The following is a 72,089-nucleotide window of genomic DNA, read 5'->3' on the forward strand; positions in this document are numbered from 1 at the left end:
AACGTGCGTTCAATTGTCTTAACAGTCAATGATCTGATACATGGAATACAGTAACATCCGCATAACACCATAATAGCGGCAAACACAGCAATAGAAATCAGTACTGATGCAATCAAGCTTTTGTATTTGCCAAAGACGTTTAATCAGTCAGAGTACCAACTGGTGTCCACACCTGAGTGCTCCTTCATTTTGTTACTTAGCGTGCGCAGACCTCCAATGCCTTAGTAAGGCGACCGTCAGGAGACGTATTGTTGGGAATCAGAGTACAGCACTGATCCCCAAAAATACCACACACTCCTCCTCTTTCAGCTAACACCATATCTAAACCCATTCTATTTTGGAATGCCATAAGAGACGTGGCTGCTAATTGCTCATGCACTGCCTGGAGTGCCGAGGTGGTGAAGTTCGCCAATTGTTGGACATTGTAGTGGACATAATTAATCCGGTCCACATTTTTGTTCACTGTAATGAACAGGAAAATACTCTCCCATCCTGCCGCCACTTGATCCACCAATTTGTATTCATCAGGGACCCCTCTCGGAACTCCAATTGCATCTATGTACGTGGGGTCTCCTGCATTCAACCATTCTTGCATGTCCCTTTTCTTCCTCACAAGGAAGGGGAGTCTTCCCCACCGTCCAACACCTTCCCAATTTATTCTGGCCATGTCTAATGCTGTCACACTAATTGGCATGATCAGCGTTACTAGGGCGCACTTACCTGAGGCATTGGTGGGAAGCCTATCGTTCAACACTTTCGCTCCACACCACAGCCAAACATCAGCACGAGCGAGAGGGATTCCTGCTGGCAAAGACACATTTTCCTTACACCATGACTCCTGGATATTTCCAATCCCAGGGATTAACTTTAGGCAGGTGAAATTTTGGTGTGCAACATGGGTGTCAAAAATGGGCTTTTGCTTTTCCATATTTGTCAGTGGAAAGGCCGAGTCCAATTGGCTGCACTCTCCTTGGAGAATCTTGTTATACAGGAAACCAAAGAGACAGGTTTTGGATACAGCAGTTGCTGCCATGATTTTCAGAACTGGTCTTGCACCTAAACATACCAAACAATTCTCGTTAGTATTGTTAGCGGCTTGCTCAGCCATCAGGAGCCAATTATTAGTGACCATAGAAATACCTGTGTGACTCATAAACCAGTCATCCACTGTTGTCATTGTTTTGGCCGTGGTACCCGTTTGACGGGTATAATTATTTAACACTGGTGCTTCCCCTTTTGTCATAGTCCCATCTTCACAAATGATAATTGGAAAATATGGATCTTTTCCAGACGAATATGCTCACAACTTAAACCCCCAACACGATGTGTTTAGCACTAACACTTCTTGGTGTGGTGGCGCAATTGACTTATTACCCATTGCAATTGTCAATTTCAATATCTCCCCTTCTTTTCTTAGGAGAATCTTCTTATGAAAATACTTAGCAATATTATTCTTTGACGGTGTCCAATAATCACCCGCCTGTGTGGTAACCAGGGAATCCCATCCCCACATTGTCACGTGTCCTGTTATATACCACCAATAACCCGGGAACATGTCTCCAGTTACGAATGACATGTCTGCCACCACTGATGTATACCACGCTTCCCGAAACCCTCTCAGTGCCTTTATTGGTATATTTACTTGGGTAGTTGTATTAGGGGCCACTGTTACTCTCACCGAATTATTGTATGCCCAGCCTATTATCCAAGGCTGGTAGCCCTTTTTCTCCCACTCATTTTCTGACTTTACCTCTCTTCTCCTTCTAGGTTCCTGTGGGCGTACCAAGGGCCAGGCCTGGTACCGTGGTTGATAATTGTCCAATTTATCTAACAAATCAAGCCATTGTTGAGTCCAGTTGAAAATTGTCACCCAAGCGTTCACCTGTGTCGGTTGTTTACACTTCAGATTTAGCAGTAGTTGTTGTGTCTGTGTCAGCGTCTTACCACCATCTTGCTCTGCTTCATACCATACCGTTCCATTACAGGAATGATACACCATCACTCGTTCTCCTTTTGCTCCATCACTTCTGTCATCCCGCACCATATGTTCAAACACAAAGCACAAGCCAGTAAGCAAAATAGTCAATAAAGTTAATAAACATTTGCATCGTCGTCGTCTTTGTTCAGACACTTTCGAGTCCGACTTTGATCCAATTCTCGCCATCGTCACATTCCCTCTCTTGACCTGCCCGTCCGGGCGGTCAACCTTTAAGCTCACCATTGGCAGGCACAAAGTCTGGGGCCGGGCGCAACTGTGAGTAATGGTACCACTTTTGTCCTTTAGTTTCCAATTGGGCGGCGTGTGAAGTTCTAGCCAAAACCCTAAATGGTCCTTTCCAGCGAGGTTCAGTCCACTTCCGGGAAAGCACCCGGAGGTAGACGTACGGAGTGATGTCCGACTCCGGTGATGCTGATGACGAATCTGCAACCGCCTTGTCTGCGACCTGCGCAGACACACTGGATACAAGTGAATGAAGGTACTTCCAGTATGCAGCGTGTGATAAATCAGGTGTCGGTACGTCAGCTGGCGGGACCAAGGTGGAGGCAGGCCCTGGCATTAGGCGACCAGTTAACAGTTCGAACGGCGCAAAACCTGTTATTTTGTGAACAGTTTGGCGGACGACCAACAGGGCTAGGGGCAAAGCCTGCAACCACGTCATTTTTGTTTGAGCCATGATCTTAGCCAATTTTTCTTTCAAATTCCTGTTAACCCTTTCAACTTTGCCTTGGCTCTGGGGGTGGTACACACACCCAAAGCGATGCTTCAGCCCCAACAGCGCCTCCACTTTAGCCATTGCTTTGTTGTTAAAATGCGTCCCATTATCCGATCTGATCAAAGCAGGAAAACCATGTGTCGGTATATAATGATTCACCAAAGCTTTAATGACTGACGTGGTGTCTTCCCTTGCACACGGATACGCCTCCGGCCAGCGTGAATAAGAATCCACAATGACCAGAAGGAACCGCTTCCCGTTGACCCTGTCAATCATGTCCGTGAAGTCAATTACAATTTCTGCTCCAGGCCAGGCCACAGGGGAGAATGCTCCTGGCTTGGGTTTCAATGTCGGTCGTGCATTAAATGTTTGACATAATTCACAAGTCGCCACAAACTGCCAGACCACCTCCTGCAACCTTGGATGCCACCACTGACGAAGTTTTGGAAGCATTGCCTGAGGCCCCACATGTGCCACTGTATGGGCCTCAGTCAACACCGAGGTCATGAGTTGTCCTTCAGGGAGGACCAGCTGGCCTCTGGGTCCCACCCAAAGACCATCCGATCGCCTAACCGCCTTTGATGCGATCCACATAGATTTTTGTTCCGGCGACGACTTTCCTTGTGCGTCCATAATGTCCTCCAGTGTAACCTCGGGTGCCACTGGAAGATCCGGGGGTTCCCCATCCCAGACCACAGCCGTGGTTGCTAACATCATCTCGCCCTTAGGGGTGTACCCAGCCACTTCTTTCGCGAGAGCATCCGGTCTCTCATTACCCTTTGCCATCATGGTGTTGGCCTTTGAGTGTCCCGGGACCTTTACAATTGCCAATTCGTGGGGACCCTTAATTGCTTCATACAATCGCTCCATCAAAGTTCTATGAGCAATTTCTTTGCCTTTCGCTGTTAGCCAGCCATTGTGCAGCCACCCCTTTAGGTCAATCAGGGCAGCTGACGCTGCATATGCCGAATCAGTATATACAGTTAATTGCTGTCCTGGACACTGTTCCAAGGCCAACACCAGAGCCAACACCTCAGCCGCCTGGGCGGAGGGTTTTATTGTCACCTTCTGAGCTGTCACCGGGAGGAAGGAAGAACCTTTCCACTCCACCACTGCCGCTGCGCGTGGAGTGTCCCATCCTTGGCATGCCAACAACACCCATCCGTGAACATAACCCGTCCACCTTCCAATGGTTCCGCATACAAGTCCTCACGGACCTTTTGATCTTTCTGTACTTTCAGAGCACACTCATGTGCCCCTTCCAGGAGGTGATTAGCCATGTTCACACCATCATGCACATACGTAACGTTTGGTGCCGTCAATGTCTTCATCATCCGTGTTTGTCTTAGGGGTGTCAACGTAAATGCCGCCGATGCGAAAAAAGCTGACACCGCATGGTCTGTTAACACCTGGACGGGATACCCCATGACCACATGTGCCGTTTTCTGTAGGACCTTTGCCAGGCCCGCTGCGTACCTAACGCAGTCTGCTTGTTTCTGTTCAATTCCGTCTAATGGCACACTACAATACAATAAAACTGCCCTGTTTGTCCCATGTCTTTGGTACAATGCCGCATTCACTGTCTTCTCACTAATGGCCACATCTAAATGAAACACCTTAGTGTAATCTGGGGTAGCCAAAGCTGCTGCTGATGCCAATTCCTGAATTAGTTGCACAAACAATGCATCATCCTCAGGGGTCCACTGCAACGTGGCCTTCAAATTTCGGACCCCTTGTTGTTTGACCAGGGCCCGCAAGCCTGCTGTTTTATCCGCAAAACATGGGATGTAGGCTCGGCTGTAGCCACACAATCCCAAGAAAGACAGCAGGTCTTGCACTGTCTCTGGACGTGGGTGTCGCAAGATGGAGCTGCGGTGATCCGGGGACATAGCCAAACCGGCTGGTGTGATGACACGCCCCAGAAAAACCACAGACTTACGACAGCACTGTAACTTTTTCCTTGACACTTTGAAGCCCATGTCAGCAAGCTTCAACAGCACTGCTCGTGTGGCTTCCACACACTGGTTGGATGTTTCGGCTGCAATGAGGAGATCGTCCACATACTGCAGGAGCACTGAGCCTTGGGGTAGTTCACATGAAAATAACAAGTCCTTCAATACCTGATTAAAGAGTCCCGGCGAATTCTTGAAGCCCCGTGGGAGTCGTTTGTACTGCAATTTCACCCCTTTGTAAGAAAATGCAAACACGTGTCGTATTGACTCAGCCAGTGGTAAACAGAAATATGCATTCGCCAAATCAATTACCGTATACCACTGTTTCTGAGGATCCAGGGAGGACAGGATGCGATGGGGGTCAGGAACTGGCAAAACTGGAGTTATAGTTATGTCATTTACTGGCCGCAAATCGTGGGCCATCCTCCATGTCACCCCATCAGCCTTCTGGACCGGCTTCAGAGGTGTGTTCCAAGAGGACGCCGACGTTTCCAACAACCCCGCATCCCACAATCCTGCCACTGTGTTCTCCATATCTTTGTCTGCTTCCTTCGGCCATTGATATTGAGGACGGCGAACCGGACTAGAGCAATCAACTTCCAATTGGATCGGCTGAACCGTATGATAAAAACCAACATCAAATGGACCCTGTGACCACAAGGTCTGTGGCATTTGATCCAACATCGCCTGTGCAGACTCATGGTCCGTCTGTTCCCGCCCATGCTGGCGGTCCAGGAAGACCAATTCAAGGTCTGACTCATCTACTATTTTTGCCATTATCCTGTAACTTTTGGTTGCGGCCGAATGCCACACATCTGGAATCTCAGTCATCATCCAGTCATGTTGTTGTGTTAATCGTTTCACCATGGGCCCCCATTGGCGGGGCTCATGGCCTGGCGACACAGCCAGCGACACATGAGGCAAACCTTCCTCACTCATTCGATACCATTGCTCTTGCTCCGGCGACAACTGTACATATGCTGCCACCCCCTCGGGGCCCACAAAAATGCATGGTGATTGTAATGTCCAATCATCTCCCTCAATTTCTTCAAACGCATCTCTATATATGTCATCTGATTCTCTATCATAATATAGAGTGCAATGCAATGGATCCACTGGGGGGTGGTACGGTGCCAATGCCTGGATCCACGGTTTCCACAAGAGGTACGTGGAGTAGACACCTCCCCCAAATGGAGTCTCAGGATTCAATCTCGCCCAGTAGATTTGTGCCGTTTCCGGTACTGTGGGGAGTGGTGCCATCAACCACTGACCCCGAGGTGTCACAGGCTGGGAGCATTCCAGAACCTGTCCGTCAGGAAATGTCACTGTAAGTCCCTTCTCGCCGCACAATATCTGGGCTCTCAATGCTGACAACATGTCTCTGCCCATCAAATTGATGGGTGTGTCCAATGCATGAACATATGAATGATATAGTTTCTGTCCGGTGTTTGTGATTTCCGTTTTCAATGGCCGAGTAAAGGGCAGAGTCTGAGGACGTCCCGAGAAGCCGACCAACGTTGTAACTCGTTTCGACAACGCTGTACTTGGCAGTGGCATGTTGATCGATGAATGTGTTGCTCCAGTGTCCACCAACATCTGGACCGGAGTGTCCGCCACTGTCAACCGAAGCATTGGCTCTGCCTGGCCAGTGCTTCCCGAGCTTCCCAGGCCCCCCTATTCGTCCGGGCCGTACCACGGGTCGGCTTGGTAATACTGCCCCTGTGGATTCGGCTGTGGCCACGGGCGGGGCTGCTGCGGTCCCCTTTGGTGTGGTGGCCCTGCTTGCTGGTTCTGCTGCTCCGCCCCTGGTGGTGATGGGTTGCCATGACAATCTCGTGCCCAGTGATCAGGGGACCCGCAGTTGAAGCAAGTCCCTGGAGCGAACCCATTCCGCCCCCGTCCTGGGGGGGCGCCACGACCACGCCCTCTGTATCCACCACGGAACCCTTGGCCTCGGCCCCGTCCAGCCCCCACTGGAGTCTGATACATCTGTTTTTGTTTAACCTTTTCTTGTTTTGCATCACCATGCAACTTCGCCAACTGTAGTTTAACCAAACTAGTCGCCAGAGCGTCAGTTTCCTTTTGATCTTTATTTGCTTTTTCCATGTAGATGCGGCAATGGTGTATCAAATGCCTCTTGAATCTCGGTTCCGGACAGACCAAAATGTCCGGATCAATTCTCATAATCGCTTGCACCTCATTTGGGAGGCCGTTCAGCATCGCCGTCCTGAACATCATCTCAGCTTCAGGGTAGCTGCCTGGGTGTTTACCTGTGGTCTCAATCCACAGCTCCAATGCCTGAGCATAATGTTGCTCGGGAGTCACATCTTTTCCATAATTAAAAATTGTTGGCACCACATCCACTGGGGAGGGAAAGGCCGCCCTCAGCTCCCGAAACAATGCCTCCGAGATCTCCGCCAGGGGCGTTTCTCTCCCCAGCTGGCGGGTGCCAGCTGCCCCCTCAATATTCTGTAATTGAATCAGGGAACATGATCCCAAAATGGCTTGTCTAAAATCCCCCAATGCTACTCCCTGTCCTGACATGGCAGCTAAGAATTTAGTAATCCAGGCTCGTGCCCCTTTATGCAGGGGGGGCAATTTTTCCACCAATGCAGCCACATCCCGAAGCACCAAAGGCTCATAGTGACGGCCAGCATGAGTCACCACTAGGGGTGCCATTGTTTGAGGCTGCTCGTGCTGTGCCATCATTTTCCCTTTACTACGCGTATTATAGCCTCGCTCCGCCCTGGACATGCTCTCCTCACTATCACCCAGCCTCTCTCCTTCACTCAACGCTCTGAGCATCTGCCGCTGTTCACATAACACCACCTCGTCTTCCTCATCACTTTCCACTTCCTCCTCGCGGTGGTCAGCGTCGCTGGGCGTTGCCTGCCCATGTCTCCGTGTCCCTGTCATCACTTTCTCTAACATCTCTCTTTCCTCACTCTGCACCCTATGTCCATCAAACAATTTCCTCGATGCCTCCTCCCTCATCAGCTTCGGAGTCCTCTTACTCCCTGCACTAGTGGTGCCCCCGTCTCCTGCTAGCGCCGCCCCTGGCGTCCGCACGGGCGACTCCACATTCCCCTGCTGCTCTCCGCGTACTCTCTTTCTCTCATTATTCACAGCCTGTTCGATCAACTGTATGGTCGCTGGGGTCATCCGTGAACCGTCATCTTCCACATCTAAAACCATTCTGCCCCCCAAAGTGACTACGGGGGCCATCACTGGCGCCGTCGGATACGGTGGCGGCTCACACACATACTGTCCCGAACTCGGCAACTGTGGATAAATGCCTCTAAAACATTCCGTCTTTTCTTCCACCTTTTCAATCACTTCATCCTCCTTCTTCACTTCATCCTCACTCTTTTCCTCCTTTATCGCTGCCAGCGCAGTAGCAATAGTTGCCAATTGATGAATGCCTCGTCTATCTTTCTCCACTTCCTTCACAAGTTTATTACGCTGTCGCCATCCGACTTGGCTCTGTTCCTCCTTCATATCTCGAATATTTGCCAACATTCTGCTTTCCTTTTTCTGTAACTGCTGCGCTAACTTCGACATGTCCCATGTTCCAGGTTCTCCGCGAAACAATTCATCCTTCTTTAATTTCAGAAACAACTTCTGACACCGTTCTTTTTCCTTCTTAATTTTCTTACTTTCTATTCCACTAATCAACTGTGATTCCAGCTTAGCGTAATGACCATTAATCTCCGACCAGACTTCAGTCTGTTCGTCTGAAGTGCCACACCCGAGACCACTATCACACTTCCTCTTATTCGCCATCTTGAAATCCACCCGTGCGTGTCCCAACCACTTTTTACGCAGAACAATTTTAGTTTTCACACTCACACCGCTTCCACACTGATACGTAAATCCCAGATTTTAAACCGTATCGTAACCACGAATAGTTCCAAACTATTCTAGTAGGTAAATCCCAGATATAGCCTACTAACGTCCACACTATTACACTTTTACGCCGTTCCGCTCCTCCTTCCTCTTATAATTTAGCGTTGCCAATGTGCAGAATTTGAAAAGGAATCTGCTCACCTTGTTTCACTGTGGGCCCAAGAGGAAAGACGGTCGGACGTGTGGCTCCTTTATCAGGTCGTCACCTGGTGTGGACGTGGGTCCCTGACCCGAGTCCCAGACTCTTGTGGTTTTTCTCGAAGTCCCGGACTTCTTTCACCTCTCTTGCATCACGTCGGGGTCACCAAGAATTGTTGGAATTTATTTCTAAATCAACATAAACTCAAGTTAGTAATCTGACTCCAATTTGTGACCTTACCCAACTGCCACTCATCCAACAATATGCGCGCTCGTTCTGCAATAGAAAGGTATCAGGAAGCCGGCATTTTCACACACGAGTGGATTTATTCCTAACACACAGATCTAATACAAGCACCTGGGTCTCGGGTCCCTCTCAATACAGCTCTGTACGCCTCTGTTGCCAACAGCAGACGTACTTTACTTCCAAGTTGCCCAGCAATGAGTTATACTACACAATATGCAAATGGCACAGCATCAAAGGCATCCTAGCATTATTCTATTGGCTATGTGTATACTGCCGTTAACTTTAGCTTGCTCTCATTGGTCTTTCTTCCCCTGCAGAATCGTTTGCTTGCTCCTCCTGATTGTAGTTTCCTCACAGTATTTTCCACCAGCTGCCTCCGTGTTATCACCTCTGGATCCTCTCCGCGACTGGCACCGTTTGTTCTGAAACATTCCATTCTTACACTCCCACATACCCAGGATGCAATGAACTACTTCAAGCTCAAACTCTTATATTCCTTCATAACGTAAAACCCGATTCTTCCTTTATATTCATTTAAATAATTTATTACAATGTGCTTTTCTAAAATGAATGCATGCGAGACACCACAAAATCTTACTAGAATGACTAAGATGACTTTGATGTATTTATTAAAACTTGGGACTCTGTGATGCAGCCACGTCATATGCGTGGAAAATGAAGATTTTCACCGGAAAGCCTGCAGAAGCTCACAGAGAAAAGAATCAGGGAATGAGAGTTGTCTTCGGGCTTTGTAACACTTTCGAGGGACACAGTGACAACTGACAATTTTTTTAACTTCCTTTACCCTTGCAATGGAGCCAAGAAAGAAAAAGATATCACTAGTGGGAACACTGCACAAAAACAAAGGAAAAATTCCTCCACAGCTCCTTCAAAGCAATAGGACGCCCCTGTCAAGCACCTTCGCCTTTTCACGTGACATCACCCTTGTGTCCTATATAAAAAAAAAACGTTTTACTTTTGAGTTTGAAGCACCGGGACATGGAAGTGGAGGATGCACCAAAAAAAGAATCCCAAAAGCATTCTTGATAAAAACAAGAACAAAGGGGCTGTTGATCACTTTGACCAGGTAAGCACAGGTTTTATCTTTGTCAAAACTTTGCATTAAAGCTTCTTGTCTGACATAATTGTGTGTTTTTTAAATACTACATGGACTGAAGGGAAACAAATAGGTAGACGGGCCACTCCACAGCCGCAGGCTAAAGCCCATCCTGCCAGCAGTCAGCCCTGGGCACATATTAATATTTGTCAACTGTGGGCATTTAAAAATAAACTTGACTTTTATTGAATCTTTGTGTGAATTTTGCAACTCGTCCTGCTCCTACGAGGCCCAGGGAAGAATCCGGATTGTGATCCGGGCGTTCCCAACGGCCGGGGGAGCATCTCCACACCGGCTGGCCCGCGAACGCCCCGGCGGCTCCGCACACGCTCGTCAGATGGTACCGCGCGGCGCGGGCGTCCAAAACCCGAAGATTGCGCAGGTTCTTCCAAGTGGGGCATCGTACTGGGTGGTGTCACAAGTCTTTGGGATGCCACAGTTCATGGTTGACAACAGTACAGAGCAAAAGTTTGGACACACATTCTCAATGAGTTTCCTTTCTTTTTATGACTATTGACATTATAGATTCACACTGAAGGCATCAAAACTATGAATTAACACAGAATTAAGATTAGTGACTATACACTAAAAATTGAATTAAGATCAAGAATTAAAATAAACAGCTAGCCGAGGCCACCTTGTGGTGAGCAACCTACATTAGGAGGTGCCCAGGGGTGCCACCACATACTCACTTCAGTCAACACGGCAAACACAGCAAACAAAAATAGTGCACACTAAAACTTGTGGACTCGTGCACCAACTCGCATGCAAAGGTGCAGGAGGGACCTTCCCCAGTGCCTTGCCCAACTACCAGGAGGCACACGGCTTTACTGGAACAATAAAAAAAACAATTAAAAGCGAACCCAGTCGGTCACATGAACCAAGAACAATCAAAAATAACCCAAACTCAACTAAAAACAAAACAGCAGCAGGTTAGCCCCCCCCCCAAAAAAGAATTAAATATCAAATACGGCTCCTATGTCAAGAGGTGTTATCAAGGGACCAACTTACCATCCTTGACGGTAACAGGAACCCCTTCAAACCATATCTGGCACACTACAAAAGATTACCTGTTAGCTAAACCATTAACATGTTACTTTTAAAAACAAGTTAGGAAGAAAACGAGGAGCTTTTCTTTACCTTGATATCAGCTAACAGCTAGTACACACAGACAGGTCAACTAAGCAAAGTGCAGCAAAGATTTACACCATATAGAAAACAGGTGGCTTAAATAAGTCTCCTAATTAAGGGTGGGTTGAGGGGCAGGCCATCAGGATCACTTCACAGGTAGTAACAAAAAAGTGTAAAAACTGAAAATACACCTTATAGTCTAGTTTCTTAAAAGTAGCCACCTTTTGCTATGATTACTGCTTTGCACACACTCTGCATTCTCTTGATGAGCTTCAAGACTTGCTTTATAAATGGGGTTGGATCAGGTGGCTACACAGCTGATAGTCCTACTGAATAGACTCTTAGAATTTGTATTGTGGCAAGACAAAAACAGCTAAGTAAAGAAAAATGAGTGGCCATTATAAATTTAACAAATGAAGGTCAGTCAGTCCCAAAAATTGGGAAAAAAATACAAATAAAAGCTTAGAAGGAACTGTTCATCGTCTCCAGCCTGTATTCAGATAACCAAAATTCTCACGACCCGAAAGGAAACGAACATGCGGAGGAAAAAGCAAACTCCAACACTACACAAACACGCACACACAAGCACGCCCACACACACACAAGCGCACGCACGCACTTAGTAATTATGAAACTACATGATGATGGTGCCTGACGTCAAGCGCAAAAATAAAATAAAAACACGTATATCCCTGCGACAAGTTTAGTTGTATTTATTGTTATTGTGATGTTTAAAATAGTAAAACTGTAGGTGGTTTATGACAGGGGGGTTAACACTTGACTTACGTTAGCCGGGAAGAGCGTCACCATACGTTCCCACTTTCTCATCGCTTCTCCACGATTCACATAGGTCACATATTTTAGTTTCTTAATGGCGTATTTCGCCAAAAGATGTGTAATTTTCAGGCCTATCGAGGTTTACCAACGCGGAACCTTTCAAATAAGATTCCAGAATAAGTTAGCTTTGGACACTGGCAACGATAAGTTTCAACGCTTGTCCTCGCTCACACGACATGAAGATTAAATTAACACTTCCTGCGGCACCTACAAAATAAAAGTAAATGCATATTCCAGCTGTGACAACATCTTTATTGTGTTGTGACACGCAGCTGTCCACATATGACATTTCCGCCTGTCAAAAAGCGCAGACAGCAAACGCATGTTTTTTTTCTCAGAATAAAAATAAAAATTAAATTTTCGACCTGGGATGAAAATATGGGTGTTTTTTAAAGACATATAAGGCCTAAGCATTTTTTTAGAACCCTCGGGATTCCTGGAAGGCGCATCAAATTGTGATCCCAGAGGCTCTAAGGTAAATTTAATACAATAATATAAGACAACCCTGCGCCGCCGCTGATACCGGATGAATTACGTGTTTAAGGAGCATTGATCGGATTGTGATCGTGGAGGTTTAAACTTGAAAGACGCGCACGACGCGCATAAACCCTCCCTCCCCCCGCGCGTCCCACAGTGACAAAATTTCCTGGCATGTCCGCCGACGATAGATAGTGGACATGTTCAATGCGCTTGTTTACGTGGCATCATTTTGTCATTGATCAATTTCTGATGAGAAAACCTACGCACACACAACACCCCCACCCCACCCATGCAACCTAGGCACATGTCGTCCGCCATACACCCCCACAACTACGATTACGTCTTCGGCGCATGGATGCAGCCATCCACCGCCCCCTCGCGTGGTGTAAAATGATATCTAAATATATTATACCTTTACAGTGACCACCTGGCGAAAACTCCACCTCTCGCAACTGCCCAGCATCACCTATACAACTCGCCAACAGCTCGAAAGCAAGAAAAACTTATGTACGCCAGGCACGGAGTTGCCGTAAAGCACCGCACATTCCCATGCTCATTTCACTATTGATACATTTGAACCACTGCTAAGAACAGGCAACAAGCAGAAGAGACTTGTTTGGGCTAAAGAACACAAAGAATGGACATTATACCAGTGGAAATCTGTGCTTTGGTCTGATGAGCCCAAATTTGAAATCTTTGGTTGCAACCACCGTGTCTTTGTGCAACGCAGAAAAGGTGAACTGATGGACTCATACCTGGTTCCCACCATGAAGCATGAAGGAGGAGGTGTGATGGTGTGGGGGTGCTTTGCTGGTGACACTGTTGGGGAATTATTCATTTATACATATTGAAGGCATACTTTCAGTTGTTTCACACTTTTTTGTTAAGTATATAATTCTGCATGCCTTCAGTGTAAATCTACAATTTTCATAGTCATGAAAATAAAGAAAACTCTTTGAATAAGGTGTGTCCAAACTTTTGGTCTGTACTGTATATTGCACGCTGGGGAAGTGGTAGTTCTTACCAAGTCATCCAGTTCCCGAACAGCAGATTTTCAGGCAGTGGCCCTGGGGTTTGCAATACAGGCGATACACTGGCCAGTTCAAGTGCCGCTGCGGCATTTTATGGCTGGCAGGCCAGTAAAATGCAGATTATACACTTCAGCACATTTGTCCATGATCTTGTAATTATAAATTTTATTTTGTTGTCCTGTGTTCTATAAAGTGCTTTGTTACAGCTGCCGTTGTGAAAATGTGATACAAGTGATTCACAGCTTAATTGTTATTTTTAGTAATTAATCATTTTGTCATTTGTCTTTTAGTGACATGATTGTTGCATTTGAGAACAGCATCTGGCTGTGGTAGCTTTAAATAAAAAAATAAAAATGTGAAATGTTCAATTTATGGTACATCTGAACATCACCATAAATCCAAAATTTAAATCACAATAAGGGAAAAACATGTCTTACAGTTTATCTTAAGTAAATTGTTGCCCAATGTGTCTTTATGTTCTAAGGGATATTTTAAGATTAAATATAAAAACGTATACTTACATTTCAAAGGCAAAGTCTGAACGGCTGCTTTCAGGTGTCTTCATGTTTTAAGTTTCGAAGACGAAACATATAGCGGCGTAGAAAAAGAGCCGAGCCATGAAGGCTGTGAAAGTATGCTCCGTGGCTGCTTTCGCTCAGGGCCCGTCTTCTTGGAAATTCCATGGAAACGAAGGCCAGATTTGAAGGCTAGATTCAAAGGCTGCGTGAATTTTGACATGTAGTTGAGTCGCGCCAGCCTGTGATTTTGGACACAGCTACAGCTATTTTTTAAATAGACTGACGGGCCCTGTCTTTTATCATTTGTAGATTAAGTAAAACATCTATAGTTAATGTGTGTGCAAAAATCCATCCATCCATCCATTTTCTTGACCGCTTTTCCTCACAAGGGTCACGGGGGGTGCTGGAGCCTATCCCAGCTGGCTTCGGGCAGTAGGCGGGGTACACCCTGAACTGGTGTGTGCAAAAATATTTTATTCTAATAATGCAAAAATGTGTTGTTTAATATTATTGTTTTATTTTATTTGCAATAATTTAGACAAGCAATTATGTAATTACATAAATGAATCAAAGTAAATAAAAATGAAATACATTTTAAATTGTTTATTTTACTATTAAGTTACCATTGCTTTGTTTGATGACGATAGAAGTTCCAACTTTTGCATTACTGGTACAGAATAGAATGCTTCTTAAGGTTGTTAAGAACTTCTGTTTGAATTTAATTTGTTATCCTCAAACTGATTTCAAGCATGATACAAGAATTTTATTTTCGGTTATTTTTTCCAAGCTACAGTCAGAAGAAATACTGTAATACGCACGCAAAACAACCCCAACTCTGTGACAGGAGCTTTAAGATCAGGCTTAAAAAGAAAACGATTTTCCATTTCTGTAACTCCCAACTACATCATTACTTTAAGGAAGTGTCAGACCCTCCACTTTTGCCCTTTTCAACACATCTTGAATTTTTATTAGAAAAGTCTTAAAGTCTCCCCTCTAAAGAGATTAAATGACTGTTTATGACCCATTTAAACTGGGAGATTAAGAGACTCAGAGATGATTTAAGGTTTCCTCCATTATATTTTCTTCACTTAGTTATTCAATATGTTCATGGCATTATTTTATGAGTGGCCACTATGGCAGTCAACTTTCATGGTTGTGCCCTCAACTCAGTTCACTCTCACATGCACTCACACACTGATGCAGCAGCAGCTCTGACTTTGGGCAGGCATAATATAAATCCCGATGCCTCAGCAGATATGTCGTGATTTGTGGACACCATTGTTAGTCCTACAATTAACCCCCTACTGAGACCAAAAGGTATGCAAAAGGTCACTAAGGCCTGATAACACACCATCCAACTGCAAATTTAAACAAACTAAAGAAGGGTAAATATGTGGGGCCGTCTGGGAACACTTTCATCATCTGCGCCAAGGTGACTTTAATTTTTTGGGACTTGTTTTAACAATTTTTCCATTGAACTGACAGAAAGTTGTTTATTTCATTTTTTAATTATTTACTGTACTTTTTGTTTATCTAGTGCTCACAGATTTTTTTTTAAAATTACATATATGGTATGGTCTGCGGAATTAGATGATTTGGGCATGTAAAGAAATAATTGTCACACCAATAAATGCTCTTTTACGTTGTTTAGAACATGGGTTCTGAATTAGAGTAGATAACACAACCAAGAAACACTAACATACTGTAGTTAGCAAACTCAAGTCCGCTAGCATGAGAGGCTAACAAATGCTAACATCTTCAAAGATTTGTTCTTCTTAACGCATTTTTACCAACATTTGAATTCCCCAAAACATTAGACTTGATTTATTAGCTCTTTAAACCTTACCGAAAATTGTGCAATTGACCACAAAGAGTCACTTATAGCCTTACGTGGGCCAACGCTCCACCGAGTACGTGTCGCTCTTCAGGAGTGTCATTGAAAACTGACGTCGTCAACTCAAATGAGTCAGATGCAATACACATTTCACCACAAGAGGGTGTTAAAGTCAACATAAATCACTGCTAACATAACATTACAAGGGGTGTTTCTAGACCCCCTGGCGTCTCCAGGCGGAGAGAAAGAAAAAGCAACCAGCACAATGTCTCCCACTTTTTCATGGACACACATGGAGGCATGTATGATCAGTAAGCCATGTGCTCACAGATTCTGAATCTCTGCCTTTAGTGAGATATTGTCATTGTGTAAGGCCTGTATGTTAGTTTCCCTGCTCCGTTCAGCATTGACAGAATCCTCCAGGCTCTTTCCTTGAAACGCCTTGTCAGCAAAACTGGGCTCTCATTTTATGCTTGCAGTATTTCCTTTTTGGCATTCCTGAGCTCCTGAGCATGAGCCTGCATGGAATCATCAGGGATCTCTGAAGCTCTTTATTTTGATTGTTCATCTCATTCTCCACTGTCGACAGCTGACTTTGGAGTTCTTGCTTAGAGGCCTGAAGTTTTTTTCTCACTCATCAATGGAGGTCTTGCAGTTTTTCCCAGCGTTGCTTAGCATCTTGTAATTGGACAATTGGAGCCTCTTAGCTTTACTATACCCTTTTTTCTGGTTATCTATATGCATACAGCTCTTTATCAGCTATTTGGGTTTTCCACATGTATGCTGCTCCAGGTAGGTAGTGTACTGTATAGGCAATCTTGGTTGGTCTCCATTTTTCTCTCCATCCCATGATGAAGTGACATATACTGTAAATGGTTAGTATTCCAATGGATCTCCCTTGAAGACAACAATATTATGTGGTGGCTAAGTGGAGAGACTGTTGCTTTCAGCCTGTATTTCACTGAGCGGCACAGGCTTGGGAGGGTCCGCGAACGTAGCGAGTGTTGCTTTTTTTGCCTGCTTCGCTGCAATAAGTACTTGGCTCATCCTTGCAAGCTGCAACACGTTAGCTGAGCTCATGAGCGTACATGCTCAACTGCTCGCATAATGCTTCAGTCTCTGAGATCTTGTGTTTTATTTAAAATTAAATAAAACTAAATTTAGATTAAGCTTGTTCATTTTCTCCACCAAAAACTCTACACAGGTCTCACAACTAGCTCATTAAACTCAAACGCAGCCGGCCAAAACGAACATCCCTGAGTTCAACAAGAGACAGCATTTTTTTTTTTAACTTTTAAATAAAACCAAAACATGCCGATTTACCACACACTTGTCTTTATGAAGTGCTCAGGCGCCATCCTTATGTAGCTTGCACATACTTTGGGATCAGGCCAGGCGGCCCTGTTCAGTGGCACATTCCCAGAGCTCTCATTATCTCGTGGTGCCTCACAGGGTGGTTGGGGTCAAGGTTGTCCTCTGCATCGTTATTTGGCTTTAGAATCTCCCCATTACCATGACACACATTAGGCAAAAGACAGAGGGATGCTATAACCTCCGGTACAAATGTTTATTTAACCTCAAAGGCCTTTAAAAGAGTAATCTCCCAACTACACTTTTCATTATGAAAGGCCTTCAATTATGTTGCACTCCTGTAATATGAACAACTGAGGTGCCCTTGCATTTTTACAGTTGTGGATATTTGTTAAATGAAGCAGACTTGTGTGTCCAAACAGCAGTTAAAAGAATGTGACTTTTAGCAAAAGCTAGCCCTTAATACTTATATATAATTTTTTTTTAAATCACATACATGCTATGAGCTACCAACAAGATATTTTGGAATCCTACCATAATCCTTTCAAATTTCTTGAGCAGATTTTTTGCTTTGCTTGTGCTCAATGTGCAAGCAATGCAGGGAAGCAATAAACTGGTTTCAGTCTTGTTTGTGGGTTCACAACGATACTTTTAGCCATGATGTCTCATAAAACTTATGATAAATATTTTGCGACCATTCTTCTGATGATAATTTTGGGTAACACCACACAACTGCAAGATTAATTGTATGATGTACGATTGTTTTTTAAAAGTAATTTGATTGGACAAGAAGCATTCCATGGGTGGTGAAAGTAAACTAAACTTTACTTCGTGAACATGCTCATTCTGGGGCCAATGAACAGTATAAAACGCATTCAGTTTTGTTCAAGGGTGCCAGGTTTGTTCTTGTTAGACTACATTGAGAAAACCCGGGTATATGTACAGTATATGAGCCTGAATGGGTGTTATTCATTTTGTTAAAGTCCATAGTTAGAATAGTTTGAGAAATAAAATACTAATTAACGCAATTGTTTGGTTTACTTTGGCATTTTAAACATTTTCTACCTCTGTAAAAATGCAGTTTGGCAAATCTCTTTCATATGCTACCGGCTATACTTGAGCCATCAGAATTGGTTTTGGCTGGCCATTTGCAAACAGAGTATGTGTTTTGTTTTTGTTTACATACAGCTCCAGACTCACAAATAGTCACTGGCCTACAGGATCATTCAGCTGGCATCAAGATTTCAGTTCATAAAATGCCACAGTAAATCCTACTGTACATTATTAATCCCAAATCAGACATGGAGATGATGTTGAATCCCAGCAACTACAGAATACATTTACTTTTTTCTGAATGGTGGGTAAACCTATTTGACGTTTGGCATTTATGCAGAAAGAATGCCATGGCTTTTCCTCTTCAACAGTGTGCACTAACTGTAGTTAATTATGTTTGTTTTAGTATATTAGAATATAAGCAAAAATTCAAACAACGAGCCCCAAATATACCAAATAGAAGTACAAAACATAGTGGTAATTAAAAATAGTCATAGCCATAAAACACTACGGGAATGTCCCTTCACCTAGTGATGTACTCATAGGCTACGTTAGCATTATCATTGCTTTTAAAGTGTTGTAGGCCTAAATTCTTAACAGTGATTCGTACTTGGCTGTAATGACTTCTCCTGACTTAAGTTGAGTTAGGGACATTTTCCAAGCAAAGAGAAATTCTAATTTCTGCAGATGCTGTGAAGCCTGTATGTCACTGAGCGGTGCAGGCTTATGAGGCGTGCATTAAGCGAGTGTGACACACAGACTCGAATGCTTTCTATTCCTTGCAGCGGCCGTACGAAAACCGCACCGCGTCCGTTCCACAGTCAGTATGAATTGGGCGCTTATTTAGACATTTGAATTTGCATTTCCATAAAAAAAACTGAAGCTTTAGCCTTCTACATTTTTCAAAAGATTATTTTTAATGAAATTAAGCTTATTTTGTTATTGAATAGCTCTATACTAGAATTCCTTGTTTGCACTCTGCTGCGTATGTCTTTACAACCTCGTATCTCCGAATAACAAGAACAAAACATAATTCAGGGTATAAAAATGATTGAGTATACAGTACACCTAAAAATCATCCTAACTGTGTTTACGTGCATAGGTATATTTTCCAAAATGTTGAACTATTGTTTTAAAAAAACAACACTACCATGATGATAATTTCTGAAAATAAGGATCAAATCACACACACAGCACAGTAGCACACCTCTTGTAAAAGCGTGTTTTCCTTTCTTCTGTTTGTTATTTGGTCGCTTCACTATGTTCTTGTGTTTCTTTGCCTTTTTGTTCTTCCTTGTTATTTCCTTGAGGAAGATGATGATGAGGAAAAATACGAGGACTTTTCAGAGGAGGACGACAGTGTAGAATCAGAATCACAATCTGAAGCTTTCTATCGACATTTTTCTAGTGTTCTTTAGGTTGTTTTTTACTCACTTTTTGCCTCTTCCTTGACGTTATTCCTCTCTCCTACAGCATCCATTACTATTACATGCAAATTACCAATTATGCACTATTAGGGCAGCCAATAGCTACTTTCTTTACTGTGAAGTTAGCAACACTGATTGACTCACCTTATACGAAGTAATCACTTAGGGATGGGTACCGAAGACGGTACTTTTTGTGGTATGGACCGATTTGAGTCGGTACTACCGAGCACCTATTCACATAAAATCAAACGGTGCCATGTTTCTGTTCTGAAGCATGTCTTTCTAAGTTGTGACTGTGCGAGATTGGAAGAGTTGATGATTTTCCAGGCGCACTTAAACGCAACATTATATGTATACCAGCATACTGACATCACCCACTCACACCGGAAGCCAAATTAAACTGTTTATGAATCCAGTTCCCTGCAATCAGTACACGGCTGAGAGGGAGATGTTGGCGGCGACCTCGCTCACTGTACAGGGAGCCCGGGCGCATCACCCGCCTTACAGGTGCAGTACATCGACTTTACTATAATTATGGTAAATATACATTGTAATTTGGATATACTAATGGTGACCATATTTAAAATAGCAAAAGCTTGTGGCCAAAATGTAGCAAGCATTACAGACCACATCGGGTACATTTAAACAATTAATTTGAACACAATTTTTCTCTTTGTTCATGTCCTCTATCAACTGTCATTTTTTTGCTATATTTAAGTCCAACATGGGTTTGAACTTCGAACTCATCGCACAACGTGTGGCAAGCTTTACGTTCTTCAAAAACAACTGCACGAAGAAGAAACATCTACTACAAATTTATATATTTACTCTTATTGTTTAGTTCCTTGTGTTGAGTCATATTAATTCATGTGTATTAATTATAATTCCATAATTGTAAAATGTTACACCTTTATTTTTACTATTCTTCTTTGGTTTATTTGGTTTAAATTTGTGTTCCTTGTCAAGTTTTATATATTTAAAAGTAATTATTAAATTGATTGTTAAAAAGGTTTTACTGTTAAATAAACGATGAACATTTATTAACACCCAAATAAATATTTTTTAAAGCACGAGAGAGAGAGAGCGCGAGAAAGAGAGAGAGAGAACCGAAAAAGGGAACAAAAGTACCGAAAAAGACAGGGCTTAAAGTACTCCAACACGGTGGATTTCCAGCGTAAGAGCCACTAGCGCAATGACAAATCCTGTGAAGTAAACAGTTTACAGGTGGGGAATATTTGACACGTCTGACAAAACACAGCCAATGCAGAGAGAAGGCCAAATTCAAAATAAACCTTCCCATACCAAGTAATATGTGGAGCGCAATGCCAGGAAACACTTTTATTTTGACGTTTTTCCCGGGAGCATTTTGCCAGTCACGCCGCAATGGATGATCGACTTGACTCGTCCTGCAGAATGTTTGTCTTCAGTTCTTATTGCCGCCATGAACTATTGCGACCATAGTCAACAAAACAACTTTGTCCTGAAATCACGTTCAATCGCCAATTAAATTCACTAAAAGAAGACTTAGTTACGCTGACATTGTATTGCACGGTGCCTATTGCCAGTGTCTACAGCAGAGGTGGGCAATTTCGGTCCTCGAGGGCTGCAGTCCTGCAGGTTTTGGAGGTTTCTCACTTCCAACACAAGCTGATTCCAATCAACAGGATCATTATCAGGCTTATGCAGAGCTCGCTGATGAGCTGATCATATATCAGCTGTGTTGGAGAAGGGCAACATGCAAAACCTGCAGGACTTCGGCCCTCGATGCCCACCTCTGGTCTACAGTATTAGCGTGCTAACGGTGCTAGAGATCAGTTTAACAAACTGAGCTCACTCAATTGTGCAGTTGACGGTCGGCAAAATCACAACTGTGGTTCTGACGTCACTTTGTCTCAGAGACAAAAACTACTCAACTCGGAATTTAATTTCATACAAAGTGCTGTACACTGAGTAAAAATCAGTCATGGAATAAAGACAGGCAAAACAAAAATAACACAAAATAAATTAATAATTATCTTAAGTGGATGAATGTATAGGTCGATAAAATAACACAAATAAGTAAGTAAATAAGAAAAGAAAATAAATACATTAATAACAAAATACAGCAGGCACCATAAACCATTGAAACTAGTCAAACGCCAAAGAACAAATATATGTTTTACCCATGGGCGTTATTTTGTTTTGATTAAATTCTTGTAATTTTGTCCCAAATCAGGCTTTTCCTTTGAAGTGTGATAACTTAGTAATTTATGAATATTTTTTTCATTTTCATATATATATATATATATATATATATATATATATATATATATATATATATATATATATATATATATGCCCCATATGGACAATAATAGCAGCATTATCTAACAGCAAAATTAACGATGCTGTATATATATATAAAATAAAAGTCTAATTTGAATATTTCGTATGACATAGTTAGAGGCTTGAATAAGTCCATAAGTCATAACAATAGATTTTTTTTTATGCATGCTCAGTTTTACACAATGGCAGTTTTCTGAATAGCACAAAATTATTGTAATTTTGTCCAAAGTCAGGCTTTTCCTTTCAAGTGTGATAACTCATTGATTTATGAATATTTTCTCACTTTCAACCACTCAAAATGTTTAGTGGCATCAGACCTATTTATACATATATCGGTTTTTTTTTAAGGCCCCCAATGGACAATAACAGCAATATTATTATAGTAGCAAAACTAACTATGCTGTATATACTGTATGTATAAAATAAAAGTATAATTTGAATATTTCATATGACATATTTAGAGGCTTGAATAAGTCCATAATTCATAACAATATAATTTTTTATACATGCACAGTTTTTACACAATGGCAGTTTTCTGAATAGCAACAAATTCTTGTAATTTTGTCCCAAATCAGGCTTTTCCTTTCAAGTGTTGTAACTTTGTCATTTATGAATATTTTTTTTCACTTTCAACCGCTCAAAATGTTCACTGGCATCAGACCTATCTATACATATCTATATATATTTATTTTTTATGCCCCCAATGGACAATAATAGCAGTATTATGCTAACAGCAAAACTAACTATGCTGTATATAATTATAATGGATATATATAAATATAAAAGTAAAATATTTCATATGACATAATTAGATCCTTGACTAAGTCAATAAGTCGTAACAAGAGAATTTTTTCTTTAGAACAAGAAGGTCAAAGTCACATTAACTGATTTTGATGACAGAATTTATTAGTAACACTTTAGAACAAATATGCAGAATTCATGAACATGAAACACCAGCTACTGAAACGAATAACTACTACTAACTAAACACCAGAACTACTTTTTTTTCATTTAACATTTCATGCAATGGGTCTTGATGTGTTTTTTGCAAATGTAAGTTCCACATTTTGCGCAAACGTTTGAACCCCGAGTGGCTTTGTGCAAAGGCCGCATTGTTTGCGCTTAGACAGGGGTCCAGCACGCTGCTCTGCATGCTCCACCTGCTCCACCAAGCCTTCGGCAGAAGGCTTTGCTTCACGTTTCAAAATTTCAGGCCAAATTAGAGCCTTGCCGAGTTCCTTAAGCCGCTTGAAGCTTTTCTTATGGTTCGCTGAATGATGCCCTAGTTGGGCAACAAATCTAACGCAGTTTTCAGGGCTGCTGATTCTGGCTACTGCGTAGAGGGTTGCCCCAGGGTTAGGAATGGGATGAAGGGAAATAATGTGTGGCCACTTCGTGAGTAGGATACCATAATAGTTTTACATTTTTTGAGAGACACTCACTAATTTATTTGCTCTGATCGCCGTCATTTTCATCATCCTCTGCCTCCCTGTCGTGTTCATCAACCCCCCTCGCTCTCACCTCCGCGATCATCTGCCTCCACTTCCCACTCCTCTCCATGCTCATCTCTGCATTCATCGTCATCATCCTCTTTCTCCTCCGGCATCCAAAGTCCAAGAGTAGACTCTTCAACCTCTTCCGAGCTCTCCGAACTAGCGTCCGAATAAAATTCTTCTTCGGAATCAGTACTTTCTAAAACGAGCCGAATTGTTTCCTTCAATACCATCTTTCTAACCATTGCTACCAGTTGTGTTGAAAGACATGCGAAGTAGTGATCATCGCGAGAACGACCCCAAAAATGCCCAGAACCAATAAGAGTAAAGAAATTCAAACACCCAACCAGTAAGAGTTGAAATTCAAACAATAACAATAAACAAGTGCATTTTTTTTTTGCATTTGTGGGCAGTATCTTTGTATTGTCTTGTAGACTGAAAGTGAGCTCAGGCACATCGACACCAAACTTTTTTGTAATGCCAACCGTTTTTATCACATTCATTTTGACCAATCTGCTGCGGGCTTTGCACAAGCAAATTCATTTATTAGCCTATGGCGCCTTCCTAGTGGATTTTGGGTGTTAACACGCTCAACACACAAATTCCTCTATTTTCATGTTTATGACTCATCAAAGAAGCGATTGCATCAGTGATCACAGAAAATGCATTAAAACACATCAGGTTTACAGCATATCAAAACTGTGATTTAGAATGGGAGTCAATGAGCCCAAACCGGGCATTATTACAAGAATTTAGAGTGAATCTCTCCCTCCTGTTTCCAATAATTACAAATTGCAGCATGGCACCATTTTGAATTTCTACATGTTTTAACAATCCTGGTCAAATGTCGGGTCCCTAGTGTATTTTTTTCAAATGCTTTTTCTTTGATGAAAAACATAAAAAATACTGAAAATGGACACATAACACTGATGGGTTTTAGGAGGGGATAGAGAGGGAGGTTGCCTAATGCACTGTTTCTCAGACCCGGTCCTCGAGTATCCCTATCCAGCTTGCTTTCCATGTCTACCCAGCTAGCACAGCTGAAGGTCGTTATCAGGCTTCATGCAGAACTTGCTGATTAGCTGATCGTTAGAAACACATGTGTTGCTTGTGGGAGACATGGAAAACAGACTGGATAGGGGTACTCGAGGACCAGGGGTTGAGAACCACTGGCCTAATATTTAACGGAAGGTAATTCCAAAATCCATGGGGAGAGATTTGTCTAAAATCTCCCTAACTTTCTAGAGAGGAAAATAATAATTTAAATTTAAGTAAAAAAATAAAATTTAAAAAAAGTTGATTATCTAGAAATGAAAGTTGGTCAATCATTAGTAAGTGGAAGTATGTTTTTAATGTATTTCATATTCACAATTGTTCTTTCACCATGCAAAAAGATATATATTTTTTCAAAATACCTGATTATTCAATAGAATTTTCCGTAGGCTATTTGAATACCAAACTATCCGATAGGTGCAGCACGAGAGGGGCCTGCAGTGCTATACTGTACTGTACATAATATAAATGGATAATGTAAGAGATGACCGGACACTTGGGGATGACTGGCCATCGGGAAATTTTAATGAGTTTCCCAAATGCCCAGTCCATCTACGGCAACGAATCAAATTGTAATGGCTTGATGTCGGTCGAATAACAAATCGGCACATTGGGCACTGCACCACCATTCCCTGGATAAAAATCAGACTCAGGAGGATTGTTTTTACTTAAAGCCCTGAAAAGAGAACAAAAGTACAGATAAAGAGAACAAAAGTACCGAAAATGGTATCGCTGCGTACTGGTATCGATTCCCATGTACCGGGGAATTGGAACCGATTCAAATGTGAAAGGTACCCATTCCTAATCACGACACAGATGATATTCACCATGATGAGTAGGACCCCATCTTGTTCTTCACAAATTTGTTGGCTGCTATGATCCACTGGCATCGCATTGGTTCCTCTTTTGGTAGCCTATAGAATGCTTGACCCTTCTTTTGCCTCTTCTTGTTGTGGCAACTGGTCCACAATAGTTGTCTATCATTGTAAAAGTATCTGTCCTGCCAGAATGGTGGCGCTAACGTGCATTGTGGAACGTGTGACGTCAACGTTCGAATCTCTATAGACCTCGACATTGGGTGTGACATTACTACATTTTTGTGTTCATTTAAAGACATGAAGAACAAACTGTTGTGTGTTTTTTTTTTTAGTTACATAAACAAGGTAGTGCAAAAAAAATGCTTGCATTCAACAATTGATAGCTGTGTGGAGAGAAACAAAAGAAAAACAAGAACACCATTTGCGTGATCGGCAGTAGACGCGAGGTGACCACTCGCACAGTAGGACACCCCCCCAAAAAAAAACTCATTCAATGTATCAAACAGAAATAAATATTACGTGAGCACATTGGGGTATGTGGAAACATTTTATAATTTATTTCCCAGATCAATAACATCTGGCACAGATGCACCAAAATCAGAACAGCTGCATGTAACTCAGGTTTCTCATGAAGTTGTCATACCGCGTTGAGGTTGTCTCGTCTGGGGTTTTACTGTATTGTCATTTCCTGTTTTATTTTGAAAATCCTGACTCTCCTTTCTTTTCAGGTCACTTGCTCATGTGGCGTCAGCGTCAACACTGATTCCTGATTGTATCCACCTGTTTCCCATTACGTGTTAAATAGTCTGCATCTCCCCTGTGTAAAAGTGTTTCCAGCAAGATTTCTAAAGCACACAGCCTCAGTCCTCAGCCTTGTCTATTGTGCGAGTTTTTGTTGTAACTTTTTATAGCCACAGTTTAGTCTTTAGTTTTAGGAGTGCCTTTTGTTTGTAGTTTAGGTATCCTCCCTTTAGAGGCGCCTTTAGTTCAGCGTTTTTATAGCATTTGTTTTCCCTCAGAGCGAGGTATTTTTGTTGCCTTGACGGCTAACTCTAACCTGGCATTAGCCAGATTGATGTTGTGATTTACTTAAGAAAGTTCTCCACAATATCAATCTGGTACTGCTCCACTGTGATTTGCTCGGGAAAGACGGGATATTCTGTACAATACTTAGAGCACATTGTCATTGTGACGCCATAGTGAGTGTGAATAGAGTACCAGTCAGTTCAACCAGACTCTCAAAAGCATTGCCTTTTACATCATTAAGGTACATGGGTGGGATGTCAATAGTCAGGTTCCCATCCAATTGTTTCAATTTTTAAGCAAATTTACTGAAACTGCGCATAACGGACATGCGACTTATACCCGTTTCCATCTGTTCTTCTTTTGTGAATATTGAGAGGGGACTCCGCCGCTATAGGTGGCGGTATACACCATAGAGCAGTGGTAGGGAACCGTAGCCCTCGAGAGCCGCTGTCCTGCCTGTTTTCCATGTCTCCCTCCAACACACCTGATTGATGAATACGATTGTTTTCATGCTTCTACAGAGCTTGCCGATTAGCTGATCAGGTGAGTCAGCTGTGTTTGAGGAGATACATGGAAAACAGGCAGGATAGTAGCTCTCGAGGACCGGGTTTCCCTATCCCTGCCATAGAGTGTAAGTAAAATCATATACACCAGGGGTGCTCAAGTTCAGTCCTCGAGAGCCCCTATCCAGCCTGTTTTCCATGTTTCCCTCCTGCAGCACAGCTGAATCTAATGATCAGCTAATCAGCAAGCTTTGCAGAATAACGATCCTGATCATGAATCAGGTGTGTTAGTGGAGAGAAACATGGAAAACAGGATGAGGAGCTATCGAGGACCGAACTTGAGCACCCCTGATATACAACATGATTTCACTTAAACTCTATCGACAAGTGTAAAATTTAAAAAGCCTAATAGGTACTAAAAAAACATTAAGAATAAAAGCAAAACATTTTTTTCTCAGGTCAGCCAGACACATCAGCTCCTGGGGGGAGTCATCCATGACATCCACCAGGAGTTTGATATTGTCAGAAAGGTGGTAGCTACCACCACAGACAATGGCACAAACTACGTCACAGCCTTCAATGCCTTTGGGGAAACGAACAATCCATCCTTCCATCCATTTTCTTAACTGCTTGTCCTCACAAGGGTCGCGGGGGAAGCTGGAGCCCATCCCAGCTGGCTTCGGGTAGTAGGCGGGGTACACCCTGAACTGGTTGCCAGAAAATCACAGGGCACACAGAGACGAACAACCATCCACAATCACACCTATGGACAATTTGGAGTGTTCATTTAACCTGCAATGCATGTCTTTGGAATATGGGAGGAAACTGGAGTACCCGGAGAAAACCCAGGCAAACATGGGGAGAACATGCAAACTCCACCCAGGAAGGCCGAAGCCCGGACTCGATCTCACGTCCACTGCACTAGGAGGCGGATGTGCTAACCAGTCATCCACCCTGCTGCCGGAAACTAACCAAATGGAGATATTCAGGAGGAGGAGGCAGAGGAAATGTTGCAGGGACAGCCTGTTGACGTCCAAGAACTGCTTGACGCCGAGGATATTGTTGCCAATCCCCATATAACTCTGCCACCTCACCTCCGCTGTATCTAAGAAATGTCGGTTTGAAGATTTAAACTTGAAAGTGTGGCACTATATTAAATGAATAAAACATTTTTTTTTCAAAAATTCCCTAAACAGCTATTGCTGATTTGCTGTTTGGCACTGAGGAGGTGAGCGCTCCGGATGTGGGCTAGGAGTTGAGGGCCAGCATCCACACTTAGAGGCCAAAACGGGAAGGCCTCTACAGGGACCTCTTCCCCAAGGAGCACAGGGAGGCGTGGGTCAACTTGTTCATCAAGTATAACACCCCCCTCCCTAGCTCTGCTGCGGTGGGGAAAATGTTTTCTAATTTCTACAGCTGACGATGTCCTCACGCCGGAGAGGGCCGCCCTGGCCAGTGCCAATTTTCAAAGGCTGGTGTTCCTAAAGGGGAACATGCCCATATTGGGGTACCCAGACTACAAGGGGCGGTTTGGGGAGAACCAGGAGCAAGAGTAATTTGTAAATATGAGTTAAAGTGTGTTGAGTTAGTTTTCCACATAGTTTAGCAGTTTTGCACAAAATACATTTTGTGTTTGAAGTTTTGTACAGTTTGAAAATAATATACAGTATTTATATTCTATAATTTTTTTAGTGTGTAAAAATCTGTCCACACTTTATGAATTAATATATTTGTGTGTGTATGTTGTGTGTGTGTGTGTCAGATCACAATGCATTACAAGCATGAAAAAGAATGATGCGAGAATAAAAGCAATACATTATCTAGATACTACGGAAATAATTCGTTAGTTAGAAAATGAAATAAAATACAGTTTTAAAACATTTTTATTCACAATAAATAGTCGCTGTTGCGTCATGACAAGTACGTTGGTCACGTGATATGCATCAAGGAGGAAGCAGTGAGCTGGCTGCCCGAATCGGCAAACAGTAAAAAAAAAAAAACCAACAAAAAACAACAACATATATTAGCGAACAGTGTTCGGACACAACTACTCTTGCACAGCACGCAAGACAGTGACCGTGTATGGTATTGCAATCATGTTATTTATAAACATGCTGCAAAATATCACGACCTACATTGTAACAGTACAACATGCGTGATAAGAGCACTGGCCATTTTAACCCTTTAATGGCCACCGTATCCGCACACTAACTTAAGAATGTTTTAAATTTCAGACATTTGTTTAGAAGTGAACTTCAACTCATTAAACCTTCTCTTATACTTGTTGTACATATGTTGTGCACAAAAAGACTCTAGTGTCAAGCCGAGTTTAAGAATAGCCCTTCAACAGCCAAAATGGCAAGAAATAAGTATGGAGATATAAAGGAATCGCTTGATTTCCTTTCAGCAGAAGTGGCAACAGTTTCAAAGCAGGTGATTCAAGTAATGGAACTTATGCAGGAAATAAAAGACCTCAAGCGAATAAATGAGGAAAAGAGCAAGATAATCGCAAATCTGGAATACCGTGTTTCGGATTTGGAACGGTATTCCCGAATAAATGACATTATTGTCACAGGGCTGGAGATCAAGCCACGCTCTTATGCGGAGGCAGCATCGGGAAATACGGGTGTGGAGGCGAGGCTCCAGATTGTGATGTGTCTTCTGTAGAGCAACAGGTCATATCATTTCTTTGCAATAAGGGTATAGATATTGAGAAAGAAGAATAAGCAACAAAAATCTCAAACAGAAAGCGGAAAATGCTATACTGAGACAAGGGAAAAAATTTAAAGGTACAAATGTTTTTTGAATGAGCATTTAATATGGCGGTAAATATGGTGCAAAACTAACTTGTAAAAAAAGTCTAACTTTGTATCTGTAAAAGTCGTGATTTGTACCTGTAAAAAAAAAAATGTGTATGTGTAAAAAAAAAAATTGTATCTGTAAAAACAAATTTATACCTGTAAAAGTCATGATTTGTACCTGTACAAACAATTTTTTGTACCTGTACTGAAAGTGTAAATTTGTATCTGTAAAAGTTGTGATTTGTACTTGTAGAAATGACAACTTGTAGTCAAAGATGTCGCCACTAGGAGTCACAAGTGGTTTTTCTGCTGCTTTCCAGTGACGTGAGTTTTGCACCAAATATCCCGCGACGAATGGAGCAAAACTGATTTGTACTTGTAGAGCGCCTTGATTTGTACTCGTAAAGAAGAGGGCGGGCTCTGGAGGATTTGGGCGGGCTAAAGCTCAACCTCATTGGTTGAGCGAACGACAGTGGGTTGAACTCAAATGACGCCCAGTAGCCACCGGCCCACACCAGTTTACGCGTCATTTTGGAAGAAGAGGACGTCCCAGCGTGAAAATTTCAACATGGTTTAATATACAAACACCGTGTGGAACAGCTTAAACGTTGGTTGACATGCAGAGCACTCCAAGTGGGCAGAAAGAAAGTTTTAGTATGAAGGTAAGATTTATTGTACAAACACAGCTCGTAATCCGGTGCTAGCTAGCTAGCTTGCTAGCTCATCTCATGTTGTTGTCACGAAAACTGAACACATTGAAGTCACGATTTTTATTTCATGATTTGAAGCCTACCAGTGTAAACATACGACCAATAGCTTGTACCTGTAAAAAAAATTATAATCTAAAAAAAAACCCATCATAAACAGCTGCTTAGTGCTTAGATGTGAAAATTACTATAGAGCTACAGAACCCTATTGAATGTTTTACAAGATAACCTAAACCTATAACCAAAAGTGGACAGTACTCAGCTACTTGTATTTGACTAACATTATATTCACGTATCTGTACCTCTTACTGTCATAATAAAATGAAAACAAAACATTTTTACTGCGAGTGGATCTTTAAGCCGCTATAGGTATTTTAACCTCAACCCTTTATCCTCTGTATTTAATCATTTTATTTTAAGTATTACAATTTCTTGATAAATGTCAGTATTTTTGCAATGTATGCTTTGCAAACAGTTACAAAAAAAAGAAAGGCTCTTACACCTTTAAACATACACATTTGCTTTCAACACAGAAGCCAAATAAAAATAATGCAAATGGGAATGTTTATGAAGAATGTCTGTGTCTATCCGTATTACCACTATTTCTGTTATTAAGATGTGACAAAATCTTCGGGGGGTTTTCTGGCTAACAAGATAAAGCTAAACGTTTAACTGATTACGTATAATGTCAGTGGCTGTGTTTTGATAATGACCCAGCTAGGAAGCTATGATTATTTTTTATTGTATGAATATGCTGACCCAACCATTCTGTTTGCACAGATTCCAGCATGCAGTCAATCAAAGCTACTTCTTGATCCATCTTTAGACGGTGGCACATGGTGTGACATCAAACCTGCTTCAAAGTGGCTGTGAAGTCCAACAAATGAGAATCCTTGATACACTGGATACTGTTCTGAGAGAATTTCACTGCAATCACCTTTGGGAAAGTGAAAAAAATATGCTTTCTAAATGTCTTCCAATTTTGAGTTTGAAATGTTAAAGGAGTACAATTTAATCCATATTGAGAGTTATTTGAAATAGTCAGATCAAATAACAACATGTATCATTCAATAAACAAGATTGTGCATCATTTGAAATGTTTTATTTGATGTCCAGAAGAGCCGTTTCTGCAACCATCCAAGACGAGAACAGTATTCTTTTCACAAACAGAACAAAAGTTATTGATGGAGCTTTATGAGGAATTCAAGACTCACCAAAAAAGGCAATACTGCTGCTATCAAAAAGACGAGGGAGATATTAGCAAAAATAAATAAAAAGCCAACAGACTAAATATATGTTATGATTGTTTCATGTTAGATGTGTATTTCACATTAATCGTGTTATTAATTATTGATTTAATGTAAAGCACTTGAATTGACCTACATATTCATTCTTCACTGTTACATCTCAACAGTAGCCAAAAGCGATCATGGCAACAAGTCGGCAAGTAGCCTTCAACAATATATATAAAAAATAAGACTAAATAGGTGTTGAGCTGTAAATATATGTTGCCCATTATTGTCGCCACAATAAATACCCCCAGTTGTCATCTCCTGTCTCTTGGCTGCTTGCTGATGGAGTGGGTCATCCTTTTCACTGATGCTTCAGCAGTGTCTGCAGCAGTTGTCTCCACCTTTTGAGCAAGATTTTGAAACTTATGAGATTCTCATTTAATTAAAAATAAACGAACATTTGACCTAGTTACTTTTGTTAAAGTAGCTAAGTGACAGTGACACTGCTCACATCTTAGTGATACAGATAAACTATCATTTCAAAAGCAGAATAGCCAATATTTAAGAGTAATGTTACATTGGAAAATTTAACTCTTAAGTAGAAATTAAAAGAGCAGAAAAAATACTTGCACAAATATTTGAGTACTGTGAGTGATGAGTAAACGAAGAGTGTAAGAGCCTTTCTTTTTTTTGTAACTGTTTGCAAAGCATACGTTGCAAAAATACTGACATTTATCAAGAAATTGTAATACTTAAAATAAAATGATTAAATACAGAGGATAAAGGGTTGAGGTTAAAATACCTATGGCGGCTTAAAGATCCACTCGCAAGTACTGTCCACTTTTGGTTATAGGTTTAGGTTATCTTGTAAAACATTCAATAGGGTTCTGTAGCTCTATAGTAATTTTCACATCTAAGCACTAAGCAGCTGTTTATGATGTTTTTTTTTTAGATTATAATTTTTTTTACAGGTACAAGCTATTGGTCGTATGTTTACACTGGTAGGCTTCAAATCATGAAATAAAAATCGTGACTTCAATGTGTTCAGTTTTCGTGACAACATGAGATGAGCTAGCAAGCTAGCTAGCTAGCACCGGATTACGAGCTGTGTTTGTACAATAAATCTTACCTTCATACTAAAACTTCTTTCTTTCTGCCCACTTGGAGTGCTCTGCATGTCAACCAACGTTTAAGCTGTTCCACACGGTGTTTGTATATTAAACCATGTTGAAATTTTCACGCAGGGACGTCCTCTTCTTCCAAAATGACGCGTAAACTGGTGTGGGCCGGTGGCTACTGGGCGTCATTTGAGTTCAACCCACTGTCGTTCGCTCAACCAATGAGGTTGAGCTTTAGCCCGCCCAAATCCTCCAGAGCCCGCCCTCTTCTTTACGAGTACAAATCAAGGCGCTCTACAAGTACAAATCAGTTTTGCTCCATTCGTCGCGGGATATTTGGTGCAAAACTCACGTCACTGGAAAGCAGCAGAAAAACCACTTGTGACTCCTAGTGGCGACTTCTTTGACTACAAGTTGTCATTTCTACAAGTATAAATCACAACTTTTACAGATACAAATTTACACTCTCAGTACAAGTACAAACATTTTTTTTGTACAGGTACAAATCATGACTTTTACAGGTACAAATTTGTTTTTACAGATACAATTTTTTTTTACACATACACATTTTTTTTTTACAGGTACAAATTTTTATTACAGATACAATTTTTTTTTTTTACAGGTACACTTTTTTTTACAGGTACAAATCACGACTTTTACAGATACAAATTTAGACTTTTTTTACAAGTTAGTTTTGCACCATATTTACCTCCATAATTTAACAAAGCAAAATGCGGAAATTGCAAAGAAGGCACGTTTCTTAATGAAGCAGAAAATAATATTCTCTACCTGGACAACAAATTGGGTAAAGTGTATATAAAACTAAATGGCCCACCCAAGGAAGCAAAAGTGTTGTGTGTCCAGAATATGCGGGACTTGGACAAATATGAATAGAGACTGTGACAATCAGCATTTGGTGGTTTAGCTTAGCTAAACTTCTGATGTACTACAACAAGGACACACTCACAATATCATGGACATAAATCAAGACATAAACTGTAAAATCTATGATATGGAAATTGATTTTGTACAAAACTTACTTACAGAAGGGGAATGGTATTATTACTCAAGTGAACAGTTTAATACAATGAAAGATAAGGTACCTGACAATGCATTCTCCGTCATACATTTCAATTGTCGAAGTTTTAACCATAAAACAACTATAATCAAAGAGTTTCTAAGTGATCTAGCACACAAATTTTAAGTGATTGCTATGACGGAAACTTGGTTAAAGGAAAGTCAAATTGAAAATGTACAGTTTCAATTCAATTCGATTTATTCACATGTTGAAATACCACAGCTGGCATTTGTCATAAAGACAATCTAAATACACATTTACATGTGAAAGAGACGCCCCTTAGAAGCTACTTAAAAATTATTTAATGGGGGCTCGGAACAGAAACGAGACAAACAACAAGCTAAACAAATACAAACAAACATACAAACAAAAAACATCCTAACACTACACAAATGACAAACAAACAAACAATGTTGATCCCAGACAGAGGATTCAGCTAATTATAAATATGTGGCCAATAGTTCCGTTTTGAGTTTCCTTTTAAAGATGGGGAGAGATTGGGAGATTTTGAGATGTATATCAAGCTGGTTCCAAATCTGAGGGCCATAACATGCAACACTTGAACTGGTTGTCTTGAGCCTTCGCTTTTTCCCTGTGATAATGTCTTTGTACCTGGTGTTATGTCCATGTTGGGAAGAGCACGTAGGAATAAAGTTGCTGAGATGAGGGATAAAATTATTGCCAACTTGATACATGAAATGCGTTATGGTACAAACGGAGCTCAGGAAGTCTTAATAGTCCATGATGATGAAAGAGAGGACAGGAAGGGGCATTGTATTCAGACCATGAAAAAATACGCATTACCTTCTTTTGCAGAGCTTGGAGTTTCTTTGTATGGCTTGGAAAAGTGTTGTACTAGATTACATTACAGTAATGCTAATGTGGTTCAAAAATAATTTTGTATAAGGTGAGGAGCGTTGGCAGAAAGTGTCTCAGTTTGGTAAACAGTCGGCCCACATATTTAGAGTTTTTTGACAATGAAATCAGTATGATTTTTAAAAGTCAGTGATTCATCCAAATGTATTCCCAAGAATTTGGTAGAGCGCATTTGTGGAATTGTCTGTCCATTGTTTTCAACATGTATGTGTTTAGCATATTCTTGTTTTTGATAGGAGCGAAATATCATATAGTTGTTTTTTTTGGACATTCAGGGAAAGTTTATTACATTTAAACCATTTGTCAATATTACAGAGTTCTTGATTTATGAGTCGTTTGAGTTCAAGTGGACTTTCGTGGGCCAAAAAGAAACCAGTGTCGTCCGCAAATAGAATTTTCTGGAACACTTTTGAGGAGTTAACAAAGTCATTAATATACAAAATCAAAAGAAGTGGTCCTAGTATGGACCCCTATGAGACCCCATGTTTAATAATTTTATTCGATGATATGTAATCTTTAACAACTACAAACCCAATTCCCCAAAAAGTTGGGACACAATACAAATTGTGAATAAAAACTGAATGCAATTATGTGGAAGTGCCCAATTTTAATATTTTATTCAGAATAAAAACATAGAGAACAGGTCAAAAGTTTAAACTGAGAAAATGTATCATTTGAAGGGAAAACTATGTTGATTTTAAATTCCATGGTGTCAACAAATCTCAATAAAGTTAGGACAAGACCATTTTCACCACTGTGAGGCATCCCCTCTTCTTACAACAGTCTGCAAACGTCTGGGGATCGAGCAGACAAGTTTCTCAAGTTTAGAAATAGGAACGCTGTCCCATTCTTGCCTAACACGCGTCTCTCTAATTGTTCAACTGTCTTGGGCTTTCTTTGTTGCACCTTCTCCTTTATGATGCGCCAAATGTGCTCTGCAAGTGAAAGAAGTGGACTGCAGGCTGGCCATTTCAATACCCGGATCCTTTTCCTATGCAGCCATGCTGTTGTAATTGGTGCTGACAGTGGTCTGGCATTATCGTGTTGAGAAATGTAAGATCTTCCCTGAAAGTGATGATGCCTAGATGGGAGCATATGTTGTTCTCGAATCTGAATATACCTTTCTGCATTGACGATGCCTTTCCAGATGTGGAAGCTGCCCATGCCACACGCACTCATGCAACCCTATACGATCACAGTTGCAGGCTTATAAACTGAGTGCTGATAACAGCTTGGGTTGTCCTTGTCCTCTTTATTCAGTATGATATAGCGCCCAAGTTTTCCACAATCATGATTTGTCTGACCACAAAACAGGTTTCCACTTTGCCACACTCCATTTTAAATAAACTCTGGCCCAGAGAAACACCTGCGCTTCTTGGTCTGCTTTAGAAATGGCTTCTTCTTTGTACTCTAGAGTTTCATCTGGCAACAGCGGCTGGCACGGTGGATTGTGTTCACCCACAATGTTTTCTGGAAGTATTGATGAGCCCTTTCTGTGATTTCCTTTACAGTAAGCGTTCCTGTTTGCGGTGCAGTGCCGTTTAAGGGCCCGAAGATCATGGGCATCCAGTATGATTTTTCGGCCTTGACCCTTACACACAGAGATTGTACCAGATTCTCTGAATATATGGATGATGTTATGCACTGTAGAAAAAAAATACATTAACATACACATCAAAAAAGAAATGAGCTTGAATCTACAAAATAATAATAATAATAAAAATGCTGTCTGTATGGGTGACTTGCAGACATCATATAAAACATTTTAACAAAACAAATTGACTTTAGCACTGTTTGTGTCTGCCTTTTTACATCTTGTCTTTAATACAAATATTTTAAAATGTAGCTTTTGTTTGTTGAAAACAATCTTATTGTCCATAACCTACTCCATGAGGCTACTTTTTTCTGTGCAGACACACACGTTATTAAGCTAGTCAATAGCAGCACAATAGAGACATGAACACTTGTTTCCCTCAAAGCAGACTAGTAATGAAAATAATGTGTTGGTGTTGAATGGTATAGAAGATAAGAAACTTTTCACATATCCTGGTAAAAGTAAGGAACACTTTCACTCAATTAGACAGGCATACCCAGCTGTGACTGGACTCGAGGAGGAGGACGCGCTCTGCTCATCTTTGCTTGTAAGCAAAAGCACAGGCTGGAGGGGTTGAGGTGGATCAAACCATTTTCACTCAAATGTGGTGCGTGTACTGATGATTACAATGCTGTTCAACTTGAGATATTGACGGATTGCTGATGACGGAAGGGTGTCTCCTGACTGCTGACGATTGCCGAATGACGGCTGCTCAAAATTTATTGACGCGTCCACCTCTGGACAAAAGCACGAACATCATTATCAGCTAAAAATGCACCAAGCGCCTCTCGCTGTTCAACAAGGAAATGGTGAGTAATTCTGCAAGAACAAAATTAGTTTACGCGTCCATTTGTCCATGTTAGGTTTGTTTGTTTGCTGCAGCGTCGGCGCTGGCTTTCTGCTTAGATTGGCTTTGTCACAGCTGCATATCACGCTCCAAACACAATGTCGCTCTGTGATTGGTCCGAACCACCAGTGTTTCGGATCGGTAGAAATCAACAAGATGTATTCTCCAGAGTTTGTGAACTCACAAATACCGCAAGAATTCATCTTGCAGAGCAAGGTTGGCCAACTCATCTCTGTCATGAATTTGCCACATCTTACAAGTTATTTTTTTTTCAAAGCATACACATCAGTCCCAAAACATCCCCCAATCTTTCACTTGCCTTGCAAACGGCAATAAAAACAGGGCTCTGTGATTACATGGACCAGCTATGAAAAAGACAAAGGCAGTTAAAGCCTGAAATTAATAAAAGTAAATATCATACAGCACAAAAAAAATTGTCTCACACTAATTCAAAGGTCATACTATAAAAATGTGTCTTGAGATGAATTTAAAAAAATAGCACAGAGGGGACTTCTCACATTTAGTGGGAGGGCAATCCAAAGAGGGACTGACATCAGAAAAAGTTTAATCCCTCTGAGGCTGTGGTTAGTCCGTGGTACATCCAGTTTTGATATTTGAGTTGGCAATTTTCATTGTTGAACATGCATTTGTCATGGTCATTCTCAGTTTAATAATATGCTATGGAATTTACTTTGAACACGAAAGCCTACATGCTTTATTAAAAAAGATGTACTGTACATGATTGCAGAGGCATTTTCTTGATTGTTCTTCACTTATGTAAAAGTCGGGTGCACTTGTTGACAATAAGAAAAATAACTAGTGAGAGATCACTTTTTCTTGATTGTTCTTCACTTATGTAAAAGTCGGGTGCACTTGTTGACAATAAGAAAAAGAACTAGTGAGAGATCACTTTTTGTTGTTGTAACAAGCAGTGTCAACATACAAATGTACTTCAGTTGTATAATGCAGTTCTAATTTTTGTTCGAAAAGATTCTATGCCATTGAAAGGACAGCAGTTTTGACTAAGCAGTATACCTTTCCATTTTCAATTAATGATCCAGTGGGTGGGGATATATTGAGTTTGCTCCCAACCTTACATTTTGAGCTTCTTAGGTGCTTTTTTTTTTTAAAGTGTAAAAAAAGACAACATTTTGCTCTAAAATTATTCCAATTATACACCCATTCATTCTTCCAATGAGATAAAATTCACCTGTTCAGTCGGTTTTAACATGCATTAGTAAATCAATGATGGAAGGGTCATAAGGAGAAATTTGTGTTCCAGAGTCTCGCTGTGAGGACATTGCTAACCCGGGAAACCTGCACAGTACCACAATTTACAGCCTCTAAAATGATCATTAAAATAACCACCTCACTCAGAGAGGCAATAATGAGCTCATCATTATAATCCTCATGAAGGCAAGATTTATTGCATAGCTTTATTACATTGCATTAATTTTGTCAGACAATATGGAAATTTGCTTGCTATATTCCGTGATGCCCTTACACATTATTTTTTTTAAAGTAGCCTACATTATTATATACTCGTTTTGTATTTTTGACCATTACTTTGCAATAACATTATTAACATTATTATTGTGTCACCCAATGGCGTCGTTAGACCTATTTTACGGGGCTTAAGCCGTGCCTAAATGAATTGGTTGTGTATTTTTTTCCCTATGAATATATAGTTTTTTTTTTACTAAAAAGATCAAAAACCTTAAATATATAGTATACAGAAAGCGAAATGTACTAAATATAAAGGGACATAACCTCATAATTCATGTAAATATAATCATAAATCTGTTGCTTTCCCTTTACTCCCAATTATAAGAGAGAGCAAGTGTGGAGCGATACTTACTAGAGACGTGAGTGTAAACAAGTTCAGTTTACTAGGAAAAAAAAATCAATTTGTAAAGCAGACAGTGAAAGTGATAGAAAATAATTTAAAACTCAATATGGATTTAATATTATGAATATGAAACATGCCACTCAAGGTGCATCATGTAAAACTAATCTGAGAGTAATGAACAGAAAGTGGAGATATTCAAAACAAATTTAAGGCAGGCAGCTATAGCGCGTCAAACACAAGGAAACTCGGTCTGCTTTACATAATTAAAAGTACAATATTTTAAAGCAAAAACAAAACAAAAAATCAAAAGAACTAAAGACACCTACAAAGTACTGAAATAAACGTTTTTAGAGATTACTAAAATTAGTAAATAAAACTTGCAGTGTAAGAAAAATAATTTGGGGTTAAAAACTTTCAAAGACCTCAACATAGGCATGATGAAAAGCATAGTTTTTAACCTGAAATAAAAAATATTTACACTTTAATGTTACTTTCATATTTCATTTAGAAGTCATTGAGTAATATTTTCCTTCTTGTCACATATGCACCAAAATGTAACTGTCAGTAAGGTGGGGGCTTTAGGACCCAGATGCGGGAAGGCAGGGCAAGGAGGCAGAGGTGCAGTCCAAAAAGACGTTTTAATATCTAATCCAAAAAAAAAAACCTAACTTCAAAATACAAAATAACCTGAACTAACAAAACATGACAAAACAACTAAGGCGAGACTAACAACATGACATGGATCCTGATCAGGAGAAGAGGTCAGCGTGACGTGGCGAAAGACTTACGACAGTTGCAACAGCAAAAATGAACCGACCCAGACAGGGGGGAGACAACCGACTAAATACACCAACACTAATGACATGACAAGACACACCTGGCTGAGGGCACTGATTGGATGACACATGAGGGTAATGGGGAAAGGTGGACACAATCAAGGTTGACACAGACACCACACGAGGAAGGGCAAGTGACCAGAAACGAGAGGAGTCAGACTTTTCACAATAAAACAGGAAATGACAAGACAAGGAGAAAACATGACAGGGAGTAAACAAGGCTGAAAGTAAACATGACAGAGCCCCTCCGTCGAGGGACGGCTTCTAGACGTCCCTTAAAAATTTCAAAAACAGGGCGGGCGGAGGGGGCGCGGAGGCGGGAACCTGACACATCCCTCCAGTCTAGTCCGGGGGACGTCCCAGACGCCAGACGAGGGGAGCCCGGCGGCGCCGATCTGGAGGGCGCCCCGGACGCCACACCGGAATAGGACGGCCGTGGGATGAACATCTCCTGTCCACCCCCATGGGCCTGACACCGCCATGGAAGAAGCGAAGAGACCCCGCTCGAGAGCGGCCGAAGCCAGGAGGCCCGGGGCTGCAGAAGGTGAGGACGCCCGGGGTCCTGAAGCTGCCGTGGAGGCGCGAGGACTTGAGGCGGCCGACGAGGCGAGAGGACTTGAGGCGGCCGACGAGGCGAGAGGACTTGAGGCTGCCGTGGAGGCTGCCGACGAGGCGCGAAGACTTGAGGCTGCCGACGAAGCGCGAAGACTTGAGGCTGCCGACGAAGCGCGAAGACTTGAGGCTGCCGACGAGGCGCGAAGACTTGAGGCTGCCGACGAGGCGCGAAGACTTGAGGCTGCCGACGAGGCGCGAAGACTTGAGGCTGCCGTGGAGGCGCGAAGACTTGAGGCTGCCGTGGAGGCGCGAAGACTTGAGGCTGCCGTGGAGGCGCGAAGACTTGAGGCTGCCGTGGAGGCGCGAAGACTTGAGGCTGCCGTGGAGGCGCGAAGACTTGAGGCTGCCGTGGAGGCGCGAAGACTTGAGGCTGCCGTGGAGGCGCGAAGACGAGGCGCGAAGACTTGAGGCGGCCGACGAGGCGCGAAGACTTGAGGCTGCCGTGGAGGCGCGAAGACTTGAGGTTGCCGACGAGGCGCGAAGACTTGAGGCTGCCGACGAGGCGGCCGACGAGGCGCGATGACTTGAGGCTGCCGTGGAGGCGGCCGACGAGGCGCGAAGACTTGAGGCTGCCGTGGAGGCGCGAAGACTTGAGGTTGCCGACGAGGCGCGAAGACTTGAGGCTGCCGACGAGGCGGCCGACGAGGCGCGATGACTTGAGGCTGCCGTGGAGGCGGCCGACGAGGCGCGATGACTTGAGGCTGCCGTGGAGGCGGCCGACGAGGCGCGATGACTTGAGGCTGCCGTGGAGGCGGCCGACGAGGCGCGATGACTTGAGGCTGCCGTGGAGGCGGCCGACGAGGCGCGATGACTTGAGGCTGCCGTGGAGGCGGCCGACGAGGCGCGAAGACTTGAGGCTGCCGTGGAGGCGCGAAGACTTGAGGCTGCCGTGGAGGCGCGAAGACTTGAGGCTGCCGTGGAGGCGCGAAGACTTGAGGCTGCTGTGGAGGCGCGAAGACTTGAGGCTGCCGTGGAGGCGCGAAGACTTGAGGCTGCCGTGGAGGCGCGAAGACTTGAGGCTGCCGTGGAGGCGTGAAGACTTGAGGCTGCCGTGGAGGCGGCCGACGAGGCGCGAAGACTTGAGGCTGCCGACGAGGCGGCCGACGAGGCGCGAAGACTTGAGGCTGCCGTGGAGGCGGCCGACGAGGCGCGAAGACTTGAGGCTGCCGTGGAGGCGGCACGGAGTCCGGGGGCTGTCGCGGAGCCGGCACGGAGTCCGGGGGCTGTCGCGGAGCCGGCACGGAGTCCGGGGCCTGCTGTGGAGCTGATATGGGAACTTGGAGCTGACGCGGAGTCCGGGGCCTGCTGTGGAGCTGATATGGGAACTTGGAGCTGACGCGGAGCCGGAAGCTGCTGTGGAGCTGATCCGGAATCCTGGGGCTGCCGCAAAGCCGGGACGGAAACCTGGGCCTGACGCGGAGCTGATACGGGATCTTGGGGCTGACGTGAAAACGGGACGGAAACCTGGGCCTGACGCGGAGCTGATACGGGATCTTGGGGCTGACGTGAAAACGGGACGGAAACCTGGGCCTGACGCGGAGCTGATACGGGATCTTGGGGCTGACGTGAAAACGGGACGGAAACCTGGGCCTGACGCGGAGCTGATACGGGATCTTGGGGCTGACGTGAAAACGGGACGGAAACCTGGGCCTGACGCGGAGCTGATACGGGATCTTGGGGCTGACGTGAAAACGAGACAGGATCTTGGGCCTGACGTGAAAACGGGACGGAGTCCGGGGGCTGACGCGGAGCCGGCACGGAGTCCGGGGGCTGACGCGGAGCCGGCACGGAGTCCGGGGGCTGACGCGGAGCCGGCACGGAGTCCGGGGGCTGACGCGGAGCCGGCACGGAGACCTGAGGCTCCGACGGCCGACGTGGCTCGGAGACCTGAGGCTCCGACGGCCGACGTGGCTCGGAGACCTGAGGCTCCGACGGCCGACGTGGCTCGGAGACCTGAGGCTCCGACGGCCGACGTGGCTCGGAGACCTGAGGCTCCGACGGCCGACGTGGCTCGGAGACCTGAGGCTTCGGCTGACGTGGTTCGGGGACTTTGGACTTCGGCTGACGTGGTTCGGGGACTTTGGACTTCGGCTGACATGGTTCGGGGACTTTGGACTTCGGCTGACGTGGTTCGGGGACTTTGGACTTCGGCTGACGTGGTTCGAGGACTTGGGGCTGCCGCGGAGCCGGCACGGAGTCCGGGAGCTGCCGCGGAGCCGGCACGTAGTCCGGGAGCTGCCGCGGAGCCGGCACGGAGTCCGGGAGCTGCCGCGGAGCCGGCACGGAGTCCGGGAGCTGCCGCGGAGCCGGCACGGAGTCCTGGACCTGCCGTGGAGTCGGTACGGGAACCTGGGACTGCGGCGGCAGACGTGGCTCAGGGATCTGAGGCTGTGGCGGCAGATGTGGTTCGGGGACTTTGGACTTCGGCTGACGTGGTTCGGGACTTTGGACATCCGCTGACGTGGTTCGGGGACTTTGGACATCGGCTGACGTGGTTCGGGGACTTTGGACATCGGCTGACGTGGTTCGGGGACTTTGGACTTCGGCTGACGTGGTTCGGGGACTTTGGACTTCGGCTGACGTGGTTCGGGGACTTTGGACTTCGGCTGACGTGGCACGATAGGGACTTGAGGCTGCGGAGCCGGAGCCTCATCAGCCTGCCACCATGGGGAGTGAGGAGCAATAGGGAGACTATAACCCGAGGATACCGAGAGTGAAGGATCGTGACGTAAACTAATGGGAGTGGGTAAGGAACCAGGTAAAGGGGAAACTATGTCATGACGTGGCGGTAACGGTGGGCTATGAGGTGCACGCGATGGGGACCGGTGTGGTGAACACGGCGGAGACCCAGGTGAGGAGGGGTGACATGACCCGGTGTCAAAATAATCCCTAAATGAAAACTGTGAAGAAAACATGTGGGGAACTAAACTGGTGAAAAAGTCCAATTCGGAGTCAGATTCGGAACTGTAATCCGTAAGTGCATTAATGGGAAAGGGACCTTCATTTTCATCATCGGAGATGTCAGAGTCTAAAAAACATTGAGGCGACAAAATGGTGTCGTAGGGCAGAGACTTGAGTGCGTTTTGCTGATCGCGTGAAAGGGGAAGAGAAGACAAATACCGCGAAAAGGAGCTTACTTGGATGGAATGGGATTGGATGACAGGCTGATGGTGCTTCCGTGTCGACCGACGACGAGCCGGTCGCTTACGGAAGCTTCCCGCTGGGTCTGATCTTGGTCGGTTCATTCTGTCAGTAAGGTGGGGGCTTTAGGACCCAGATGCGGGAAGGCAGGGCAAGGAGGCAGAGGTGCAGTCCAAAAAGACGTTTTTATATCTAATCAAAAAAAAAAAACCTAACTTCAAAATACAAAATAACCTGAACTAACAAAACATGACAAAACAACTAAGGCGAGACTAACAACATGACATGGATCCTGATCAGGAGAAGAGGTCAGCGTGACGTGGCGAAAGACTTACGACAGTTGCAACAGCAAAAATGAACCGACCCAGACAGGGGGGAGACAACCGACTAAATACACCAACACTAATGACATGACAGGACACACCTGGCTGAGGGCACTGATTGGATGACACATGAGGGTAATGAGGAAAGGTGGACACAATCAAGGTTGACACAGACACCACACGAGGAAGGGCAAGTGACCAGAAACGAGAGGAGTCAGACTTTTCACAATAAAACAGGAAATGACAAGACAAGGGGAAAACATGACAGGGAGTAAACAAGACTGAAAGTAAACATGACAGTAACATGTGACTTCAGAAGTATTTGGGAGCAAACCGTTACTGTGCTCCAAATTCATGTCATTGGCCTCTCTGTTGATCAGTTAATAATTAATTCAATGTATATATGTGTGGTCTTCACACATATGCTATTCCTATACTTCCAACTTCCCACTTTTTCGGCATCTATCTTCTTCCACATAATTCATCCGATTCTCCTAATTCCAATTTTAACATATTCTAAAAATGCACGCCATTCTAGGGTGTATTTTTCTTATTCTAAATATTCACGCCTTACCCTTACCCACAATTCCTGATTTTGCAACCTATTTTCCCCCATTAATTCTTAATGGGAGATTCTACATTTCACATTTACTTCCACATTTTTCATCCCATTCACTTTGTTCCAACTTCAATATATTTCACTAATTCATGCCATGAGCGCTACCATTTCTTTCAGTACCAAAATTCACACCTTACCCACAATTCCCCAATTTGTACCCTACTTTTCTCCACTCATTTTTAATGGAAGATTCTACATTTGACATTTACTTCCACATTTTTCATCCCATTCACTCCGTTCCAATTTCAAACTATTCCTAATATTTACGCCATGGGCGCTTTTATTTTTTTCATTCCCAGGGTTCACGCCTTACCCACAATTCCCCATTTTGTACCATACTTTTCCCCACTCATTCTTAATGGGAGATTCCACATTTCACATTTAATTCCTCATTTTTCATCCGATTCACTTCATTCCAACTTCAATATATTCCACCTTTTCATGCCATGAGCTCTTTCATCTATTCCACAGGTTTTTATTCAGCCTTACAGCCTTCACACGCAATTTCTCCAGAAATTGCATTTTCTAGTTGAAAATGATAGACTCACTTTATGACAACACAGTTAATTTTTTTTTGCATACAGTTTTTGTACACTGTACTGACTGTAGACAATATGTACATATATATATTTTTTTTGGGGGGGGGGGGTAATTTTATAAAAATGCTTCATAGGTTTGTGTACCATATAAAAATACTGACGGAAATAACACTTCAAGTCTAATGATGACTTTAACTTTTATTGTATTCCTTTTATATCTGTCCATCTGTACAGCTCCTACACTGCAAATAAGGTGGCACTTGCCAAGATTTAAAATCTTACATTTAGAAACTTATCTTGTTTTAATGGTTATTTACTTATTTTTAAATTTTGGCTTTCTATTATTATCCCAAATTGAGCATAAACATGTTGACTAAATTAATCTGGATATCTTTAAATAAAGCAAATTATCCTTAAAATAAGTTACACTGGTTCTCTCAGCAAAGGTCTCATCAAAAATAAACTTATTTCAAGATTTAATACCAAACACAAGTGGCTTGATTTAAGAATTACACACTAGACATCTTTTGCATTTATTAAACAGACTGACTCAAATGCATGTAGCACATTTCACATTATTGACACAGCCATGCAACAACATGTGGATGGCCCTGCTGAATCAGAACTGCACTACTCACAATTGCATATCATGAAAATACAGTTTACCCTACTTCAGAAAAAGGTTGTTAATTGTTAGCCGTGTGATATAGATTCACTTTCAACTTCTTCTGGAGGTGTTGTGGTTTTATGCCATTACATGCTCCTGGTGTGTTTTATGTACACTAGATCATTCTATAGCTTTTTGAGTTTAGTTAGGTATACTCATTTGCTGTTGAGACAAAATCTTTTTTTCATGACACCAGTTTCACTTCAACTTAATAAAAAAAAAATTACAACATTTAATCAACACTTCTCAATCAAAAAACTAGAGAGAGATAATTGAGACTTACGTATTTGGAACTAGTTGAAATGCAATCCGTAAACTTTGCATTTTTCAAATTACTATGGCTACTTTTTAGCTAGTGACTGTAATGGCTGCATCCCAGAAACATCACATTCCTGGTGGGTGGTGGGTGGTGTCTAATCGGTGCTTGATTTCACTTTTCTTTCTTTTCTTTGGTCCTTCCTCGGGTCTCCTGACGGCCCCACGGCTCTGGCTGGGTTCTGAAGTGTTCGGTTTAGGTGAACGGTATGGGATTTTTAAATAGGTTTTACGTGAACTAATGAATACACACTCACACGCACGCACACACATACAAAATAGAAATATATATATATATACAGTATATATATATATATATATATATATATATATATATATATATATATATTTATTTCTTTTTTTTATAAAAAAAAAAGAAGAAAAAAAAGAGAGAGCAATGATGATGACATGTCAAATCGGTAAAATTACCGAATGAACAATACTGAGCGCTCCCAAAAAAAAAAAAAAAAGAAACATCACATTCAGGGTTCAACTGTCACCTTCACATCGACATATTTCAAACTTTGTCTATTGCAATTTTGAAACGACTACGGTTAAATCACAGTACAGTGCCTAACATAAATGCTAAAAAAATATTACATATATATATCTATATATATATATATATATATATATATATATATATATATACACACACACAGTATATATATATATATATATGCTAAAAATATATTAAATATGTTTAAATTTTATATTGGTTCTTTTTTTGTGCTTAGGTATTTGTCCCATTCCTTTTCAGCTCCCGTATAATACATAAATAAAATAAAACGTTTTTAAGCCCACACCATATGTAATTTTAGCTTAAATAAAGTTTAACAGATAAAAGAACAAAACTTTGGGGGTCCCATTTGTTTATTTACCTCTAAATTACTCTAAGTGAGTCAAAATGCTATGATGTGTTTTTAACAGTTTATTTTAGTATTACACTCTTTTAAAATAAGTAAATAAATACATAAATACTTTTATGAAACAAACTGGAGGGAGAAAAAATGATACAAGACAAGTGTATCACTGAGTTTTCAAAAAGGAACACAAACACTTCCTACCTTAGTGGACCTGACATTGGGAGGAGGCAGTGAGCTTCTCCTAATCAGGAGTAGGTGCTGGTTGCAAGGCGTAGGCAGGCAACAAGGTGGTCATCAGTCATTGAGGCATTGAAGAGAGGCAGTTTTGTCTCACCAACAAATCCCATGAAAGCATTAAAAATACCTTCACCTCTGGTGTGTCTTTTTAATGGCAAAACAATGAGTAGCTCTTCCTTGATGCTCATGTCTTTGAAAAGCATCCTGATGAAAACACATATTTGTGCCACATTCGCCATATCAGTCGACTCGTCAAATTGGAAGGAAACGTACACACACCTGTCAATATCCTTCCTCAGCTGCTCCTGTACTTCCACGGCTATTTCTTCACATTGCCTTGTAGTGGTGTTGCAGGAAAGTTGCACTTCGTTAATGGCTTTTAAAATCTCAGATTTATTTTTAAAGTAATCAAAAAGGCTAACCGCTGCTTCGAGAATGTTTTCCTTCACAATATCCCCGTCTTTGAATGAGTTCTTGTGTTTATAGCATGAACACGTAACTTACGCAATAGTTGCGGCTTTAGCCTTGGCCTTCGGTTTGGTGAAAATTGCTTGCTGTGCTGCAAGCTGTGTTTTCAAATCACGCACTTTTGCGGCGCGTAATGCGGTTTTTGCCGGTACGTCCTTCTCGTAGCTCCAGTGTAGAGTTTTAAAGTACCGCTCCACATTTCTTTTCTTTGCCAACGCCACTGTTCCCTTGCAGATTGAACAGACGGGTTTTGAATTATAATAAACAAACAAAAAAAATCCTCCCACTCTAGGTGAAAATGATATGCTTTGATTCGTTTTTCCGCAATTTTAGTTAATCCTGTAAGTGCTCTGTTGCGCTCTGCAACTGCTAGCTGCTAATTACTGCTGACCACTACCCACTTCCGTCATGCACTACCTTGGATTAAGGTGACATTATATATATATATATATATATATATATATACACACACACACACACACATGTACCGCTGTTACATAATCAGATTACAAATTTTTTTCCAACTGTATTCCATTACAGTTACAGGAAAAAACATGTAATCAGATTACAAGTACAATTATTAAAAATGGAGATTACTTAGAGGGATTACAATTTCTACGATGAGAGAGAGTGCGAAAGAGGGCACGAGAGAGAGAGAGAGAGAAGGACAGAGTGAGAGAGAGCATGTGCACGCCCACGCGAGTGGGACCATTGCTACATGTTGGGGAGGTGGGAACGAACGAACTGACTAGTCGTGTCCTCCACACGCAGGCGGTTTGAAAAAGCTTCATGGATATATATTCATATTCACTGGAACTTACTCGGAGCGAAAGTTTGAGCTAAGAGTCCAGCGGCATGCTATGCGCTGTAGCTTCTTGCTAACTAGCCCGCTAACCTACAACCATAATGTGAGTTACACCTTCCAAACACATCTTCCTCCCACCAATTCACTATTAAAACATCATGCACAACATATACACAGCTAAACTTGTGACTGGGATAAAAGTTCATTTTACAGTTGATGTCGCGCATCATCATCTACATTGGATCTATCTATCTATCCATCTATCTATCTATCTATCCATCCATCCATCCATCCATCCATCCATCTATCAAACTGAGGTGTGGTTGCTTTCAGTGACAGTTCAAAAACAGTATATGGCCTTCAATCAATCATTCAATAGCCTACATGCTTTTTAATTACACAAGGATTTTTACTATTTTTAGGCTGCCCGGGTTTCTATCACCTGCAAATAGCAGAGGCACATTGTATAGAATATATATTGTGGTGACATTTATTTACATTTTGTCTTCATGAGCATACTCAATATTGGAGTAATCCAAAAGTAATCCAGTTGCACTTTAATATTATGGTAATTAGATTACGTTACTAAGTACATTTTTTAGCAGGTAACTTGTAAGTGTAACGGATCACATTTGAAAAGTAACCCTCCCAGCCCTGTATACACACACATATATATATATACTTTTGGAGTGAATGTGTATTATGATAAACAGGTACAGGTATGTACCTCTTTAAGAAAAATACTGTCCAGTTTCGCTAATAATTTGTCCATACCATTATTTTCGTCCAAGTCGTCAGCTGGAATCTCCATGGCGATTTTGCGGGCTCTTCCTTCCAGGCCCAAAGCCAAAGCTAGCGCCTGCTTTTCCTTGTCCAGCTCTCTGATTCTTTTCCAATGCTGATTTAATTTTTCCGGCTGGTTTCGTCAAATATGGTTTTGTGCTGGATGCCGCGATACGGTGTGAGGACCTCTTGTGGCCGACATGATATGTGTACACTGTGGAGTGCACGCCTCCAAAACAGGGGTCGCCCCGCTGCCCACACCAGTTTAAAGTAAAAAAATTAACGCCACTTGCAGCATGACCTCAACAAGCAAGCGTGGCCAAGCGAGTTATTTTCCTCTGCATGAAAGAGGCTCATTGACGGGGTGAGTGTTGGGTCTGATATTACAGATCCCCTTAGTTACTGACCGTGCACCAAGGAAAAAGGAGGCAGAAGCTGTTGCTTTGTTTTATTGCAACCGCGGCTGGGAGAGGAGAGGAGACGCAAGACCTTAACTCACGCTCGGCTCCTTCTGACTCTCTCTCCTCCCCCGGCCACCTCGTCGCTTTTATTACAGTTAAGTTTCAGTTTCGTTTCATACAAATCATGGTTAAGTTTCTGTTTTCATACGTCATAGAAAAATACAAAACATTAGAGAAAGTTGAGCAGCGCCTCTAAACGACAGTTGATAATATAAAAACATAAAAATATATACAGGATATTCTTTAAAATACACATAATGTTAAGACTACTGTTTTAAGCAACTTCACATTCCCTCCTGTTGTGGATTTAAAAGGACATCAGTAAATACTAAAACAATTAAGTTTTCTCAGTATTACTTCATTAATAGATTCACAACATTTGAACCATTCTCAGGAAATGGCGAAAACCCTTAACTTAAAGGGAAAAATTCCATAACTCCCCCACCGCACGGTGACGAGAACCTCTTGGTCTGAGAATGGAACTGAATTTGAAGTTAGGAAAACACAATAAGATGAGGGTCACACTTTTGTGTCGGTCTCCACAGTGTCAACATAATCATCTACGCGTAGTAAGTTATATTGATACATCTGGGCCACAAACATACGGGCGACTAATCTCTTAGACATTGGGACAATACAGCAGGAACAAATAACACATAATAAGATAAACATTATAATGATCAAAGTCCAAACAATGTCTGAAAAAGGGTCATCTTCTCCTTTGTTCTTCTTCTTTTTGACAAGAATCAGGGGGTAATCCCTTATCTGAGTTCGGTGACCTTTTTACAGTGACTCTGGTGGATCCACGTCTCTCTCTCAGCGATTTTGAGAGCGGTGGGTGTGGTCAGGAGAACAACGAATGGGCCGTCCCAGCGTGGACTCGACCATGTTTTCCTTTTTATCACCTTCACCAACACCAGGTCACCCGGGGTCACCGTTTCCTGTGCAGGAGGAAGAGAAGTAGAGGGCAGATCATTTGCTCTTGACACAGTCCGTTCTTTAAACAAGTCACATAACCATTTAGTCAGTGGATCTGCCTCTCCTGTTTTGTCTGACCATGGCTGATTTTCCCATAAGGGGAGCACAAAGGGTCTGCCTGTTACTGCCTCAAAGGGCGTGATCCCTTGTGCGTTTGGCGTTATTCTCATGTAAGTTTTTACTAGAGATAAACACTCAGGCCATGGTTTTTTGGTTTCTTCCATGGTCTTTTTGAGTCCTAGTTTAATAGTACCGTTGGTCCGTTCAACTAAGCCTGCGCTCTGTGGGTGATATGCACAATGATTTTTTAGGGTGATCCCTAAGTGAATGCCCATATTGTCAACAATGGTATTTACAAAATGGCTACCGTTATCACTCCACAAGACTCGTGAAATGCCATGTTCTGGTATTATATGTTTACAAATAGCTTTAGCTACTGTGAGGGCGTTTGGATGTTTTGAAGGAACAAGTTCAACCCATTTAGTTAGTGAGTCTACTAACACTAAACAGTACTTGTGCTGACCACTTTTGTGTAGTTCAATAAAGTCCATGTGTAAAACTTCAAATGGGTAGGAGCCCACTGGGCATTTCCCTCTCTGTGGTCTTAAGTTTCCCTGAGCATTGTGACGACAACACACCATACATGACCTACAAAAAGTTTTAAAATAGGTTTGTAAGCCCTGTGGTATTGTCATTGTCTGTTCTACCATAGATATCATCCCTCCTGTTGAGACATGGGACTTCCCATGACTCAATGTGGCTACTGCGTGGAACAGACTGCGGGGGATGACTGGTCGGTCTTCTTTGTGGTAGAGGCCTTCTGGGGTGAGTTCAATGTTCATCATTTTCCATAGTGTTTTTTCTTTGTCTGGAGCGTTGTTTTGCATGTCAATTAGTACTTGTTTTGGAATGTTGTTGTGTTGTTGTGTTTCTTTGTGGTTGGCGAGCATGACGATCTTTGTTTTGTCTTGGCCTGCTTGCTTGGCTGCCAAATCTGCTTTTGCATTTCCTACAGAAACGGCGTCTTTTGCTGAGGTGTGAGCTTTGCATTTGCATACTGCTATTTTGGAGGGTAGCAGTACAGCGGCCAAAAGGTCAGTGAGTAATTTGGCGTGTTGAACAGGTTTTCCTGTTGATGTTTTCATTCCTCGTCGAGCCCACATGGCGGCAAAGATGTGCAATGTCGAGTGGGCATATTGGCTGTCGGTCCAAATTGTTACTGCTTTGTCTTTGAATAATTTACATGCTTCTGTTAGCGCGATGAGTTCTGCTGCTTGTGCTGACAGATTTCCTATTAATCGTCCGCTCTTCAGTGTCTTTTGTTGTGTGACCACTGCATAGCCTGTGTTGGTGTTGCCTAGTTCATCTTTGCTTGAGGAACCATCTACAAACACTGCTTCTCCTTCTTGTAAGGGTGTGTCTAACAAATCTCTTCTTGGTTTGCAGATTTCCTCGGTGGCTTCTGTGCAACTGTGTGGTGTCCCATCTGTCTCCACTGGGAGGAGACTTGCAGGATTGAGAGTGCTGCATCTCTTGATGGTAAGATGGGGTTGGGACAACAGTACAGCTGTTAGGCCAAGATGTCTTGCTGGTGAGAGAAATGACATCTTTGTTTGAGTCAAAAGAACATCTACTGAGTGTGTTACTAGTAGAGTGGTGGGATGGAACAACACCAATTCGGCGGATGCTTGGACAGCCATTGCTGCGGCACACACTGCTTGGACACACTGGGGCAGGGCTCTGGCGACAGCATCAAGTTTCTTTGAGTAGTAGGCCACTGGTCGCATTTGTGTACCATGTTGTTGGAGTAGGACGGATGTCATGAATCCGTCTTTGCAGTCCACTGTTTGGGTGAACAGTTTCTTGTAGTCGGGTAGGCCCAAAGGGCCTGTGCTTGTGATGGTCTGTTTTATCTGATTGAACTTTTCATTAGCTATTTTCGTCCATGTGATGGGATCGGCCAGGGCGATGTCTTCTTGGTAAATTAAATCCACCAGTGGTTGCGTTATTTCGGCGAAGTCCAGAACCCATAGACGGCAAAAGTTCACTAGGCCTAGGAAGGCCATCATCTGTCTTTTGGTCTTTGGTTTGGGGGCATCAAGGATAGCTTGTTTCCGATCAGAGGTTAGTTTTCTTCCTTCTGCCGATATGATGTGACCTAAGAAAACTACTTCGGTCTGAGTCCACTGTAGTTTGGTCAGTGAGGCTTTGTTTCCTGTCTTTGCCAGGTGTTGACACAGTTTCACTGCTTCTTCTTGATTTTCTTCTTTGGTTGGACTGGCGATGAGAATGTCATCTACGTAAATCAAGATTTGAGTGGTTTCACTGTGTTCATGGAGGCTCAGACAGTTGTTGATTTCTTGAGAGAAAATGGTGGGGCTCTCTGCATAGCCTTGGGGTAGTCTCGTATAGGTGTACTTCTTTTGATTAAAGGTGAAACCAAACCAATGACGGGCAGACTCGTGCAATGGGATGGAAAAGAAGGCGTTGCTTAGATCAATTACTGTGAACCATTTCTGTTCTGGCTTCAGCGCATTGAGTAGAGTGTGGGGGTCGGGGACGCAGGGGGCTCTCTGTTTTACTGCCTGATTTACGGCTCTTAAGTCGTGGACCATTCGCCAGGTCGTGGTGTCTGCTTTCTTTACTGGAAAGATTGGAGTGTTACAAGTTAACTTGGGGGCTTCTATGAGCACTCCAGCTTTTACCATGTTCATGATTACTGGTGTGATTCCTTCTTTGGCATCAGGTTTGAGTGGGTATTGATTGATTCGTGGGCGATAGTTTGTTCTTGGTTCAATTGTTACTTCTGTGGCTGTGGTCATTAGGCCCACATCGGTTTTTGACGCTGACCACAGCTGAGGTGGTATTTGATCCATGGCGTCTTTTAGTGCCAGGATCGTGGTTTCCACCGGATGTCATGTACTTAGGTGGGTGCTGGGGACAAATGTTGTCACCCAGTTTAGTTTTTTCCTCCAGACCACGTTTCCTGATGACATGATGCGTTTAAATCTTCCATCTTGACATGGAGTCCACTGAAGTCGTTGTTCGGACCATGTTACATCTCTTATTTTTGATCCTATGTCTTTCCATCTCCAGCCTGTTGGTTTTGCCAGTGAAATGTGGAAGGGAATGCCAAAGCCTTCATATGTGGTTAATGCATATATGTAATCTGGAAAGATTACTGTGGCTGCCATCCATCCTGCCTGTTCGTCCCAAATTAGGTCCTTTATTTGGGCCCGCATGGTTGTCAATCGGGACCATTGATCAAAGAAGTCTCTGTCCTCTTTGTTCGGGGCGAAGCGGATGGTGGAGTGAAGTGGGTACGTGGTTTGGGGCACCCAATTTGAATTTGGTAGGATTTGTTCTGGCATCTGTTGCAGATTGTTTGTTACTGATGTTGGACCTTTTTGGATCGGATCCAGACTGTAGAATGGGCGTGGTTTGTCTTTTCCTTCTAGTACTAACATCTGCATTGGTGTTTCTTGTCCTCTTTTTGTCACGACCATGCTGGAGCCTTCGACCATTAATACAAGGCTCATGGCTTTTATCAAATCTCGTCCGATGAGGTTTTCAGGACAACGAGGCACGTAAACGAAAGTTTGATCTGGGTATTCTGTTCCGTCTTCATCAATAATGGTCAGTGGTTCGGTAAAGTAATGGATGGCTGGTCTACCTCCCATTCCTATGACCATTATTGTGCTTTTTGACAATTTGACACCTGTTGGTAGATCAGTGATCACGGAGGATTGTGCTCCTGAATCCACAATGAATTTCAATGTTGTAGTAAATGGCCCTAAGCCTAGTTTTCTTACTGCTGGGTCAATAGAGGACATCTGGCTAAACAGGACTGTCAGGTCAAGCACCTCGACGATCGTTCTGGTGTCATCAGGGTTTTCATCACTTGACCTTTCCTGCTCGCGTCATTCGGTTGGATCCCAGTGGTCAGATTTTGGGGTCTCAATTTTTTGTTTGGAGCGGCAATCTCGGGCAAAGTGGCCGTACTTGCCACAATTGTAGCACACATCCTGTCTGGTGGCTGGTCGGCCTCTTCCTCTTCCGCGTCCACGTCCTCTACCCCGATTGGGTTGGTTTTGGTAGTAAATTGGTCCAGAAGGTGGAGGAGAGGCATGTTGAAAAAATGTGTGCATGGCATTGAAGACTGATGATTGCGCTTTTTGTCTTTTTAGGTCTTCAGCGTGTGAGGCCCAAGCTACGAGATCATTCACCGGGGCAGTTCTCCAGGTGTGGTAATGTTTCTTGATAAAATTGACTGTACCGTCCACTAGTCCATCCAGGAATGTTGCCCGCAGTAATGTTTGGTATGTGCTTTGTGCCTCAGTGCTTTCTTCGATGCCACCATGTAGTTTCAGTACGTCTTGGAGGCGGTCCACATATTTTTGTGCGCTTTCTTCAGGTTCTTGGCGACATTGGCGGACTTTAGTTAAATCAGGTGGTTTCTTGAACACTGCGATGGCTCTTTCTAAAAGAGTATTTAGGGCGTTGTCTAGTTCTTGGCCTGGTTGGTAGACCTGGCCTCGTTGGTTGGCTGGAGCAAAGGCTCCTTGGAATCTTCCGACTCGATGTCCTGCGGTCAGACGTAGGACGCTTAGTAATTCATTGCCATTGAGGTGATAGGATCCATGTAGTTCTCTAATTGCAGCTGCCCATTTTTCAACGTTGTCTTCAATGGGAGGAACTGATGCGCATGCGGCTACTTTTTCTTCTTCGGTCCATGGGCGATAGAGCAGCAAGGTCTGTGGATGAGCAGGTTGACCAGGATTTGGCATTCCATAAGCTAGGTTGGCTACAGCTACCATGGGATATGCTGCCACCTGCTGAATGTCTGGGTATAATTTTGTTGTTGCAGCCAGGACGTCTGCTGTTGGTTTGTTTGATCTTGTACGGCTTCCAATAGGAGGGGAGGCTCCGTCCCCAAAACTCGTGGAGGTGGAGTTTGGGGAGGAGGTAGACGGGGTAGGCGGTTCCCACTGTTGGTTGACGTTTACTTCCTCTTCTGGATCATTTTGCTGTCGCACTTCAGCCGGTGCATTTCCGTTGTCTCTTCGTCTGGCGCCGGTTTCTTCCGTTGGTCTTATCTTCATCTGGTACATTTTTCTTTCTGTCTTTTCCTTTTTTCTTTCTTCACTTTCCAAAATGCTTTCTGCCCTCATTTTACACTGTTTTATCCACACTTCAACAGCACGTAGTTGTGCTTCCAATTTTTCTACATTCTTTCCCTTTTTAATCTTCTTTGCTCTTTTCTCCACTAAACTTTTCTTAACTTCCTCTTTGTTCCTGACATCTCTCAAAGACGGGTTAAAATCATACTTGGTCACCCAGGATTCCAGATACTTGCACGCATTAGCGTCAAAGCTTGCAATAAACTTAACATCCTGGTGTTGTTCTATTTCTTTTCTCAATGACTGGCCCATTGTTTCTACTCCCGAGCGGGTAGCAGTTACTCCCTTCTAACCTTATCTCATAAACACACATACAGTACACACCCACACACCCACACACACAAACACACACAAACTCCCACACAAACACACACACTTAGTCTTTTCTGTGGTGCACCACTTTCTAATTTAAAACCATGATTTGTGTTTTAGGCGATTATTTTTAATCGCAGTCAGTTCTGTTCTGACCTGATAAATCTTAGTTATATTTTGAACACAGATATTTTGGTAAACAATGAGTGGGGAGGTGTAAATTATTACGTATTTACGGCAACGTTTAATTTCCTCTACCCGGGCACCCGAAAACTACACTTTTTTTTAACAAGTTAAAAACTAGTCAATAAAAGTATTTTGGATCTCATCTAATAAAACCGTGATCCCTTTGATGCCCGGATCATATATACCATGGGTTTTTCTTCTTCACGGGCCAACGCCCAAGCGCTTTTCTTTTACTCCCCACTTTTCTATTTTTCTCTTACTTCTTCAGTATATTTAGTGTTCCTTTTTTCAAACTTCTGTGTAAATCGTGATAATTAAACAGCATAATACCTGTTAGTCCTCGGTGCCGGTCTGGTTCGCAGGACCCGGTGTCCGGGCGAACGGCCGTGGCCGGAGCGACGAGACCCGTCACGCAAGGGGAGACGCTGTCGACAGATTCTCGGTGTCCTCGGTTCGGCGGCGGTCGTCCGTCCAGATGCAGGTCCCAGGTTTCGGCACCAATTAAATGTTGGGTCTGATATTACAGATCCCCTTAGTTACTGACCGTGCACCAAGGAAAAAAGGAGGCAGAAGCTGTTGCTTTGTTTTATTGCAACCGCGGCTGGGAGAGGAGAGGAGACGCAAGACCTTAACTCACGCTCGGCTCCTTCCGACTCTCTCTCCTCCCCCGGCCACCTCGTCGCTTTTATTACAGTTAAGTTTCAGTTTCGTTTCATACAAATCATGGTTAAGTTTCTGTTTTCATACGTCATAGAAAAATACAAAACATTAGAGAAAGTTGAGCAGCGCCTCTAAACGACAGTTGATAATATAAAAACATAAAAATATATACAGGATATTCTTTAAAATACACATAATATTAAGACTACTGTTTTAAGCAACTTCACAGTGAGTTTGCATGCATTTAAACCACATTTAATGTATGCTTGCTGGTTCGAAATAATGACCAAACGCCTCTGTGATTTAGATAGCTTTATTGTCTGTTCCGGGTAAAAACAGAAATGTTTCTTTTGCCACGGTTGTAAAACAAAGTTAAAAATTCTCATTCCAACATTACAAACATCCCACACATTTAATAACACATTGCAACATATAAAAACAACCAATAAAACATATAAAATGAATAAAACATAGTATCCTCCTGGTAGTGTCTCAGTGCCACCAGGGCCATGTCATCCACATATTTAAACAATTTGAAACCTTCCCTGCTACAGGTTATGTTATTAGTGTAGACAGAGAACAATATTGGTGATAGACCATTGAACTAGATTTAAAACCATCTAAAACACATATTGTGGTCTATCCGTTAAAAACTTTATCCATAAAGTCAATGTGGGATGAACCTGAGAGGTCAGACAGGCAAGTGAACATCATGTTGTTATTTACTGTGTTAAAAGCTGATGGGAAATCCATGAATAAAATCCTTGTTTGTGGATGTGTGTAGTCCAGTTGATGAGTGACTGTATCTAAAAGCATGATACTTGCATCATCCGTACCTCTTTTCATTTTTTGTAGGCAAATTTGGAAGGAGTCCAATTTGCCTCCAATCTCATCCATCAGATTACGACAAACCACCCTCTCCATACACTTGCAAAGAATGGATGTCAAGGCCAGTGGTCTGTAGTCCTTCAGTTATTTTGGCTTCGTCTTTTTGGGGATGGGAATGATGGATGATTCCTTCCACTGGTAAGGAACAACACCTGAGTCCAATAGGGGCTGAAACAACCTGGCAAACACTATGCCTAGCTGGGCAGAACAGTCCTTGAGTGTCCTGCCTCCTCTGTCAAGCCTTATGGCGCCATGCCTGCATTTGCCCTTTTGAAATTGGTCATTTCTATGTCCGGCAACGCAGTCACAAAAACAATCGTGTCCGATAAGGTAATTTTGGGTCTCGTCGATCTCTGGCTTGCCAAGGGTGGGACTTCCCACAATAACTGCCAACATGTGCACGCCAAACTGCGTCAGTTAGGCCTGCTGGCATTCCAAGCGATGGATATTGATCCACAAAGCAGCCTCACAAATATAATCAACCCACGAAAGTATATGCTGGTGGTCAAAGAGGCTAATAATTCATCCTCTTTTGCGTGTTCCAAAAGACTTGAAGACAGATTTTTTTTGTAAGAAAAAACACCTTGCAAGGATGATTTATTTTACAGAGAATTCTCCGGTCACCGGCAACAATTTACATCACGTAAAAAGGTGGAATTAAAGAGTGCCGAATGTGCCCCCTCCCTTGGGCAATCCAGCTTTTAAAGAATCGAGTTTTGAAAGTAAACGCCCCCTCTCCTACTACTAAGAATGAGTAGAACAGATTGGTTCTCACACAATATGTTACATAATATTATTTTCGTACACAGACTGCACCTGTTTTTAATTTTTTGACAAAATATACTCTCAGGGTACTTTTTCTCAAAACAATATCTCACAAACAAGTTGAACCAGATTTAGAGTGGCCGTGAGCGATGGCGCAAACAGAGTGTGTGTGTGTGTGCTCTCTCAAAGCAGATTCTGTTCTCAAGAACAAAATGTGTGTGCGCAACACTGAGAAGGAATTTTAGACCAAACAAGGTGTACCAGCTTAGGTTAAGGTCAAATTATACTGAGTTCAACACTATTTCACTTACTTTACACATCTATAAAAATGTTTCAACATGGTTAATATATGAAATAAAGAATTAAAATGTTACTAATGTCTAACAGTGGTCGAAACAGCCAAGAAAATCAGTGGCTACGATGTGCTTCAATCCCAGTTCTTATCACTGTCTTTGGTGTACGTCGGTCACATTTTGTGCCGAGCTGGCCAGCTATTAGGCGCATGCGCGCTCATGGGCATTGATGAAGCAGTCGGCCGGCGAGCAAATGCATTCCGCGAGATACATGGGGTGTTGTCGCATGCGTTAGCTGCTTCTACCGCCAGCCGCAGGAAGGTCGTTGCCCTCCCACTTAAAGACGACATCACAAAGCTGAACCTCTTCCGTGAGACCCTGACCATTTACGCAAGTCATTGACGCAATGCGTAACACCCATAGTTTGGCGCAAACTCTCCAAGGTTTGTCTGACTGAATGCATCCTTTACAATGCAGTTGTCCGAATTCACAAGGCTTGCACACGAGTACAAGCGGCAGGACAACTTTGATTGAGCGTTGAACCAGGGTGAGAGAAAGTTACTCCACTGCTCGAAGCTAGTTGTTATCTGTGAGAAATTTTGACTTTTTGGCGTGGAAAGCGTGAATAAATTCCAAACATATGATCCTTTACCTTGCTCAATGCTGTTAGCTGCCCCTTCCCTTTTGAATGATAACAAACTACTGGGCGCAGTGGGCGGCACCAGTGGAGAGCTAGCGCATTACGTCACACGCTGCTCAGACATAGATGTATGCGGCATTGATAAGCCTCTGGATCGGGATGTGGATCGGTGGAATTGTCACAGATTCGCGATCCAATGTATTTTCCAATATTTGGGCCGATACCCGATCCACATTTCGGGATCGGAGCATCCCTACAAGAAACGGTTTTATTTTGAAGTTTTTCCCGGGAGTATTTTGCCAGTCGCGGTGCAACGGATGACTTGTCCTGCGGAACGTGTGTTTGCTGTTCTTATTGCCTGCATAAACTATTGCAACCAAAGCCAACAAAACAACTTTATACAGAAATCACGTTCAATCGCCAATTAAGGGCACTAAAAGAAGACATCATTACGCTGACATTGTATTGCACGGTGCCTGTTGCCAGTGTTTAGGGTGTGTACAGTGTTAGCATGCTAACGTTGCTAGCAGCTGCAGCTAGAGTAAATCGACATGATGATTTGCACACAGTTGCTGTTCCTCTAGAGGTAAGTTTAATAAACTAAGATCACTCAATTGTGCAGTTGACGGTCGGCAAAATCACAACTGTGGTTCTGACGTCTCACAGATCAAAAACTACTCAACTCCGAATTTCATTTTATACAAAGTGCTGTACATGGAGTAAAAATCAGTCATAGAATAATGACAGGTAAAACAAAAATAACAACAAATAAATTAATGATTATCTCAAGTGGGTAAATAAATGTCAATAAAATAACACACATAGGTATGTAAATAAGTAAATAAAATAAATAAATTAATAACAAAATACAGCAGGCACAATAAAACATTGAAACAATGAGTCTCATGCCAAGTCAAACGCCAAAGAACAAAGATGTGTTTTAAGAGTGGGTAGAGAGGGAGGTTGCCTAGTATTTAACGTAAGACCATTCCAAAATCCATGGGGAGAGATTTATCTAAAATCTCCCTAACTTAGTAAAAAAAAAAAAAATTAAAAAAGGGAAAAAAAGTTGATTATGTAGAAATGAAAATTGGTCAAGTGGAAATATAATGCTATTGTCTTCTGTATTCATCATTGTTCTTTCACCATGCGAAAATATTATTTTTATCCAAATACCTGATTATTCAATATCATTTTCCATAGGATATTTGAATACCAAAATATTTGGTAGCTGCAGCACTAGAGGGGACTGCAACCCGCAGCTCATATATATTATACATAATATAAATGGATCATGTAAGAGATGACCGGACACTTGGGGAGGACTGGCCATCGGGAATTTCATGAGTTTCCCAAATGCCCAGTCCATCCAAAGCGACAAATCGAATACTAATGGATTGATGTCGGTCGAACAATGAATCGGCACGTTGAACACTGCACTACCGCTCCCTGGAAAAAGTTCAGGCTCAAGATTAGTTTTTTTTTTATTCAGTCTTGCACAAAACTGAAGCTTTCTGGCAAGGGAATAATCATGTGCAAAAATTATCTCATAAATGCATCTAATAACTACCCAAATTTCCATTACAAAGGTATATGGGTTAATTGGGAAAAAAACAAACATTTTTCTTTTATAACTACAATATAGTCTTGAGGAGCAAACTTTTTAGTTAATGGCTGTACAATATAAAACAAACAAAATGTGGTTGTGAGGTCTTTGTGCATGTATATGTGACTTTTCTCTTTAGAGGCTGAAATATAACAGCATTTTAAAATCAATTTCTGAAAGCCCCAGTTCCACCAATGGCATAAAATGTATATTAATTCTTGGAAGTATGGTACGGTGTCACAGAAATGACTTTAATTGTGGTTTATGTGTCACGAGTCACACATCTAAGTGCAGTGTCTGTGTGGGCTGAGGGTTCTGAGCGACTGGGACCTATTTATTAGTTTTATCATTTCACTTTTAGTCCCCTGATTTGTCTTGACTCTAAAAAAAATAAAAATAACAAATGCACAGCCACATCCCCTTGGATAATTGTTTCTGTAACACAACTTCGACAAAAGTTACTATGGCTGCTTTCACACTGCAACTCAATTACTTTTTTTTAAGTATCAGATTTTTTCATGCAGTGTGAACGGTACAATTCCGATGTTTTCACACCAGACCTGGGCCTCTTTCGTATGTGGCTATAAATCAGATATGTATGCGATGCGTCTGCACTGTGGACGCTCATCCGCACGCATCTGATTCATACGTCATCGAAAGACTGATATGCGTTCTGCGCGGGCGGAAGAGGTTGCTTGGAAGGGAGACTACCGACACGTCAGTCAATATGTACAAAGCTGTTTTGAGTAACAGTGTTAAATTTGTATTTGTCTTTAATTTAATCACACTTAAAACATAAAGCATAAAGTTGACACGTGGAGATAGTAGAAATTTAGCCCTGTATCACGAAGGGTGATGACGCAACGTCATCTTCGGTAGACTTCTCAATGACATGAGGAGGTCGAGGAGTGTCCCCTCATTTCCCCCAAATATTTCTATTCCCTCTTCCAACCTTGCTATTCTGGCGACATGAGATGAAAAAATAAGTCAGACAGATTTATCTTGCTGTTTATAAACAGCACATTTAAAACTGACGCACGAGGAAGCCGAGGATAGCTACCAACCAGCAGGAGCGAGCGTGAAAACAGTCCACCAACCAAGAGCGTGGGCGTTCGCACAGTGAATTTGCATAATGTATGCAGGAAAGACACATGAATCACACTCCTAATGAAGAGGAATACATTTATTTTGTCTTCTTTGCGTGTTCCAAAAATTTGAAGACAGATTTAATGTAAGAAAAAACACCTTTGCAAGATGATTTATTAAAAAAACAGAGATCTCTGGACATCGTGACAGGCTCCAAACATCACATAACAGGTGGAATTTCAGAGTGCCGAATGTGTCTCTTCCGCGTGTAAAATGGCTTCTTATAGTTAAACAGACCGCCTCTCTTTCATTTGTAGACAAAACATACTCTCTGGGTACTTTTCCGTGAGCGACGGCGAAAACAGAGTCAGGGTCAGGGGTGTGTGTTCGAGACAGATTCTGTTCTCAAGGACCAAATGTGTTTTCCCACAGAGAAGGAACTTCTAGACCAAATAAAATGTCCCAGCTTAAGGTCAAATTATACTGAGTTCAACACTACCTCACATCTACAAAACATTTCGACATGGTTAATATAAAGAATTAAGATGTTAATAATGTATAACAATGGTTAATATATGGAAATAAAAAATTTAAATGTTACTAATATCTAACACTAACACGTCCGCAAAACGAGTCCACCTATCTGTAGCGTGCGTTGGCATAGCTAAATTTGCATATGACACGTCGACAAGTCGCTTGTGTCGATGGCTTGGCTCAAGTTGGCTGGCGGTAAAACTTTGCAAATCGGGTTACTTCCGTAAACACTGCAACGTTACGTTGTTTTGGGTGTTTGTCACTCGACGTGTGCTCTTTGCGCATGCGAGTCGCATCACGGGCGCTTGCGTTCACATTAGATGCCGCATTTGTTTTTGTAATGTGAACATAAAAAGATTGGATTTAAGAAAAAATCCAAATTGGGCATAAAGCCCTGCAGTGTGAACGTAGTAGCCTATGACCACCACTTGCTTGAGGTGTTGTCAATCATAAAATACAATTACGTCCACCTCCTGCAACTTTTACACCATCACAATTTTTTGCCACCACAATGGATTTGATTTAAAACATTAAAGATGTGTTTGAAATGTAGTCTTTTAAATCCTATTGATTCATCTTGCTGTGTGCGGCACCTTCCAATTAGTGCACTAGACAACAACACTGACCATGTGCAGTCAACTCTTAAATACAATGTTACTGTATGTACAGTCTTATTCCAAGATATGGCCAAAGTGATAGCTTCGGTCTCTTCATTACAACAATTCTTATGGGTTTAATAATTTCAATATGTTAATGGATGCTTTCTGATCAACAAATTTGTCAATCACCTCAACTTTGTCCCTCCAGACAATATTAAGACTGACTGCTTGAGCAAATAAACCATTTTGGACAAAGATGAGAGCAAATATTAATGATTAACATCTACATTGTATGCTATATGCTGCAAAAGAACTTCAACATTCATTAACATGTCAGAGCCAATTACATTTTCGTGTAAAGGGGAAATAGAGTGGCTAGTTAGTATTCAGCTGCTCTGCAAAGTGATGTTATCATTTTATGGCTGAAGAAATTTTACTGTTTCCCTAGGCACTGACAGTATTGTATGATAATCATCACATTAAATGGCAGAATAATCAAAACACGTTCACATGCTTTTAAATTCAGATTTTTTACGCTCAGGAACGTAATTAGTTTAGCAATCTAATAGAAAGCAGTTTGTTTGACTGAAATTAATAGAATTGACTTTGATCTCAATGAACATGTTTTCCAATTGAAAATAGAGCACACAATGGTGGTAATGCACCACATATATATGTAACGTTCACTGCGAGATGTACTGACACTGACCGCACAAAGACAGTGTCACGCTGGCCAAATTTGGACTATTAGGGGACTAAATTCAAGAATTAAGCCGGCCTGCTCCACAGCCTTGTCCAGAAAGCTGAGTTCAAACAAGGTACCTTTTCTGAGCAGATGAACAGAAGTGGGGTCGTAAGCAGGGCCTACTACCTACTCCCCAGATAGCAGTCAGTTCTGGCCTGATTCTGGCCGTCTTCCGTCAGAGTCGGCTGACAGCCGGACAGATTAACTATGTATGCGCCAGACTCGGCCCAGATGAGGATACCGCATGCTTATAATCCTCAAGTGAAGTTTTTACTGGGCCAAGGACCTTCATACCGTTTATGGCCCATGACCGTGATATTACTTTTAGCCCACAGGGTTTTCTGAGTGTGACGATACTGAAGTAAGATGCCGTTGCTGGGCCAGAGCAGATGAACAGCACATTCGGCCGCCAGACCGGCACTTTTTTTAATAGGCGGGATAATATGCTGTTGGAATTTATTTTACTATTTTAATATAAACTCAAGTTAATAATCTGACTCCAATTTGTGACCTTACCAAACTATCACTCATCCAACAATAGCATGCTCGTTCTGCAATAGAAAGGTATCAGGAAGCCGGCATTTTCACACACGAGTGGATTTATTCCTAACACTCAAATCTAATACATAACAGCTGGGGTCCCGGGTCCCTACTCATACAATTCTATACGTCTCTGTCTCAAGCAGCCAACGTAGTCTCATCTGAGACGCCCCAGCAATGAATCGAAACACAATATGCAAATCACACAAGACAAAGACATCCTAACATAATTCTATTGGCTATGTGTTACTGCAGTTTTAACTTTAGCTCTCTATGATTGGACGTCCTTTCTTCGCCAAGTTGTTTTCGGGCTGCTTCTGGCTGGAATCTCCCCCAGACTTCTGGCCTTCGGTCTTATCTCGTCCTTGAAGCTGGCTCCTGTTTACTCTGAAGCACTGCATTCTTGTACATCCTTACTCAAACCCTTATTTCCTTTATTCCCATCTTTATATATTCCCTCATTTCCCCTCATGACCTCAGACTACTGAGGTCATCACTCACATACCTTATTTTATTATTAAAGACGAGCTAAAAAACACTAGCCATTAAGCTAAAAATCTATTAAACACGAGCTAAAAAAAACACTAAACAATCAAAAATGAATAAACATCAATAAAGATTTCACTCTTATAAAAAATCTATAAAAAACTTCACTTCTAATAAAAAATTACTACAAAACTTTCACTTCTAATAAAAATCTATAAAAAACTTTCACTTCTAATAAAAAATTAATACAAAACTTTCACTTCTAATAAAAAATTAATATAAAACTTTCACTCTCTCTCATGGCCGCAGGTCCCTGAGACCACCTTCACATACTTACATCCCGGACTCCCGGAGGGCGACAGCTGTTTCCTGGGGGTCCATCTGGGGGATCATCATATACTGACCACCCGGCGGTATTGGCCCCAACGTGCGTTCAATTATCTGAACAGTCAATGATCTGATACATGGAATACAACAACAGCCGCATGCCAAAGACGTTTAACCAGTCAGAGTACCAACTGGTGTCCACGCCTGAATGCTCTTTCATTTTATTACTTAGCGTGCGCAGACCCTCCAATGCCTTAGTCAGGCGACCATCAGGAGATGTATTGTTGGGGATCAGAGTACAACACTGCTCCCCAAAAATACCACACACTCCTCCTCTTTCAGCTAACACCATATCTAAACTCATTCTATTTTGGAATGCCATAAGGGACGTGGCTGCTAATTGCTCGTGCACTGCCTGAAATGCCGAGGTGGTAAAGTTCGCCAATCGTTGGACATTGTAGTGGACATAATTTATTCGGTCCACATTTTTGTTTACTGTAATGAACAGGAAAATGCTCTCAAATCCTGCTGCAACTTGATCCGCCAATTTATATTCATCAGGGACCCCTCTCGGAACTCCAATTGCATCGATATACGTGGGGTCTCCTGCACTCAACCCTTCTTGCATGTCCCTTTTCTTTCTCCCAAGGACGGGGATTTTTCCCCACTGTCTAACGCCTTCCCAATTTATTCTGGCCATGTCTAATGCTGTCACACTAATTGGCATGATCAGCGTTACTAGGGCGCACTTACCTGAGGCATTGGGGGGAAGCCTATCATACAACACTTTCGTCCCACACCACAGCCACACGTCAGCCCGAGCGAGTGGGATTCCTGCTGGCAAAAACACATTTTGATTACACCATGACTCCTGGATGTTTCCAATCCCAGGGCCGTTCCCATGTAACTTTAGGCAGGTGAAATTTTGTTGTGCAACATGGACGTCAAAAATGGGCTTTTGCTTTTCCATATTTGTCAGTGGAAAGGCCGAATCCAATTGGCTGCACTTTCCTTGGAGAGTTTTGTTATACAGGAAACCAAAGAGACAGGTTTTGGGTACAACAGTTGCTGCCATGATTTTCAAAATTGGTCTTGCACCTAAACATACTAAACAATCCTCGTTAGTATTATTAGCGGCCTGTTCAGCCATCAGGAGCCAATTATTAGTGACCATAGAAATACCTGTGTGACTCATAAACCAATCATCCACTGTCGTCATTGTTTTGGCCGTGGTACCCGTTTGACGGGTATACTTATTTACCACTGGTGCTTCCCCTTTTTTCATAGTCCCATTTTCACAAATGATAATTGGAAAATATGGATCTTTTCCAGACGAATATGCCCACAAGTTAAACCCCCAACATGAGGTGTTTAGCACTAACATTTCCTGGTGTGGTGGCGCGATTGACTGGTTACCCATTGCAATTGTCAATTTCAATATCTCCCCTTCTTTTTTTAGGAGAATCTTGTTATGGAAATACTTAGCAATTTCATTCTTTGACGGTGTCCAATAATCACCCTCCTGTGTGGTAACCAGTAAATCCCATCCCCTCATTGTCACATGTCCTGTTATATACCACCAATAACCAGGGAACATGTCTCCAGTTACTAGGAACCTGTCTTCTCTATACCCCGCTCCCCGAAACCCTCTCAGTGCTTTTGTTGGTATATTTACTTGGGTTTTCGTATTAGGGGCCACTGTTATTCTCACCGAATTATTATATGCCCAGCCTATTATCCAAGGCTGGGAGCCCTTTTTCTCCCCCTCATTTTCTGACTTCACCTCTCTTTTCCTTCTAGGTTCCTGTGGGCGTATTAAGGTCCAATCCTGGTACCGTGGTTGATAATTATCCAATTTATCTACCAAATCAAGCCATTGTTGAGTCCAGTTGAAAATTGTTACCCAAGTGTTTACCTGTGTCGGTTGTTTACACTTCAGATTTAGCAGTATTTGTTGTGTCTGTGTCAGCGTCTCACCACCATCTTGCTCCGCTTTGTACCACACCGTTCCATTACAAACATGATACACCATCACTCGTTCTCCTTTCGTTCCATCACTTCTATCATCCCGCACCATATTTTCCAACGCCACCATCGTCCACACAAAAAACAAGCCTGCAAGCCAAATAGTCAATAAAGTTAAACTTTTGTATCGTCGTCGTCTTTTTTCAGACACTTTTGAGTCCGATTTTGAGTTAAACTTTTGTATCGTCGTCGTCTTTTTTCAGACACTTTTGAGTCCGATTTTGATCCAATTCTCGCCATCGTCACATTCCCCCTCTTGACCTGCCCGTCCGGGCAGTCAATCTTTAAGCTCACCATTGGCAGGCACAAAGTCTGGGGCCGGGCGCAATTGTGAGTAATGGTACCACTTTTGTCCTTTAGTTTCAATTCTCATAATCGCTTGCACCTCATTCGGGAGGCCGTTCAGCATCGCCGTCCTGAACATCATCTCAGCTTCAGGGTAGCTGCCTGGGTGTTTACCTGTGGTCTCAATCCACAGCTCCAATGCTTGAGCATAATGTTGCTCTTTGTCGTACATCAAATTTCTGTATTTTTAACGCTGGTTTCTTATTATAGCAGTGTAAATCATTTAAAAACAACATCATCTTAACTCAGAACTATTCATGTCCGGCCGGGCCATGAACAGTCTGAGAAGAGATTTATACTTATACCTTAAATAAACACTGCAGTTCATTTTTAACAACTTGTCTCATGAAAAAATGTCACCCAGGTGTGTCAATGTTCCTTCCACACCTAAATGGCATATTCCATGGGCTCTAGAAATTATACTTTTCAATTGTTTCTGAGATGGAACATACTTACCGTATTTCTGCTATAAGGGTCGTCTTTTGTCATCTTTGTAGAACTTATTTTTCCAACTCCCATCCTCTTCATTCGCTGCCTGTAAATTCCTCACACCAAACTTCATTCTCACATCAGACTTCCTTTTCAACCATACACAGACAGACCAGTCATTCCCCCATCTGATAAAGATCAATTTTGATCATTTCAGACCCGAATGTGAAAACTGCAGCCGCTTCCAAATTGCTGCTTCAAAGAGGAAAAACAGACACCTTGTGTCCTGTAGATTATAAAAACCAAATTGGGGCAATTTGGCCAACACCAAGACTACAGGAGCAGATCCTGCTTAGTCTTGCAACAATTCCTAAAAACAAAACCCTTGGAGCCGCAAATTTGAATTCTGTCCAGGCAACACAGGGTGAGGAAAAAACAAACTAACTGTAAAATAAGATAAAAGATCAAAATACCTACTTCAAATAAACCAAAAAGTAATCTTAAAATGCTAATTATCCTCCCCTCTTCTGCATAGTAGCGGGGCTTGTAAAACACACTAGGCAACTTTGCAGATCATGACCCAATTAAAAATCAGTGCTGCGACCTTAATCAAAAATTTAAAAATTTTAACCAGCAATTTTGCCGTAAGTGTTCCACATCTGAGTCCAATCCAGAAGCTAAAATTTAAAAGGAAAATGGGCAAAAAATTAGAAGACCAAATTCAACAAGCATCAAACAACGGAAAATATAGTATTAAAGATTAGAATAAATTTTATACTACCCTAATTCACATAAGCCGTTCTCAACTTCCGAAACTGCGTTGCTATAGATCACATCTCCTTTACCGACACAGTACAGAGTGCAAACTGTACTCAAAACAGACCAAAATATGACTCAAAGGCCGATCTCAGATGACTCGAACTTTGAGTCCACACTGGAGTTCATATTCCTTCCTGTCCTTGTTGATAGCAGATTATGCAGGGCAAAGTTCATAGCAGGCCTTAGCTGTCTCTGGAGACCGCTGACAGTTTCATCAGGACGGCTGTGATGAGAGTTTGAGATGTCTGCTCAAAGAGTTGATGGACATTTTGCTCAGATAATTCATAAGAGTCATTGAACAGTCTCATGGCGAGCGGATTTGCAGTATACCATCCTTTTCGCAGTCCGTGTGATCACTTCCCCCCCCGAAAGTGACCATTGTTCAGTTCGCCGTCCACTCTGTGCCCAACAGCCAGGTTATTCCAGCACGTTGGAGACACCCAAGAACAACACCTCTCGTCAAAGATTGAACCTGCCTGAAACACTTATACACTCGGAACAGACAGAGGGAGATGAGATCATAGCAAGAGAACACTGCTTGTTGTCATTCAATTTCCAAGACAAAATAAAATAAAAAATTCCCCCAAAATATTTTGTTTTCCAAACCCCTAATTTATTCATTTTGTGGTTTTATTTGAATTTGATCACTACACTATAGCAAGTAGTAGTACTATATTTACGCATATGTCTACCATAGACATCTTCATTACGTGTTACCTCAAATTTAAGAAACATGTGACATCTGTCAGTCACCCTGGCCACTTGGATGGAAGTCCTTTCGAATTTCAAGGCTCGTCAGACTTCTAGAATGGGACTCAGATAAGGACAAAGGTTAAATAATTTTCACACCTACGAATAAGTTATCAGAGATGCAGGGGAAATATAAAAATCAAAAATGAAAAGTCTTTTTCAATTAAAATTTGGTTTTATTACTTATTCAACTATATTACACAGATCTGATTTTAAAAATAATATGATAGTGGCCTGTAGTTAACACCTAGACCTCTATGTCCTTCCGCATAACAGGACCAATTTGATTTTAACAGATTAGCAGTAGAAGACCCCTGCTATTCACACACAACAGACTACAAGTCTCCCAAATGGAGACAATGGAAGAGAGGACTAAACGTATCACACCCCCTGTCCTTTTTATTTAGTTTAATTTAATTTTAACAGACAACAGTACAAATCACCACCTTCTTAAAACAGCAGCTCACGGCCCCCATCCTTTCAAAATATGCAGATTTCCTGCTTACCATTCTTTTTCACCCTTTTTTTTTTTTTTTTTTCACACACTTAACAATCACTGTCTTAAACAAACTTACACTTCCATTCACTTAACTTCTGCACTTTTCTCATCACTCTCCACTTCCCCCTCGCGGTGATCCGCGTTGCTGGGCGTTGCCTGCCCCCGTCTCTGTGTCCCTGTCACCATTTTCTCTAACATCTCTCTTTCCTCAGTCTGCACCTTATGTCCATCAAACAACTTCCCCTGTGCCTCCTCCCTTATCAGCTTCTGAGTCCTCTTATTCCCTGCACTAGTGGTGCCCCCGTCTCCTGCTAACACCGCCCCTGACGTGCGCACGGGCGACTCACTCCCCCTCAGCCTTTTCCTCTCATTATTCACAGCCTGTTCGATCAACTGTATTGTTGCTGGCGTCATCCGTGACCCGTCATCTTCCACATCTAAAACCATTCTGCCCCCCAAAGTGACTACAGGGGCCATCACTGACGCCGTCGGATACGGCGGGGGTGCAAATACATAATGTCCCGAGCTCGGCAACTGTGGATAAACGCCTCTAAAACATTCCGCCTTTTCTCCCTTATCAATCACTTCCTCCTCTCTCTTTTCCACTTTCTTTTCCTCTTTCTTTTCCTCTTTCTTTTCGCTGCCAGCGCAGTCGCAATAGTCGCCAATTGGTGAATGCCCCGTCTATCATTCTCTACATCTTCAACTTCTTTTCTGAGTTTATGACGCTTTCGGCATCCAACTCGGCTCTGTTCCTCCTCCATATCTTGGATATTTGCCAACACTCTGCTCTCCTTTTCCTGTAACTGCCGCGCTAACTTCGACATATCCCATGTTCCAGGTTCTCCGCGAAACAATTCATCCTTCTTTAATTTCCGAAACAACTTCTGACACCGTTCTCTTTCCTTCTTAATTCTCTTACTTTCTATTCCACTAATCAACTGTGATTCCATCCTACCGTAATGACCATTAATCTCCGACCAGACTCCAGGGGACCCGAGACCCTCATCACACTTTCTCTTATCTGCCATCCTTAAATCCACTCGCACGTGTCCTAATCACTTCTCTTGCAGTTCAATTTTAGTTTTTACATTCACACCGCTTCCACACTGATACGTAAATCCCAGATTTTAAACCGTATCGATACGTAAATCCCAGATTTTACACCGTATCTAACCACGAATAGTTGCGACCTATTCTAGTAGGTAAATCCCAGATTTTATACCCTACTAATGTCCACACTTTTACACTTTTACACTTTTACGCCGTTCCGCTCCTCCTTTCTCTTATAATTTAGCGTTGCCAATGTGCAGAATTTGAAAAGGAATCTGCTTACCTTATTTGACTGTGGATCCAAGAGAAAAGACGGTCGGAGGTATGGCTTCTTTATCAGGTCGTCACCTGGTGTGGACTTGGATCCCAGATCCTCGAGTCCCAGACTCTTGTGGTTTTCTCGAAGTCCCAGACTTCTTTTTTACCTCTCTTGCATCACGTCGGGGTCACCATAATTGTTGGAATTTATTTTACTATTTTAATATAAACTCAAGTTAATAATCTGACTCCAATTTGTGACCTTACCAAACTATCACTCATCCAACAATAGCATGCTCGTTCTGCAATAGAAAGGTATCAGGAAGCCGGCATTTTCACACACGAGTGGATTTATTCCTAACACTCAAATCTAATACATAACAGCTGGGGTCCCG

At 42.3% G+C, this 72,089-nt stretch overlaps 3 long non-coding RNA genes across 3 annotated transcripts; 1 reads left to right on the top strand and 2 right to left on the bottom strand.

Moving 5' to 3' along the window:
* Window positions 1-10,232: 10,232 nt before the first annotated feature.
* Window positions 10,233-11,464, bottom strand: LOC144059402 (uncharacterized). Its single transcript, XR_013295652.1, has 4 exons — window positions 11,215-11,464; window positions 11,086-11,130; window positions 10,767-10,904; window positions 10,233-10,497 (listed from the first exon to the last, which is right to left on the bottom strand). It is a non-coding gene; the product is annotated as an uncharacterized LOC144059402 (long non-coding RNA).
* An 18,516-nt stretch (window positions 11,465-29,980) lies between these two features.
* LOC144059145 (uncharacterized) lies at window positions 29,981-31,512 on the top strand. The gene is made up of 2 exons (XR_013295569.1): window positions 29,981-30,377; window positions 31,203-31,512. It is a non-coding gene; the product is annotated as an uncharacterized LOC144059145 (long non-coding RNA).
* On the bottom strand, window positions 31,510-33,024 carry LOC144059146 (uncharacterized). The gene is made up of 2 exons (XR_013295570.1): window positions 32,784-33,024; window positions 31,510-32,055 (listed from the first exon to the last, which is right to left on the bottom strand). It is a non-coding gene; the product is annotated as an uncharacterized LOC144059146 (long non-coding RNA).
* Between the last annotated feature and the right edge of the window lie 39,065 nt (window positions 33,025-72,089).

The sequence above is a fragment of the Vanacampus margaritifer genome, chromosome 10 (genome assembly GCF_051991255.1).
Source record: "Vanacampus margaritifer isolate UIUO_Vmar chromosome 10, RoL_Vmar_1.0, whole genome shotgun sequence".
Taxonomy (NCBI): Eukaryota; Metazoa; Chordata; class Actinopteri; order Syngnathiformes; family Syngnathidae; genus Vanacampus; species Vanacampus margaritifer.